The sequence below is a fragment of the Silurus aristotelis genome (genome assembly GCF_946808225.1).
Source record: "Silurus aristotelis genome assembly, chromosome: 25".
NCBI lineage: Eukaryota > Metazoa > Chordata > Actinopteri > Siluriformes > Siluridae > Silurus > Silurus aristotelis.
In genome coordinates, this window is record NC_139598.1 from 7,155,335 (window position 1) to 7,227,423 (window position 72,089).

Below are 72,089 nucleotides of genomic sequence, written 5' to 3' on the forward strand. Positions count from 1 at the left end.
GGATAATTTTAACTAAAATTTTTGACACTAATTCTAATCTTGAATTATATCTGGAACAGATAGCAGGTGAATGTGAATGCAAACTTATTCTAAAAAGATTTATACTGCATTCACATTCACCTGCTATTATCTCTGTTTAATTGCGGATTGATAGATGGCTATATAGACAGCATTTTGATATTACTGAAGACAATACTGTACACTGCAAAAATTTATCTAAATATAGAATATACTACACAGTTTAAGGCTAAGGAGATTGCTGAAACTACTAAAATTGGGTTAAGAACTGTCCAACGCAAAAGTAACAACTGGAAGGAGATTGGGGAACCATCGCATTTGATTAAAATCAAATTGTAAAAAACAACAGTAGAACTCACGGCTATGTTTAATAGTAAAAGTAAGAGCATTTTCAAATGCACAATGCAAAGGGAACTCAAGGAATTGGGATTAAACAGCTGTGAAGATTTAAGAAAACAACTTATCAGTAAGGCTAATCTGAAAAAAAGGCTTCAATTTGCTAGGGTGCATAAAGATTAGACTCTGGAGCAATAGAAGAAGGTCATGTGGTCTGATGAGTCCAGATTTACAATGTTCCAGAGTAATGGGCACATCAGGGTAAGATGAGAGGCGGATGAACTGATACACACATCATGTGTATCATGATGCACACTAAAATTGCATTGGTTCTTATTGGAATTTTGTCAGAAATTGACAAACAAGAACGATACAATATTGTACTTTTTTTGGGTATCATCCGCAAAAAACAGTTTTTTGAACCCTGAGGTCTCTTGGTGTCGCCCCCTGCTGTAAGAATTAAGATCAAACGGGAAAGTTATTGAACAGCTGCTGGACATATGGCGTAGAGGTTCTTTGTTACTGTTTAGATTTCTGAGCTCGGTCAGGTTACAGTGTCTAATAAATGCTATGGTTTTTATTATTTCAACTTAAGAGCTTTTGTCCAAGTAACCATAAAACACAATAATAAAAAATGGTAATGATCAAATTAAGAATATATAGTTGGGGGTTAAAAGTATTTAGTAAATATGTGGTAGTGTAATTCATTTGCTTTTAAACAGCAAGCATGGCTAGCTGTTCTGGTTTTATGTATTACTTGAATAGACACTGTTCCATCCTGGACATGGTAGATACTGTTCAGTGGATTAAACTTAAAGCAGAACTTACATTTCTTTTGGGGCCTTTTACTTGTTTGTAAATATGTAAAATAATTTACCCAATACTAACTATTGTTTTTTGTAAATGATACCAACATTCTGTCATTTTAGTAAAAGCTGCCATTAAAAAAAAGGCAAGGAAAATCTTTGTAAACAAAATCAACATTCAAATCTTCTTTTTAATGGTTTAGAAATCAGCTGGCAATGAATAAACTTCATTACCTTATTAGTGAGACGAATATCTCACAAACCACTTCAGACTGAAAAACTGCAAATGAGTAGGAAAAGGATCTATAGACCTTATTTTGCACAATATTCTGTCCAAATCCTTTGGTCACTGTTCACTTTTTTTTTGATTGCTGCTACTGCTGAATTGCACAAATTCTGTTTACATCTTTCTGTTTACACTGCACCTTATTCTGTTACGACAGGTTTTACTGGCGGAGCTATTTCCATTTTTATTTTTATATTTTGTGTATTGTGTATTGTCCTGCACTGTCTTGTGTTGTCTTTTGCACTGTTTGCACCAGCTGCACACATGCACTTTATGTGGCGAGGATCTTAGTTCTCAGCCCTGTGTTTTTCTGTTCTGTACTGTTTGTTTTATGTTGTTCTATGTAGCACCTGGGTTCAGGAGGAACGTTGTTTCAATTCACTGTGTACTGCATCAGCTATATATGGTTGAAATGACAATAAAAGCTTCTTGACTCTTGACTTGACTTGACTTCAATGGAAAGTGAACGGTATCCATCCAAACTTTTTTTTTAACTATGTAAAAAAAAAAGTTTTTTAACTGCAACCTAAAATATTTGTTCCTATTTTTTAAAATTATGAATCAGCAGCACTTTTTGCTTTATTTGTACATGTAGAAAATCCATAGTAAAAATGTCAGATGACACTTTCTCTGTTTTAATGGACATTTATTCTGTAAAAAAAAACACGCTTTGATTTCTTTGTTGCTCATATTATTCTTTTCTAAAATAAATCCCGCCAAATCTTGTTTACAGAACCATGTATAGTAGATAAATTATAACTATCATTAGGTATAGTACATGGTTTCTGTATTTAAATCAGTGCAAATAAAATAAGATGCAAAAAAAAAAGTAAATAAATCTTTATTTGTTAACTGGTTCAGGAGTAAATTCATTAGATAAATTCATTAGAAATTCATCAAATCCTCAAGCCCTCCCTCAATCAATTTGGTGGGCCAAATGTACTACACTTTTATTCTGTTTCAACTGATTCCCATCACACCATGACTCATCATGTCATCAATAAGAGGGGTTTTCAGTTCACTTCATCACCCACTTTACTCTTGGCTGCCTCTGATTTATGCTACTGACAGCCCACTTCTATTCTCATCCATCATAATGTGCCACCAGCACATTCTCGGAATAACAGATAAAATAACTGCTTCTAACACGGTGTGGAATGTGACAGGTTCTTCTTTTCTCATTGGTGTGTATTTTTTTGCACTTGTCGTCCGGGTCACCGGTGCTCTGTCATGCTTCAGATATAAACCTCCATCTTTCATGCAGTGTGACATTTGTGTGGCTTTGAAGTGAGCAGAATGTCCAATGTCTGTCTATGTGTGTGTGTGTGTGTGTGTGTGTGTGTGTGTGTGTGTCAGGTTCAGTTACCAGGCTCTACACACTATCCTAAAGTGAGTAAGACAGTCAGAAAAACTAATGCCTGACAAATGAAAGAGCTCCCTGGTTCTGAGCTGCCAGTTTACTTTGAAGACGTGTTGTGTGTAAACAGTCCGGCTGAATAACCCGGGCTGCTTGTCATGGGTTGACAGGATGATATAACAAATTCGATTTTTCTTTTTTTAGAGGCGACAGACCCCATTTGCATGAATTGCAATATATGCTGAGCTTTCATTTTCATGTCAATTGCTTTTGTGCTTGTATAAATGGAGTTCTCTATATACATTTTCCTGTTTTTCTTTTAAATTGAGAAATGTATCATCTTTTTTTATTCCACTCAAAAGATCATTAGAACAATAATAAAAAAAATAGTAATATAAAATTCATCCATTAATATTAGATATTTATTTTAAAAAGTAACAAAAAGCTCACATGCAAGTATAAAAATAAAGATAATATTCTTCTTCTTTTTTCTTCCTCCTCCTCTTTTTCTGCTTCTTCTTCTGCTTTTTATTATTATTATTATTATTATTATTATTATTATTATTATTATTATTATTATTATTATTATTATTATTATTATTATTATAAATATCAGCGATGTATATTTATTTCTCTTTTTTTCACAGCCAGGTTGTTGTTCACTGTTCATATTTCTGATATGGTTTAGTTTTCACTGTTTAAAGGTCCAAAAATCTAACTTGATTAAGGGCTGTTGGCTAAAAATAAACGTTGCATAATACCAAACATCATCTTAAAATGTTTTCAAATGATATTAAGATTGGTTCCTCTTATTTATGATTTGATAATATTCAAAATGTAAAAAATATATGTTAGAAACCGAATCTAAAAAGCTAAAAAAATTTTATAAAACAGGTTGTTCAGTAAATCTTACATTACAATGAGAAACAATCCAGTAGGTTGTAAAATTGAGTTGGAATGAACCTAATAAAGATATTCAGTGACCTTTTTTTCCCAAATAGTATGGTGGGCCAAATAAAAAGTAACCAGGTATACCAACATCTGGTATATAATGTCAAAGCATAACAATATTTGTAGCCACAATCAAGAGGGTTATTTGTATAGATAAACCTGCAAACATGTGTTTAAGTAGTACGTTTTTTCTGTATCCTTACTTTAAATACTGCTAGATGTCGTACTGGAAATGGTAGCTGCAAAGCAAAGGGTTAAAGAGGAGCAGGGCTATTTTTAAATCTGTTAATCCTTACAGCAGCACCACAAAGTTATATATCATGTACTGTTAATAAACACTTAGCTGGTATTTTCTTTTTATTGAATCTAGAACACATCAGACTGTGCAAACTCTATTCTATTGATTTCATCACTCTTACAATAAAATATTGTTCAACATAATTTACCATTGAATGAAGGTAAATTTAGGTAATGTAGTTTATGAAATATTAGTTAATAATTGTTGCACATCCAAATAAAGCGAATGAACAGCGTCAAGTTCTAAGTATCAATTATACATATTTATTTCGTTCTTTCCACAAGAGTGAGAACAGACACAGGCACACAAACCATTTCACAGATCGTTTCACACATCTATGACCTCCTGCTATTGAAAAATCACAGCCTTTGTTCGTTGCAAAGAAGTGCATTTGCAAACTGTGAATAATGAACAACACAAACCCCCCATAGCATTGTTCCACAGTTTCACCTTCCTGCTTAAACATATCATGTCCTTCTAATGGCTCAAAATTCTTCCAGAGAAAGAGAGAAAGAGAGAGAGAGAGAGAGAGAGAGAGAGAGAGAGAGAGAGAGAGAGAGAGAGAGAGAGAGAGAGAGACATACATATAGATAGATAGATTGATAAATAGATATAGATAGATAGATAGATAGATAGATAGATAGATAGATAGATAGATAGATAGATAGATAGATAGATAGATAGATAGATAGATAGATAGATAGATAGATAGATAGATAGATTTGAGAGAGAGAGAGAGAGAGAGAGAGAGAGAGAGAGAAAAAGAAAGAAAGATCTATTAACTTAAGAATATAGATTTTTTACTTCTTAGACTCTAAAATGCGGATGACCCAAACTTTATCTAATCTTTTTTTGTTGTCTAAATAATGCTCAATATAATTTACACAACTATCTTACTTAAAATGTGTGTGACATGTAGCTCATGTTCTGAATTCCTTTGCTACATTGTAGTTAATATTATTTCGATATATATATATATATATATATATATATATATATATATATATATATATATATATATATATATATATCCTTTAGATGTTTAATAGATGTTACATAACAAAGCATTAAGGAAAAGGAAAAGCTGAAGAATATGTGACTATTATTTAGCCCTTTGAACCGTGTTGACTTTTTAAGCAGTGTTTATGGCCCATTGTTTTCCTTGCACTTGTAACACATGCTGCTGAGGCAGTGAGAGTCGTCAGTGTGTGTCAGTGTGTGTCTCCATCGCCTGCTCATCTCTTCATAGTGTATCTCTCAGATGTCTCTGCCAAGTCAATACTCTTTTTATCTCTTTGCTGCAATTTTCTTTATCCTAAAATATACAGAGGGAAACTCACATGATGGTTTGTGACAATTCTACTTTAACTGTAATTATGTATGTGGTAATTCTGCTATCTATCTATCTATTATCTATCTATCTATCTATCTATCTATCTATCTATCTATCTATCTATCTATCTATCTATCTATCTATCTATCTATCCATCCATCCATCCATCCATCCATCCATCCATCCATCCATCCATCCATCCATCCATCCATCCATCCATCCATCCATCCATCCATCCATCCATCCATCCATCTATCTATCTATCTATCTATCTATCTATCTATCTATCTATCTATCTATCTATCTATCTATCTATCTATCTATCTATCTACCTATCTATGCATGAATCTATCTATGAATGCGTTTATAGTTACCTCGAATTTTTTTTACATTTTATAGCTCTACCATGTTTTCTGGGCTTCTGTAATCAGAGTTTATCTTCTTTTTTTCTCCATCTGTCTTTGTTTCCTCCCGTGGCTGATTCTTCCTTAGGCAAGGTTAATCTGCTGGAGAGGTGAGAGCTGTCTTTCTATTAGCTTTTGCCATCTTTATTTTTTTAAGTGCTAAACCAATACCACACAGTGTGGCATTATATATGTATATGTATGACTTTGTATCATGTTTTTGTGAATTGAATGAGTATTGGTGTTAGTGCTAGTATCAGTATTAGTGTTAGAATTAGTGATAGTATTATGTACAGATTATTGCATATTTTTGCAGAAAAATATTATACTAGCTGCAAAAATATTAGAAATACATCTATGGAATAAAACATAATGGCTTGTTATGTAAAGTTTTTAGATCATCTTATCACACAGGTCATAAGGTGCTTTTATTATAAAAACATCCATAAAAACAAAAATAACTGTTAACTTGTTTGAATCTTTTGACGGTTACAAAGTTTTGATTGGCAAGAATATCTAATAAACTAAAAGAATGCATTGAAAGTACAATTTCACATGAGTTCTTCATATAAAATTGTATAATATAGTACCTTTATTATTAGAGTCCCTGTAAGTTCCAGTGAATAAACTGTTAATACAGAAACTGTAACTAAATAGAATGAGTATATACATCTGTGATCTGAATTACACCAAACACTATTATCAAGTTTTCTGTTAAAAAGGTACAAATCAACACCTTCTGGGCCATTATGATAAAGAATTCAGCTGTGTTGTCTTTAAGTAATTGTAAAATAAAAAATAAAATAAATGATTGAATATTCTTAGGAATTAAAACCAACCACACAAAAGCAGGCTGTGACAGATCAGGTTACTTAGTTTTTCCTCAACAACATGAAAAAAACCTGTTCTGGTTTGCACACATTCATTTACTACACAGTGCAAATAAACTGAACGGAATGGAATTGATTTCTTTTACAGAGCATGTCCATCCTGTGTTGAAGCAGGAGAATTCCTACCTTCTGAAAGTGATCCAAAAGCACTTCGATATGATCATCAAACTGTTAAGAAAATCCACAGGAAAATGAACAGTAGCATGTCTTGTATGTAACTTACTTGTGCACAACAACATACATATTGTAACATTTTGCATTGTGCCAAATGCTACATCAATCTGTCAATTATAATGTATAGTTTTATTAATATCATTATGGGATATACAAAGAGAAATGCTATTCCATAATAAGTTACTTTATCCTTGATTGGTTTATTCCTGTAAATCTGCATAGTGACATTGGCCGTTGTTAAAATTCTTGCTCATAAACATAAACACCCGCAGTGTGTACATTACCACGTAAATTAATCATTTTTCTCCAGCTATTTGGATCTACACTGAGAAGCAAGCCTATGCCACAGGAGAGGATATTACGTTCCTAGCGATGTCTGAAGAGCCAGACCCACATGAGTTTCATTGGCATTTTGGGGACCAAACAGCAGTTAGTACTCCATCTGGGACATTCATTAAGAAATACCTTCATCCAGATAGGTACAATGGCACATTTGTTTATATGAGATATGGTCGACTTCATATATTGGTCTTTTAAAGCATGCAAATGTGAAACCTGTTAGCAGTATTAAGATGTAAATTCCAGTACAATAGAACAATAGAATTAAACAAAAGACACTAGATTTTAAGACATAAGGTGGAGTTTGAATAGCATTATTGTTGCTTTGTGTTGAACTGTTCCATAATTAAATTGTACATTTTGTACATTTTCACAATTTTCACAAGGTTTTGCTTATGAAGATTTATTGGACCTGATCACCATTGTTATTTAATGCTCTGTGTTGTGGTCTGTTTTATAGGTACAACATCACTGTGTCCAGCAACCTTGGCTCTGTTGAATCTGACATCTATAATGTAGTCATTCAAAGAGCAGTGCATCTCAACAGATTGCTGTATACTCGCTCCGTGCTGCTGAATACATCAGTGCCTTTTAGCTGTAGGATCAATGCTGGAACAGACGTCACTTATCTCTGGGATTTTGGAGATGGAACACGAAAAGATGGACAGGACACAGAGCATCACGTGTTTAACAGGTAACAAGCACAGTCTAATATAGGAAAAAAAGTTTGCTTTTAGTTAGAAGTTAAATGTTGCATCAGACTGCAACCTATTGAATTTAACAGGGAGATTACCAAATATATGAAGTACAAATGCAACTCTTTCAGTTATTTTACATTGAAATTATTTGCATTTATTAACCTACTACTGTGGGATTGCAAAAAAAATAATAAAATTCAATGATGTTTTCTTTATTTCTTTTTTTTAAATGTATTTCCATTTATTCTGTCTTTTTTAATTGCTTAAATTTTTTAAAATATCATTGTTATTCTGAGACAGTAACTGAAATGATAGGAAATCTAAAATCTAAACAATCAGTAATTCTCTGTTACTTTTATTATACTTACAATATGGCAGCTAATCCTAACTATTGTGCATACTAATATACTTATGGGAATACAGAGAATCAGCAACAATCGTGCGTCCTATTTTTTTAACCCAGGAATTCCTAGTCTGTAATCATGCAGTGTCTCTTAATAAAGGAAGGAAATAGAAAAGCTGTGTTTACTATTAGCCAGATGTTCATTTCGAACCACATAAAACTTATGGTTTTGTCTTTTGTACTTTAAGTATTATTTAATTTATTAAATATATTCAATGTATATACTTTTAGTTTCTAGAGGTTCTTTGATATTGTAAATACTACATTTTGGCTAGAAAGTACTTTAGAACATTCTGCAAAATTTGATCACATTATCACATTATTTTCACATTATTAATGTTATTACGTCACTGGTGCTGTTATTTCTATATAAAAAAAGAAACATTTGTTAAGATGTGGTTAAAATGTGTTTTCCAAAAAATTTAATCTTATTCTAATGCATTTTTTATAATTTGTATTACTACATTATCTGTGTAAAGCTGCTTTGATACAATGCTAACTGTTAAAAGAGCTATACAAATAAAAATTTATTGAATTGTATTGAATTTTTTAAAGTCAAAAATGGATAACTTGCTATACCTCATTTGACCCAGCCAAACATTTAGGATTATTTATAATTAACAATATTAAACCTGTCATCATGCAGTACAGGAGAGTTCATAGTAGAAGTGACCGTCTCCAATCTAGTGAGCTCGGCCTCGCTAAGAGGATATGTGTTTGTTGTAACTGAGCCATGCCAACCTCCACCTGTGAAGAACATGGGACCCAGCAAAATCCAGGTCAGAGCAACCGTAACATGGTACAAAAACTCAATAAGTAAATGTAGCTTTTTGTTGCTAGATATTTTGTTGCTTAAGCAATATTTCTGTACATATGCCAACATAGTAACAATAATAATCTATTGAAATAGATCTATTGAAATAACAGATAGAGGATTTTGAATGTGCTTTAGGTGTCGCGATACCAGCCTGTGTGCCTTGGTGTGACATTTGAAGAGCAGATCCAATGCAACATTTCCAAAGGTCTCCACTACAGCTGGAGTCTCTATGGACCAACTGGATTGCAGCTCTTAACCACAGGCATAAAAACAAACCAACAACATCTGGAGCTTCCAGAATACCTCCTTTATTATGGCACATATAGAGCAGTAGCTAAGGTATCATTAATGTTATTGTCTATAAAATTCTTTTATGGATGTGAGGTACAGCTAAATATAAGTTTAAGGCTAATTTTAAGGTGTTCTGGTAACAATTGTTTTATTTTGAATATTCTGATCAATTTTTAGAGGTCGAAATGACAGTATTTTTTAATAGTTAGTTAGTAAGCTTTGTTTTTTTTAAAGCTCTGCCTAGTTCTATAATATTTAATATAAATGACTAAAATATGATTGTTCACAAATCTCACATGGGTCAGCTAGTGATAAATTCAAGTTGTTTACAATCAGTTAACTAGCTGGCTAATTAACATTACCTACATTACAGTACAGTGCAGCTTTGAGGTAGAAGTGAGGAATGTCAGTGAACAATTTCCTGATGTTGCTGGACAGATGTTTGCCCTGTGGGCTTTAAGACCGTTTGAGGATCTAACATAGAGTCACATTTTCCAAAACTGGCCTTTGGCTGTTCTGTAATAATTCAGTATTCTGTAGTTGATTGTATAGTCTAACAAACATGGTGGGAGAAGGGTTTTTTATTTGATTTTAATTTGATAGCACAATATTCTAAAAACAGTTCTGATTAAGATGTACACTATTGTGAATTAAATGGGTTTTAAATCCAATTTTAACCAGTACTTTTGTCCACCTAAAGGTTCAGATTGTAGGCACCATAGTATACAGCACCTACTCAGTTCTGATTGAGGTGATGCCTAGCAGACTTTTAAGCATCATCAATGGAGGCACAAATGTATTTATCAACCGTCACAACAGCAACACAAACATCACTCTGGATGGTCGTAGGTCATATGACCCAGATTTTCCCGATAACATTATGAGGTAACCACCAAACAGTGTGAATTATAATGCCTTTCATTTGTGTGTTTTATGTTTCCTGCTATCCCACAGCTATCAATATTCAGTATTGAATACATGATAATTCATTAATTCATTAATCTGAATTCATTAAAATGTGAATTGTTCACCAAAACTTCACTAAATGGAAGATGATGTTTTGTTTTCAATAAAACAAACATATTTAACTAAATATGTACATATATATATATCATGGATGTGGTGAGGGAAGACATGCAGGTAGTTGGTGTGAAAGAGGCAGATGTAGAGGACAGGGTGGTATGGAAACGGATGATCCGCTGTGGCGACCCCTAATGGGAGCAGCCGAAAGAAGAAGAAGAAGAAGAATGTACATATATATATATATATATATATATGTAAATCCTAAAAATCATAGTGAACGATGCATGTTTTTAGACATTCTTTAGTGCTAGCAAACTATATATTGTTTCTTTTTGTTTTTATATTCAGCTTTTTAGAGCCCATTCACACTATTAAAATTAGAGATGCACCAGAAGATTTTTCTGAAATATACCACAGAGGATCCTTGAAGATTTTGCTGTTATATCGAAACACTCAAACATTTTCTAGGGTTTAAATAGAGCAATGTTTTCACAACTAAACATAGTTACAGATCCACTGGTCAAAAAATTAATTTTAGAAAATAAATGGCATCACTGTTAAATTCTTTTGCCAATATATAGATTTATTATATATAAAATAAAGGCAGGGGGAGTGGTGGCTCCAGCGGTTAAGGTGCTAGGTTACCGATCGGAAGGTTGGGGGTTCAAGCCCCGGTATCGCCAAGCTGCCACTCTTGGGCCCTTGAGCAAGGCCCTTAACCCTCTATGCTCCTTACGAGAAAAATAAATCAAAGACCGCGACGTGGGGCCGCCTTCCTGTGGGCTCACCACCTGCAGGAGGGACCGTAAGGGACCGGTGCTGAGAGGATTGGGCAGCAGTCAAAGGTGGGGGCCTTGACAGCCTGATCCCTGGACACAGAGAAGTGTCTGGGGGAATCTGCTTAGACTGCTGCCCCCGTGACCCGAATTACGGATAAGCGGGAGAAGATAAAATGAAAAATTTTTTTTTTTTCATATTATGAATTATTATTTATTTTCTCTTTAAAGTTACAGGTGGAAATGTAGGCCAGTAAACACAGCCAAGACCTCCTGTTTCTCCAAGGAGATTTCCACCTCCTCTGCACTGCTGACATTTCCTTCAAGCACACTGAATCCTAACTGTGATCTGTTCAAGTTTACACTTAATGTACAAATTGGAGATCGGTCCTCTTCATCGGAGATGTTCATCACCATGAAATCTAAACCAACCAGGTGCACATGCATTACATTAATTACGCATATTTGATTTTTGATATTTGGATCTTCCACATATGAGAGTTTAAGTGGTTAATGTTACCTAGTAAACATATTTAGATGATTGCCCAGCTTCTATACAAAAACTGACTAAAAGCAATACAAAAACATACGGTTCCATTACATTCACATTAAATTACATTTTCATTTACACAAATAACTCATTTGTTTTTGCAGCATTGTTCATGTTTCTTGCATAGAGTGCAGAGAAAATGCAATCAACTGGAACGAGGGGTTTTCCATCAAAGCTACATGTGAAAGCTGTCCTATAAATGTCACCTACTTTTGGAAGCTGTATTTAGTAAACGCATCTAGCAAAAGCACACAAGATGGTAAGAATAATAGAACATTTCTGTGTAATTTTTTAGTGCAACTGCACTTTCGCTTTTTTAATTGGTCCTCTCTTTCAGTGCCTTTCTGTGGCAGTTTGGATATAAGCTCACCTTCTAAACTGGAAGCAGACACACTTTCCATTCAGCAGCTTGCCACTTCTGTTTCTCCATCCATCCTAAATCCTAAAAGTTTCAGTGGGAATGAATTTAAGATCACACAAGGCAGTGTTGTCAGTTTGCACAAATGGGGACGTTCAGTGGAGCACCAGAATCCATCCCTTATGGACCTGCTGTCTGAGACAGACAGTGCATCAGGTATGAGGTTGTACACTTATAAAATGTGAACTGAGATCTTATGAAAATAAGTCTGCATGTTTATTTCCCCTGTAGCCATCTTCAGTCAGGGGTCCATGTCAAAGCAATATTTAATGCAAAGATGCCAATATGAATGAATATTGAAAATGCATCGAAATGTCATTCCATAAAAAACACTATATAATATTTTATGATGTACCCAGCTTAAGTAAATGTGTAACTGAGGGCTCTCAGAAATACTGTGAGAATTCATTCTGTAACATGAAAGTCTACAATCCAAAACGAAATGCTAATTAAAAAGAAAACCAAAAACCACAGTATTTCTAAAATCAGAATGCAAATCTAAAAGGTATTCCGGGAAACCAGGCATTGAGAAAGCATGTACAGAAAAACAACTCAGACCTTACTGAAATGCAAACAGACAGCAAGGCTTCGCAATAACAATGCTATCCTACGTCCTTCATATTGTTTGTGAAATAAATGTGACAACAGAATTTGGAAAAGTATGCCCTCTGGAGGCGTGACAGTGAACTGTCCTGGAAGGATTTGGGCAAAAGTTCAAGTATTGTGCTTTAAAGGCACTTAATGGGAAACACCACAGCAATATAAGAATTATGATTTATGGTGAAAATGCCTCGATTTATTTTTGCCTCTTAAAGTGGTGAACCAATCATTTCTAGATGAAGATGTTCTGCCTGGTAAACTCATCTAAATAGGTGAAAAAGATCCATGCTAAATATTAAGAAATATGAAAACTTAAACTTGTATATATTTGCAAGCTGTTTTTTTTTTTTTTTTTTAGCAAATGCAATAATAAACAACATTATTATAAAATAAGGCCACTGCTTATTTCTTAATTTTTTAATTCAACAAATCCTGCTTTGTCCTCCAGTATGAATGGTTAATGCCTGCAGGGACAATGGACAACGTCACCCTTAAGAGTAGGAAGATTTTGAATAATGCTTGTATGTAGTGTAATTGTAGTGCAGACAGGAATTTCATATTCAAAATGATGGATTCAGCAATATTACAAATATTACATTATTAAAGGACATAAAAATCAGAAAAGAGCAGGATTATATTGAAATCACACAGAATTTCATGTGGTGATTTTTTACTGCAAAACACCAGAATCATTTTATTTAATAATACATGCACATTTACTTGGTACAATATGTGTGCAACATCTAAATCATATTCCATGTCAATTCTACATAAAGATTTATTAAAACCGAGTAAAATCTGATATATATTCATTCTTTCCTAAATCATTGAATCATATTTCTATTCTTGCAGTTGAAATGGGCTCAGGTGTTGTGAACGAGATGGATTTTGCTCTGTTTCACCTTCCTGTTACAACCAAAGATAAAAACCCTAGCAAGAAGGAGTCTGGAGCTGAATATCCTGATGAGCATGGATATCTAGGTGAGAAAAGAGCTGAAGGTTTTACATACACTTTAATTTAGAAAAACATATATAAAATCCTATTGCTGCTTATTAGACCAGTTTAGTCTACACATTTATCTAAAATTATTATTATTATTATTAATATTCTAAAAGAATTAGAATTGAGAACAACCTTATGATTTAATATTTGTAATTAGCTCAGATTTTTATACTGAGCTGGGTTTTACTGTATAGACATCATTATACTGTGTGTGTGTGTGTGTGTGTGTGTGTGTGTGTGTGTGTGTGTGTGTTTGTGTGTGTGTGTATACAAGAATTAGTCAAACATTGTTTAAAATATAAGCTTTTTCTAGGCAGTATCAGAATTATGAAATTTTTTTAATCAATTATAAAAAATATTACTACAATTTTGTGTTTATTACAGATTATGAGGACTTTTACTCTGGAGTAGAAGAAGCAGACTCAGGGGTTTCTGTAGGCCGACCAACTGGTAGACATGCCCTGCTTTTTGACATTCACAAGCAGTGATATAATAGCAACAACAAAAAAAAAGACTATCAATAAAACCTTTTTTGTTTGTTTTGTATTCAGGGCCCCACAATTCAGACAATGTGATTTCTCATTCAAGTGAATATGATGGTGACAACCTGGTAGGTCCTGGTAATGTTGGTCATGTGGTGTCTGAAAAAACCCTGCTGGATCTTTACAAAGAGCTCATCCAGCCTGCATTTTTTGAATCTTTGACCTCCACAGGTGATTTTTTTTCAATACTTTTAATTACTTTTATCAAATTGGTATATACAGTTATCTGGGCATAATCAAATTCACAAATTGTGTAGTTCAAGGTATTTTTTAAGGGACTAACAGTGGCCCTAATAACCATCCAATTGTTTATTTGTTGTTTAGACCTATGACATTTAAGGAGACTTTGTTTTACTATATAATAAGCAGGAATACTTAATAATCAGTAGGTTGGGAAAGTAAATTTTATAAAAGAAAAAACCCACCTACATTTCACGTGATTGCATGAAAAACATTTTAAGGTACTTTCACCAAGACATGTTATACCCTAACATCGCACAAATAAACTTATACATAAGTTTGTATATAAAACTAACATAGGATGAAAAATAATGATTTATGTAAGCTATCACATTTGATTATAAATTCCCATGCCCTACAATTAAAATCTATGTACTAAATGTGAAACATCTACTACAACTTTACATCTAAAAAAACAATTTTTATTTCGGTAAAATGTAAAAATGTATGCAATTAGTAACTTCAGTTCATTTTTGTACGGTTTGAATGTTTCAGGGATCTCCTCGTCTCTTGTTACTTTTAAACCCATGATGCTAAAGCCGAAAAGTCTTTACATGCTGGAGGTCTCTGCAAGTAAGCTCATCTCTACTAGGTTTGCTAGCATACATAGTATAACAAATTGCAAATATAACAAATGGCAAGAGTTTTAATCCCAGCTCTCTAGACTGTTAGAAGATGAGGAGAGTTTTAAGAGATTGCTTTTCATTTATGATGATAGATTCTAAGCAGGTTCTGCAGGGAAAGACCCAGCTGTTTTTCTCCACACACCCTGCTCCTGAGGGAATGGTGTGCCATGTGCAGCCCAGCTCAGGTTATGAGGTCCATACATACTTTGGCATCTTCTGCACTTCTGGAAAAGAGGTCTGTATTTGTCTTGGGTATCATCATTTTTTACCACTTAAAATGTGACATAGAGGGGATATTTTTAATTACTCTAAAGCATTTGTTGCAAACACACCAATTTGGCCTCCTGGCTTTGTTCATGAGCTAGTGTGGTTTTTGACATTTCTTCCTGTGATCATGTGGGTTCCTACTCAAGAACATATGAATTAGTTATGCTAAATTGCCTGTCAGGGTTTATGAGTGTTTCCTCATGTATGCACACTGGCAAGTGATGCACTGGCATCCCATCAAGGGTGATTTCTTGCACCTGGTTCCCAAGATCACAATCACTGTATGGTGTTTACAAATTACAAATTAGAACAAATCCAGACTAAAATGGAGGCTCCCATATAATTGTATCTAGAGTAGGTTTGGCCACTTATTCTGAGTGTCAATGCTGTGCATCAAGAATCTATGTTTCCTGCATATTTCCAGCATATCTGGCTCCTTCCTGAGCTTGAGTTTTTGTTTGTATGGACTCAAATACTCTCCTCCATAAATACATGGTGTTTTCCCAGGCACTCTGATTTTCCTCCATCTCCCAAATCATACCAGAATGTGGAAAATTGCACCTATGAGTGAATGTGTTTCCATTGTGCATGTAATAGAGGGCATCTCATCTGGGGGCCCCAGGATACACTCTTTAAATACATATATTTTATGTGGTATCAAAGTGTCACTCACAGCTCATATATTTGTATGTTTTTCTTTACAAAAAAAAGAAAAAAAAAGAAAAGAAAACTTTGTACACAGTGTGTTTCCCTCTTCTATTACATGTTTTATACATCAAGCTTAAAGCTGCAATGCACCAAAAAAGTATGAAATATTGTGCATTTTGAGATATAAAATTCATTCTTAACATTCATTCATATTGTTACTTTGTAGCCTTGTATATTAGGATGTCTTATTATAGAAAAATGTTACATCATACATAAGTATGATCTAATATCAAGAAACTGTATTGAAATAAAACGTATGTTGGCACATGTTTTTATTCTTATCTTTACAGGATCTTTTGTATGAATATAGCTTTAGTGTCGGAAACTCAAGAAAAAAACTTCTCTATAAAGGCAGAGATTACCAGCACTATTTTTATCTTCCATCTGGAGATCCATATGATGATTACAAAGGTAGATTTAAAGAGTTTTCATGCAAACTGCTGCTCTTTCTTACATATTTGCACCACTACTTTGACATTACTTTTGTATTTATTGATAGATGTACCATTTGTGGATCTTAAATTAAATGTTGATAATATTAATAATGTCAACTGATACACTTACGTTGAAGGTTAAATGCTGATCCACAACCACTGTCTCAGACAGCAAGTTTTTATATGCAACACATTATGCTATATGAATAATAACAAAAAACTGTGATTATGATTCTTCTTTTTTTTTTTACATTATTTCGGATTTTGTCTTCCTCAGTCGCCATCTACGTTACAGTTGGGAACAGATTTGGAGCATCTACCAAGCCATGTCTTGTAAATGTCAAAGTGTGGCCGAGCTTCAACACTAATTTAATGTCTCTGTCCAATCCAGATCAGGAATTGTAAGCTCATTCAGTCCATTCACATTTTACTGCAAGAACAGACTCCTAAACATACTATTATTATGCATCAAAATGATTAATTATTCAGAAAAATCATTAAATAGTCTTTGTATTTATTATGTCTGTCCAGGTATGTGTATGGGCTGAGTAATCTAACCAACCTAATAATGATGAAGAACACTCAAGACATTATTAATTACATCTTTCTTCTGACTGCCACATTTAAACGCTTGAGTTTGGACACAGAAGCTCATGTGAAACAACAGACACAAACACGAGCTGCTCTTATTTCAGCAGTTTGTCAACTGGATCCAACAAACCAGGTTTGTGTAATAAAAAAGAAATGAATAGTAAATAATCTGCATTGTAGCAGCAATAATAAATTACAGTTAAAAATACAGTGTTATATATGTAATATATGTTATTATACAACAATTTAAATATAATTTTGTGTCTCGCAGGAATTGCTGTTTGATATCCTTTACACTCTTTCGGATCTTTTGAAAGATTCCAATCAAGTAAGTATAATCTTTTCATTCGTATATTAAAAAAATGTATGTTTTAAATATAAAACCACTTTGCAAGATATATATATATATATATATATATATATATATATATATATATATATATATATATGTATATATATATATATATATATATATATATATATATATATATATATATATATATATATATATATATATATATATATATATATATATATATAATACCCCTTTACAGGTGACATTTGACAGTGCACTACTGGTGACAAAATATATTCAAAAATTAAAGTCCAGCTTACTGGATTTACGGGTATTGAAATCTCTCATGCACATCCTCTCGTATATCCTGGAAGCTCAAATTCCTTCTTCCAGGTTAACACTTGATGTTCTTCACACCACTACAGACTCAGTGTTGGTAAGCCAAATATTATTGTAATATTGTGACTTACATGTATAACTCTACAATATTAGGTAGCTGTCCCTTACCCAGAAGGTCTAATTGAAATATCAACATGCTGGTACCAATAGGTCAGGGTTAGAAATTGATTACTATAGTGAGGAACTTACATATGTCAAGGTTCTCTTCATGCTTATTTAAATGACTGGTGAAGAAGAAGCCTGGGGATTTTTGTGCCAACTGTTTGCTACCAGGACAGAGAAGAGTTTTAATGCATGTCATTGTTGTATCTTAAAGCACAGTAAGTTGAGTTATACCAGACAAGAGGGTTAAAAAGTAAACAGTGCAGACCTGGGTTAGATAATCTGTGTAGGGACTTTGTAAATTTTACTGTTTATAGCTTGGTAGGCAATTATCTGTGTTTAAACCTGACTTGGTTGCACTGGGAAGCCAGTGGATTGAGCATGACAATGAGCTGATGCAGGAGATCTTAAGGATAAAACATTTGGAGCTGCATTCTCAAACAGTTCTAGAAGAGATGACTAAATTATTGTTATTAAATCTAAAATACCTAAAAAAAAAACATCTTAAAGCCTAGAAGTAAAGAACATGAATGTTCATGTGAAAGCTGTGTTGATACCTACTGTACATTTTTGACTTGATCTTAATTTTCAACACGACACAACTGTTGTATGTTTCATTGATAATTACAATTCATTTTTAGACACCACTTACACGCTTGATGTTCTGATTTATTATTTGCTTTCTTTACAGCAAGTGAAATATTAATTAAATATTAAAAGTCATGCTTACATTTTTATCTAAGTAGAATATACATTTATAAACTTTGAATGACATGAATGTGCAATCAACAAATATATAGTTAGATTTACAGAACATTTTGTGTCTATATTAATATAAGATTTTCTTCCCCCATAGCATAGTCAAAAACAATATATACATTTGAACTGTAATCTCTTTAACTTTAGGTAAAGGTAATACCATATGTGTTATTATATCTAATGTATTCACCTTTGTTTTTTTGTTTCAGATGTATCTGCTGTCTAGCAGAGAACCTCAGTTCAGTGTAAATTCCACAATAATAAATCTGCAGGCCTGGCAGAATTCAGATTTTCTAATCACAAGAACAAATGTGGATTTAGCCACATTTTATATTCCTCATATGCCAATAAATAAACACACAAGCAGAGATTATGACGAGAAATCCTGCTTCATCACTGTAATCACATCCTATAGACAGAATCCGTATCAGTGGGCTAAAACTCCACTACAGGTAAAACTTAGATTTTAACATTAGAAATACTGAACATTTTAGGTTGTAGTGGAATTATTTATTTTATTACAAATCATTCTTAAACTGCAGGAAATAAGATTCAGTGAATCTTGTGATTAGTAATAAATCATCACAAATTATTGATTTTACAGAATTAAAAATGAAATATTTCTACTTTCACCATTGCATAATTTCCCTGATAGGTTATTTATCAGTGCAACATTAGTAGTTTTTTGTTTTGAAAATATACATAATGTACTGTTTCAGGCGAATGGACATGTTGGTGACATGAAACTCTTCAACTGCAGCACCAAAAGAGAAATACAAATGAGGCACATGTCCACGCCACTCATCATTGAGTTCCAGAAGCAAGAAGCAACAAATGTACACTTTTCAGTTTTTTTATTTCAGCATGTATGGAAACTTTCACACAAATATAGTGGAACCCTCATATAACACTGACGAGCAGATATGGTTTATCACTATTAATAATTATATATTATATAGATGTTGATATATTATATCATTTGAAAGAAGGTCTAATGATTCCTTTTTGATACTGTCTATTTGGAATTTCTTATGTCCCCTTATGTCTGGATTTTCTCTTGGGTGTGAATTGGTATGCTAAACTGTCTTAGTTGTGAATGAGTTGTTTAATATGTTTGTGCGTGTTCCCTGTGATTTCATGCCCAAAATGCCCTATTTACAATGAACCTAATATGGTGTTTTTCTGATGATGAGACTTCCTGAATATCTTATCACTATTTATACTGATTACTACCGATTAATAAGTTATGAAGAAGAACAACCGTGGCTGATTGACAACATTGTTACAATTAATGGGGCACATTGTTTACGTTTATCTTTTTTTTTTGCTGAGCTATTCCAGACACGAGTTTATTGCTATATATATATGCATTTCTGTGAATGCATTTTGTTAAATGCACTTTGCTAAAATTCATTTTGTGTTTGGAGCCCTAAAATCTGATCATTTCTATCCAAGAAAAGCACAGAGCTAGTAGAGTTCACACTCTCACGTTCTGAAGTGAATACTCATCAATTCAACATCACAGCCGATCTCCTGGGGAAGGCTTTGGAGATTAGAGTGGAATTCAGAAAGCCATCAAGACGTGCTTTTCCTATCTTGCTGCTCTTCAGGTTAAGGAAGCCCCCTTAAGATATGTCTTTAATCTATTTACACTTAATTGAATTAATTACAAACAAATATTGTATAATTTCTCTGTTACAGAATGCATCAAAGACCAACACCATCTTTACACAATGTACGCAAGGTCTATTATTGGAAAGGGCAAGTGGCTCAAATCTTTCTTCCACCTTCATCATTAAAAGGTTTGCAGATTTCAATGTACATATGTGAAATACAGAATGTCAAAAAAATATATTAAATATTGTCTTATTTCATTTGGATTGCAGATGCTGGTATTGTGTATCTGATGATTCTCAATGCTGACTATGATAAAAGTGCTAGCAATAAATATGTAGCAGATGAAGTGAACTACACACTGAGTGTTGAGTCCACTCAATGCTTAGTTTGGGATAATGTGAAAGAGTGGCGATCTGATGGATGTTCTGTGCTTCAAAGTTTCACCTCCACCAAAGTCAACTGCAGGTCTGGTACTATACTACATCACCAGTACTAATACTACTAACAGTGACTAGTGTTGTTAAAATATTTGTGTATAGATTTAGCTGTGTGTGTCTTTTGGAATGACCAATTAACATTTCTTAACATGTCAAACGTAGGTGCCCCCATCTCTTTCCTGTTAAAGCAGTATTACATGGTCTACATTTCCATATTAAACATCTGATTGGCTTATTTTTTTTCACATAATAACACTTACTTGGTCCAATAGATTCAATGGCCAGATTGTAGTTTTACAGAGGTAGCATTTGTGTGGTCTCACTTTCCCTGTTTGATAGATGAACTATAATAAGAAGAATTTGTGGGAAGAAAATTTTAACGTGTGTGTGTGATCTGTTTCTTACTTTAACCAACTCATTTAGAAGCTCTTTGCTTTCATTTTATTGTGCCTCACTTGTGATTTATTTTAAATGAAGGCATCTGTCACATATAAATTGTTTTTGGCCTAATAATCTTTCAGCTGCAACCAGCTGTCATCATTCACTGTTGCACATCAGATGGTTCAAAGCATTCACAGTGTTTCGGACATAACTGAGTACATAAGGTAATGTTTATATGCTTGGTTTTTATTCAATCAGTCTTTCATTGGGTGAACTTGATCTGAATTGTGGTGTCTTTTTCAGTCTCCGTGCCAACCCGATGGTGTGTATAGTAATTGTGGTGTTAGTGGCTTTCTACGCTGTGCTGTTGGTGTTTTGTAATCATACTGATGTTCATGTGGAAAAGAATTTGGGCACATTCATCCTGCCAGACAACAATCCTTCAGACCAGTTCTTCTATGCAGTTGCTATTAACACAGGCCTCAGATCAAGGGCCAAAATGACAGCAAAGGTATTGTGTATTCAAATGAAAATGGAATATTTTCACAGACGGTGTCGAAATGTTGTCAGGGCTAAAGGTTTTGCCATCGAAACTAAGAAACTAAAACAGTTTTTAAAAACTAGCACAACTGACCAGCTAGCATATAATGGCTACCAACCAGCTGAAAGCCAAGTAGTTTAACTCTTATTAGCATTCTTCAAAAGAAGCACTTGCTCATTTTTGGCATAAATGAATTTTGATCGTTTTAAACCCTGCACTATTCCAATAAATTCATGATTTGAGTGTAATGCAAAACATAAGACTCACAGTATTCACACAGACACGCGTTCAAAGATAAATATGTTAAACTATGCAAGAATTTATTTAAATGTTTGTATATTATTTTATTTTCAGATGTTGATATTTTGTTCTGTTTTCAGGTTCATATAGTTCTCTATGGTGAGAAAGGAGTATCACAGACAAGAGAGCTCATCAATCCTGACCACACATACTTCACATGCAATTCCAGGACAACGTTTATTTTAAGGTAACAGCAAATGTAATTAAAAAATTTATATTTATTTATATTTCAGCGTCAAATAATATCTACTAATTTTATAACCCTAAGTGGAGCCATCTAACTGAGTTATGTTTGGTGTCTTTGCTTTAGCTAACAAGTGATAATAGCATTACGCTAAGCTTTTTAATTAAATAGATAGATAGATAGATAGATAGATAGATAGATAGATAGATAGATAGATAGATAGATAGATAGATAGATAGATAGATAGATAGAAAAATAGATAATTTTACAGTTAAAGTAGAATTGTCACAAACCATTATGTGAGTTTCCCTCTGTATATTTTAGGATAAATAAAATTGCAGCAAAGAGATAAAAAGAGTATTGACTTGGCAGAGACATCTGAGAGAAACGCTATGAAGAGATAAGCAGGGGATGGAGACACACACTGACACACACTCTCGACTCTCATTGCCTCAGCGGCATGTGTTACAAGTGCAAGGAAAACAATGGGCCATAAACACTGCTTAAAAAGTCAACACGGTTCAAAGGGCTAAATAATAGTCACATATTCTTCAGCTTTTCCTTTTCCTTAATGCTTTGTTATGTAACATCTATTAAACATCTAAAGGATATAAACTACAATGTTGCAAAGGAATTCAGAACATGAGCTACATGTCACACACATTTTAAGTAAGATAGTTGTGTAAATTATATTGAGCATTACTGTTTAATCATGTAATCATGCAAGTTGCACAGTGCTAAGCTAATGCCAGTATTTTTGCCCTAATTATTTACTACAAAAAACATTCAAGATACCAAAAAGAGACATTAGACATAAAAAACCCCGATCATTTTCTAGTTTGACAAGTGTGTATATGAAATACACGAACAGTATGTTGTGTTATTTTTCAGCTCCGCTCAGAGTCTGGGCAACATATGGCAGGTGTGTGTGTGGCATGATGCCGGAGGTGTGTCCCCCAGTTGGTTCCTAAATCATGTTTTAGTGAAAGACTTAGTAAAGGGATCAAGTTGGACCTTTTTGGCACATTGCTGGTTGGCACTGGATGAAGGAGATGGACGAGTGGAGCGAAAGCTGCTCGCTTTAGACCAACTGCTCACATTCAAAGAGGTGAGTGCCAGCACTGCTCAGTACAGTGTCTAGAATATGAATAAATATTTACTCTCCCCTGCATGAACCTTTCTATATTTACATTATCACAAATGTAATAAACAAACAAATGAATACACAAATAACAAAGATAAAATTTGTGATTTCCATTTTCTTCTTCTTCTTTCGGCTTTTCCCATTAGGGGTCACCAATGTGGATCATCCGTCTCCATACTACTCTGTCCTCTACATCTGCGTCTTTCAAACCAACTACCTGCATGTCTTCCCTCACCACATCCATAAACCTCCTCTTTGGTCCTCCTCTTTTCCTCCTTCCTGTTGGCTTCATCCTTAGTGTTCTCCTACCGATGTACGATGTATCTACATACGCTGCCCCTCTAATAAACTCATTTTTAATCTTGTCTTCCCTCGTCATCTCCCAATGGAAACCTCAATTTCTGATTCATGACCTGCCTATTTGATTTGACGCATGTTTTTTATGCTGGATGCCCTTCCTAACGCAACCCTCCCCATTTTTCCGGGCTTGGGACCAGCACTAAGAGTGTACTGGCTTGTGCAACCCTAATGGCTTAGTTAAGTGATTTCCCCCATATTTCTAAAATTATTAATTAAAACTAATAATGAATTCTGGTGCAGCCATTGCCATCACATAATTAGTCAGTAAAAACAGAATTGAATTGAAAGACTCTACCTATTGGATTAGTTCATGATCATTACAGAAATTTGCGTGGGTTTATACAGTTGTCTTAACAACAGCTTGTTTTGTTCCATTAATTTAATGAGTTAAGCAGTGTTCTAAGAGTGAACATATTTCCTCTAATTACTATTTTTTACTCCCTGGAATGTGTTCGCCACAGAAATATTTTTGACACTGTTTGAGTTTGACACTGCTATTACAGCAGTGTTAGCGAGATCATCAGCTAGCATACTGTAGCAATAGACACTTGTTTTAGGAATATATTTTGGTTTCAAATATAACAAATCTTAAAACAAAAACCCAGAGGATACAGGAATATGCATATATGACATAACTTATATGATATGAGCATATATGATACAACTCATCTTCTGTAGTAACACAGTCTCACGCCATTTCTTGATATAGTCCCGAATCTATTGATTTGTGTTTATTGACACGATATGGCTCCATTTCAGTTTTTCAGTTAATTTATTTCTATAACATGTTTCATTCTCTCCAGTTGCTGCATCTGAATCTTTCTGATTGCCTAAAGGACTTGCACCCTTGGCTGGCTGTGTACAGTCGGCCATCTTACAGTGCACATACACACACACAGCGCTTGAGTGTATGTTTCCTGCTTTTGCTGACTTACATGTGTGCTAACTGTGTTCTCATACACTTTCAAGAAGACCAGGTAAATGCAATCTGGTTGCAGTGAAAATAATGCAGAATCTATTTTTTTTATTTATATTGATGTTACGTTTTCTTTTTCATAATATCAGTGCTGGTTGGAGTCAGGTCTAACTGGTGTTTCACTGCTCTCCGTGTGGACGGGACTGTGTGCGCTTACTATGCTGCCTTTAGGCTCTCTTGTGTCCTTCCTATTCCGCATGAGCACGGTCAGTTTTGTTGATGTTATTCAGACAGGAAAAACATGCAATTATAGTCCACTTGTATAGTCTCATATCAATTTTATTATTTATCTGATGTAGAATTACTTTATCATGACGTGGTAACTTTATTTAATGTTTTGTCTTTATATATATATATATATATATATATATATATATATATATATTATATATATATATATATATATATAAATATATATATATATATATATATATATATATATATATATATATATATATATATATATATATATAATACCATTGATTATCCCTTTTCTCTTGAAATTGTAGCTACACAAAAATAGAAGCCACTTAGGCGATCAGTATAAAGTCAGAATGCCTTGCAGCTTCGCTTTGGAAGGTACAATCAAGAACAACAACGTCCATTTGCAAGTATTGCTCTTTCTGTTGTTGCTGTCAGTGCAATATGTTCATAATTATTTCACAGTTGATCAGGATGCATTTCGATTGTGGGACGATGTGTCTGAGCAGAACATTTCGTGGAGCCGAGTTTCACCGTGGAAAAATAAACGTGAGGTGAGGTACAATAAGAAAACGTTTTAATTGAAATATCACAAACGAAGAGCTTGAGACTCTTATGTTATTAAATTATAAATACATTATATACAAAGTATTTTTATTGTTTGCTTTACAGATTTTGAAAGAAGATGATTTGCAGTCTAGGTTCTCCAGCAAACAAGCAGAAAGCTCAGGACTGCAGAAACCCTCTGACTCTATGAGTTGCATTGAAATTATTGAAGAAAATATTCCAGGTAACATTGGAAAAATATCAGACAGGGTCAACGCATAGATAAACACTCAATTCACCCTCCAAGCTACACTATATGTACAAAAGTCTGTGGACACTTAACCATAAGATCTATTTGCATATTTTTAACATTACATTTGCTATTATAAAAACCTGCACTCTTCTGGAAAGATATTCCACTGGATTTAGTGTGTGGTTGTGGAGATTTGTGTTCATTCCCAAGGGCATCAGTAAAGTTTAAAAGGGGCATTGTCATGCTGGAACAGGTTTGGGTCTCCTTGTTCAAATGAACAAGCACTTAAATGTTACCACATCCAAAGACATCCTGTACAATTGTGTGCCTCCAACTCTGTGCGGTTTGGGAATAAACCACACAAGGTTGGAAAAAGTCAGGTGTCCTAATACATTTGTCCATATGGTTGTATAGATGTATATGTTCATGATATACCAGATACACTCAGAGAGATTTTACACAGGTGTACAGTGCTGTTTGTAGCTACACAATGCCATCAGCCAGCTCAGGTATATATGAATTTTCAGAAAAATATTATTAAAATCAGTTTGCACTTGCATTAACTTTTACATTTGGGTGACAATTGTTAAAACTGTATTTCCCCCCTCATCACATCCTTAATAAATGGTCAGGATTCAGGGAGACAAGGCAAGGAGAAACATTTAATCGGTTTATAATTTGACAAAACATATAAAATAAGGCACACGGTGTGGCATTTTCACATGTAATTGTATGCTTTGTAAGTGTAAGTGGGCAAAGAATGATATTTTACCAGCATTACAAACATTTTAATAGATGACATTACTTATTGCTAAATACTTATTTTAATAAATACTTACTTCAAGAAGAAGGAGGAGCATAGGGTGATATATGGGAGTGGAGGAAGGTGCACACAGGGTGGACTATATTATATGCAGGAGATGCAAACTGAAGGAGATTGGAGACTGTAAGGTGTTGGCAGGGGACAGTGTAGCTGGACAGCATCGGATGGTGGTCTGTAGTATGGCTTTGGAGGTGAAGAAGAAGAGTAGGAGAGTGAGGAATGAAAGAAGAATAAGATGGTGGAAACTGAAAGAAAAAGACTGTAGTATGTGATTTAGGGAAGAGGTCAGACAGGGGCTCAGTGGAAGTGAAGAGGTGCTGGATGATTGGGCAACTACTGCAGAAGTGATACGGGAGACAGCTACAAAGGTTCTTGGTGTGACATCTGGAAATTGAAAGGAAGATAAAGAGAAACGGTGGTGGTGAAATGAGGAAGTGCAGAAAAGCATAACAAAGAGGTTGGCAAAAACAGAATAGGGATCAGCAGAGAGATGAGAAAAGTAGGCAGGAGTACAAAGAGATGCAGCAGCAGGTAAAGAGGGATGTGGTGAAAGCAAAGGAAAAGGCATATGATTAGCTGTATGTGAAGTTGAACACTAAGGAAGGAGAAAAGGATTTGTAGTGATTGGCCAGGCAGAGGGACTGAGCTGGGAAGGAAGTGCTACAAGTTAGAGCAATAAAGGATGGAGATGGAATTTGTGTTGATTAGTGAGGAGAGTGGTGGCTCCAGCGGTTAAGGCGCTAGGTTGCCGATCGGAAGGTCTGGGGTTCAAGCCCCGGTATCGCCAGGCTGCCACTTTTTGGGCCCTTGAGCAAGGCCCTTAACCCTCTATGCTCCAGGCTCCTTACGAGGGAAATATCAAGGTCCGTGACGTCGGAGTGACGTGGGGCCGCCTTCCTGTGGGCTCACCACCTGCAGGAGGGACCGTAAGGGACGGTGCTGTGAGGATTGGGCAGTGACATGGGTGACACTGCCCCCGTGACACGGATTACGGATAAGCGGGAGAAAATGAATGAATGAATAAATGGAGAGTGTGTTGAGAAGATGGAGGGAGTATTTTGAGCAGCTGATGAATGAGAAAAATGAAAGAGAGAGGGTGGATGATGTGAAGATGGTGAAGCAGAATGTGGATATGATTAGTAAGGAGAAAGTGAGAGCAGAGTAGATGAAGAGTAGCAAACCATTTGGCCCAGAAGACATACCAGTAGAAGCATGGGATGGCAGTGGAGTTTTTAACCAGATTGTTTAACAAGGTTCTGGAAAGTGAAAGGGTGTCTAAGGAATGGAGAAGGAGTGTGCTGGTACCAATTTTTCAGAATAAGGGAGGTGTGCAGACCTGCAGTAACTACAGGGGAATAAAGTTTATCAATCACAAAATGAAGAGGTGATCATCTGTGAGCAACAGTATGGTGACAATGTGGATCAGGATTTTGGCGAATGTATAGTGCAAATCATGTGGAGAGTAACAAAATGAATACACGGTTGTATAGAACTGAATTGTAGTAAAATAATGGGCTTTTAATACAATATGTTGTTCCTTTTTTAATTATTTACTTGCAGTAAAAAGTTTCTCAAAAAGTAGTGTTCTTAGAAGAAGAAGAACTCTGCAAGCTTGCTGCTACTATGGGACATGGGCTCTGTGGCTGTGTTTATCTGTTACCTGTGTAATCATTACTGGATTCCTCGGACTGAGGTAAGTTTCAAAAGCAATTCTTCTGGATTTGTTTCTGAAATAAGCACAGACAACACATTCACTGATAACCCAAATAAACGGAAGACATAGGGCAACACTTGCTAATAAAAAATTTGATTCCAGTTCAAGCTTGAGTTTGGGTTACTGATCATACTGTCTGTGAGTTTTGCTCTTTCTTTCTGTATCCAGCTCGGTTTCTTACATGGTCTACAGTTTCCTCCTTCTCCCACAAACATGACAGAATGTGAATTGGCAATACTTATTCACCAATAGGTGTGAATGGCTTTTCATTCATGATGTGTTTTTGGCCAGCGTTCCTGGATCAGGCCCTTCCATTTGCAACACAGTACATAAAAGGCCGTAAATGAGGCCTGCAGTTAGCCTTTTAAAGGCCTAATTATTACAAATGATGAGCTTGATTTACAAATACATGTAAATCATGACTAAAAACCTTAAACACAGCACTTTTTAAGTGAATCTTGCTAAAAAAAATTTGCAAATAATAAATCGATTATCATCATCCATGGGAGGGGTGATGCAACTGCACATTTGCTACTGGGTATGAAAGATCATGGTTGGTGCCCCCCCTCCCCTTCTCAAAAATGAGGAGTAAACACAAGAATGAATGCAATGGCATATGCACTTCATACCCCATTTTGGTCTGTGAGAATACAGATATGGATCCAGAGATTAGGATTAAACATACTTTAGTTTTCCTTTGAAAAAAAAAAAAAAAAAAAAAACCCAGCCATTAAGGGGGGCACAAGCCAGTGTACTCTTAGTGCCGGTCCCAAGCCCGGGTAAATGGGGAGGGTTGCGTTAGGAAGGGCATCAAGCGTAAAACATGTGCCAAATCAAATATGCGGATCACAAATGAGAATTTCATACCGGATCGGTCGAGGCCCGGGTTAACAACGACCACCACAGGTATCGTTAGCCGACAGGGTACCGGTGGAAATTGGGCTACTGTTGGCCGAAGGAGGAGAAGGAAAGGAGGAAGGCGTCTACAGAGACGGCAGGAAAAGGAGCAGTGTAGGAGAGTAGAGGTTTGGGTTGGTACTTTAAATGTTGGTACTTTGACGGGTAAAGGGAGAGAGATAGCTGATATGATGGAGAGGAGAAAGGTAGATGTGTTGTGTGTTCAGGAGACCAAGTGGAAAGGGAGTAAGGCCAGGAACATTGGAGGTGGGTTTAAACTGTTTTATCATGGTGTGGATGGGAAGAGAAATGGTGTAGGGGTGATTCTGAAGGAAGAGTACAGTAAGAGTGTAGTGGAGGTGAAGAGAGTTTCTGATAGGGTGATGATCGTGAAGGTGGAAGTTGAAGGGATGATGATAAATGTCATCAGTGCCTATGCTCCACAAGTTGGCTGTGAGATGGAGGAGAAAGAAAGATTCTGGAGTGAATTAGATGAAGTGGTAGATGGTGTAGGAAAGAACCATTGGTGATTGGGGCAGACTTTAATGGGCATGTAGGTGAAGGGAACAGAGGTGATGAGGAGGTGATGGGTAGGTATGGTTTTAAGGAGAGGAATGTGGAAGGGCAGAGGGTGGTAGATTTTGCTAAAAGGATGGAAATGGCAGTGATGAACACGTATTTTAAGAAGAAGGAGGATCATAGGGTGACGTATAAGAGTGGAGGAAGGTGCACACAGGTGGATTATCTTCTGTGTAGGAGATGCAACCTGAAGGAGATTGGAGACTGTAAGGTGTTGGCGGGGGACAGTGTAGCTAGACAGCATCGGATGGTGGTCTGTAGGATGGTTTTGGAGGCGAAGAAGAAGAGGAGGAAAGTAAGGTTTGAAAGAAGAATAAGATGGTGGAAACTGAAGGAGGAAGAGTGTAGTGTGAGGTTCAGGGAAGAGGTGAGACAGGGGCTTGGTGGTGGTGAAGAGGTGCCGGATGATTGGGCAACTACTGCAGGAGTGATGAGGGAGGCAGCTAGAAAAGTACTTGGTGTTACATCTGGAAATAGAAAGCAAGACAAGGAGACGTGGTGGTGGAATGAGGAAGTGCAGGAGAGCATTAGGGGAAAGAGGTTGGCAAAACAGAAGTGGGATCGACAGAGTGATAAGAAAAGTAGGCAGGAGTACAAGGAGATGCGGCAGCAGGTTAAAAGGGATGTGGCGAAAGCCAAGGAAAAGGCATATGAGGAACTGTATAAGAGGTTGGACACTAAGGAAGGAGAAAAGGATTTATACCGATTGGCCAAGCAGAGGGACAGAGCTGGGAAGGATGTACTGCAAGTTAGAGCAATAAAGGATGGAGAGGGAAATGTGTTGACTAGTGAGGAGAGTGTGTTGAGAAGATGGAGGGAGTATTTTGAGCAGCTGATGAATGAGGAAAATCAGAGAGAGAGAAGGTTGAAGGATGTGGAGTTGGTGAAGCAGGATGTAGATAGGATTAGTAAGGAGGAAGTGAGAGCAGCGATTAAGAGGATGAAGAATGGAAAGTCGGTTGGACCAGATGACATACCGGTAGAAGCGTGGAGATGTTTAGGAGAGATGGCAGTGGAGTTTTTAACCAGATTGTTTAACAGGATTCTGGAAGGGGAGAGGATGCCTGAGGAATGGAGAAGGAGTGTGCTGGTACCGATCTTTAAGCATAAGGGAGATGTGCAGACCTGCAGTAACTACAGGGGAATTAAGTTGATCAGTCACACCATGAAGTTATGGGAAAGAGTAGTGGAAGCCAGGCTGAGAGAAGAGGTGACCATCTGTGAGCAACAGTATGGTTTCATGCCGAGGAAGAGCACCACAGATGCCTTATTTGCTTTGAGGATGTTGATGGAGAAGTATAGAGAAGGACAGAAGGAGCTGCATTGTGTATTTGTGGATTTAGAGAAAGCGTACGACAGGGTGCCGAGAGAGGAGTTGTGGTATTGTATGAGGAAGTCAGGTGTGTCAGAGAAGTATGTGAGGGTGGTGCAGGACATGTATGAGGACAGTGTGACGGCAGTAAAGTGTGCAGTAGGTACGACAGACTGGTTCAGGGTGAAGGTTGGACTGCATCAAGGATCGGCCCTGAGCCCTTTCCTGTTTGCAGTGGTGATGGACAGGTTGACGGACGAGGTCAGACAGGAGTCTCTCTGGACTATGATGTTTGCAGATGATATTGTGATTTGTGGTGAGAGTAGAGAGCAGGTTGAGAAGAGCCTGGAGAGGTGGAGATATGCGCTGGAGAGAAGGGGAATGAAAGTCAGTAGGAGTAAGACAGAGTACATGTGTGTGAATGAGAAGGAGGGCAGTGGAGTGATGCGGTTGCAGGGAGAAGAGGTGGAGAAGGTGGAGGAGTTCAGGTACCTGGGGTCAACAGTGCAAAGTAATGGAGAGTGTGTTAGGGAAGTAAAGAAAAGAGTGCAGGCAGGGTGGAGTGGGTGGAGAAGAGTGACAGGAGTGATTTGTGATAGAAGAGTATCTGCAAGAATGAAAGGAAAAGTTTATAGGACTGTGGTGAGACCTGCGATGTTGTATGGATTAGAGACAGTGGCATTGAGTAAAAGACAGGAGGTGGAGCTGGAGGTAGCAGAGCTGAAGATGTTGAGGTTTTCGTTGGGAGTGACGAGGATGGACAAGATTAGAAATGAGTTTATTAGAGGGACAGCCCATGTAGGATGTTTTGGTGACAAGGTGAGGGAGGCGAGATTGAGATGGTTTGGACATGTGCAGAGAAGGGACATGAATTATATTGGTAGAAAAATGCTGAAGATGGAGCCACCAGGTAGGAGGAAAAGAGGAAGGCCAAGGAGGAGGTTCATGGATGTGGTGAGGGAAGACATGCAGGTAGTTGGTGTAAAAGAGGCAGATATAGAGGACAGGGTGGTATGGAGACGGATGATCCGCTGTGGCGACCCCTAATGGGAGCAGCCGAAAGAAGAAGAAGAAGAAGTTTTCCTTTGAAAGTAAAGAGTATTATGAACACTTTCCTTCACAGATTCAGCTGTACAAACTGTGTACTGTGGATCCACTCAACATTTTTCTCTCTGCTCTTCTGTGCTTTTGCAGCACACCCAGCAATGGTAAATCTGCCCATCATTTCCATGTCTTACTTATGTATGGTTCTGTTTTATTAGTTACTTATGTAATATGTAATCCTCTGTTTGTAACTACTAGCGATTTTTTTTTATCGACACAACCATTAGTGCCAGTTTTCACTGCAGTAGGATTTTAACATGGATATAAAAATATCGGATTACGAATATTATTGAAACTGAGAATAGACTTTTTGTTTTAGTTTTGTGAACAGCATCATTTAAAAAATTTAAGGTTAATCTCCTAGAAGAATTTTGCTTGTTTATTATTAAAGTTTAAGCCGAGCACATGAAAGATGTATGTTGTAGACCTTTTTATTCACAAATAGGTAATTTTGCCTTGTAATCTTTCTATTATTTAGATGTAAATCATGGCAGCTTTTGAGAAATCATTCATACATTTGCAATTATTAATCAGCTCTGATTGTGCTTTGACAATGTGATAGTAATGACAATTTGTTCCAATGCAGATATTTATTGTTGCGGTATCAGTGACTCTACAACACCAAGACAGAGGCTACATATCCCCAAACTCAGCTGTTGATGAGCCCATCGTAGAGTTGTTTCAAAATAGCAGACACACTGGAGCCTGTGTGAAGAAACAATCCAGCTCATATCCTTACACAGAGGAGATCAGTATGACTTTTAAAAAGGTATTTTGAATTTTTAAAGAGTGATCTTTATGCTTTATAGAAATTGTATCAGGTGAAAAAATATTACACCTAGAGAAATGTTGAGCTAATCGCACAATATGTACACAATATACGGAACAAAGAATTGGGGGATCTGACTTTTCCAGCCATATGTGGTTCTTCCCCAAACTGTTACCACAAAGTCGAAAGCATACAGTTATATTTTCGGATGTGATAGCATGAAATTTTCACTTCACTAACTACGAGATTTAAAGCAGTTCAAAGTGTGCACAAAGCTAACTCCATGAAGAAAAAAACATTTACATCGGGGAAGATCTTTAGTGGCCTGCTATAGAGCTCTAATCTGAACAACTTTGGGATGAAATAGAATGCTGACTGCACTCCAGGCTTTTTCACCCTATTTTTTTTACCTGAATTTACTAATGCACTTGTGCTCTGAATGAGACACAAATCAACACAAGCACACTTCAAAATCTAGTGACATAATAACAGCAAATGGTGACTAAATGTGGAATGTGGCTGTCTATGACGAGGTGTTATTATTTTTTATAATGGAGGCTAATTGTGCACAGAACAGACTTATAAGATACACATAAGATATAGTGAAGCTTTCTGATTTCTTTCATTTTAAATGTGAGTCATTTCAATTCATTCAACTAATCAATCAAATGAAATGCTTTTTGATCAAATGAATGCAAATGAATGCTCCTACAAAATTCTAATATATAAATGAAAAAAAGATGACGGAATTCTTAGGTTTATTAATTATTGTATTTAGTGCCAAATCAACTATTTCCCTGTCATAGCAATCCATGGATTGTTTTATTTTTTGCATATAACAGATAAAAGCCTGAAATGTATTTAATTCAAATGCACATTTTCCAAGGAACTCTTTGCTAAAGACACTTAACCTGTTTTTCACAGTGTCTTTTTCATAATGCAGTGTTTACCAAAAACCCAAATGTAGTAATCGAAAAATCGGAAAAAGTATTAGCATAAGAACAAAAGATAATCTGGAAAAGTCCCCTTTAATTTTATGACACTTTAGACTTTGATGTGTGTGTATATTATTTAACATTTATTATTTAACATAGCTTGTCATAACTGTATTAAAGGTGAATGTCACTCAAAGGTGTTTTTGATTGACAGATGCTGGCAGCCCGTCAGAGAGCCAGATACCTACGGCTTGCGCGACCACCTACTTCCAGGGAGCTTCAATTTGTTGCTAGTCAAATTAAAAAAAGAACTCATCTAAAGAAAACAATCAGGTTTATATGTAATTTTTTTTAAATAAATAAAATTAAAACTGTATAAAAATTTTATCATATTGACCCTAATGTCATAGTGTTTACGGTTTATAAATATTTTGCCGTGTTCACATCTGTTCATTTGATTTAGTTGATGGATATCTTTTAAAATCTTAAACAAAAATATTGATTTATATAATAGATGATGGGAAAATAATAGAAGATTGGAGCCCAAAATCCATGCAGAGGTGTGGTATTGAATTGTTTATTGAATTGTTTCGTTTTTTCTACAGGGAACTGGTGTTGTATCTGTTTGCTTTATCTATAGTTGGCTTTCTGGTTTATGGAAAGTCCTTCTCTTCCTCCTCTAATGATCAGTTTTATCTGAATCAGGCAATCAGAGCTTGCTTTACAGGGTAAATGTCACCTATTTCAAAGCATTATAATCTATTTACTGAATATACCGTAAAGACATTGATGGTAAGGTCATTTAACCTATAATGATTATGTTGAAAATTTAGGAATCCATCAATCCAGAAGCTTGAGAACTGGTGGAACTGGACAGCAAACACACTTCTACATAAGCCATACCCATATTCCCATAATTATAATGGGTTGAAACACAATGTAAGATTTAAGAAAAATCTGACTGTTCCATGTATGCTGAAATTAGATTATTTACATTATTTATTTATTGTTACTCATGCTTAAAGAGATATTTCTATGATGGCAGTGTTGTATATATTTAATTCTTGATTATTTGTTTTAATAAAGTTGTATTACGCTTTAGTAATAGTAGGCACAACAGCGACATCTGGTGGTCAAATTGATTTAAATTGAAATTAAATAGTTTTGGTTTAATTATTACATTTTATGTGTTTAATCTATTTTAAATATGTAAAAGAATAATATACAGTTCTGGACAAATATTTTTAAATATATTTTTCAAAGAAAAGAAAATAGAGATATATTCTTACCCCTGACAAACAAGTATTTTAATATAACAAAGGTAAAATGTTGAATAATTTAGAAACAGAACAAGATAGGATTGCTTTTTAAAACTAAGATGCAATAAATAGGTTTTTATTTGCAGAAGGGGATTAATTCTAACCTGAAACTGATACTATGTCATTAACAGGTGAAAACTGTCTCTCTAATTGGAGAACCAGTCTTTATGAAGATGGAAAACGCACACAATTCATGTCAGGTAAATCACTAACAATCATTACTAAAACAAGCAAAAAAACATGTAATTTGGTAAAACATTAAGGATACACACACATTATCCAAATTACAATATTTATTTTGTCACACAGAAACTATTGTGGCCTCTAAAATTTGGTACACACACACATTTCAATAATTTGCAAGTGAAATACACAATCAAAGATACTTTGCATGGAGCTTGTAAATAAATGTCTCTTTTAAAGTGTGTGTGAGAGTAGATTTGAGTACACCTGTGCTCAATTAGTAGCTTGGAGAGTTGGAGCAAGAGAGTGTGTTTGTGTGGTCTGAGAGTTAGAGTTCATAGCAGCCATATTTGAAGCCCGCAATGATTGCTGGGACCTTTATTTATTTATTTATTTTACAAATCGGTTTCACAAAATTGCAACAAGTTTATGTTAAAATGAGAAATGAACACTGGAGCAGTAGTATAAATTTACATTTGCAATACAGCTATAATGCACTGTTTGTGTTTTCATTTGTTTCACCCTCAAACCCTTAAAGCTTCCCTCTGAAAATGAGTCATGGTGCACTGCATTCATGCAATTACCCATATAGCAATTTTCCTCTGGCCCAGCTCTGGCCCACAAAACCAGCTTTTGCGTGGCCCACATACTGCAATGAATTAAGGTACTAGTGTGGACCAGGTCTGGATTCCAGACAAAAGGGCCACACATGGGCCATAACTGGCCCAAGTCTCAGCCAAGTTAAATACCCATAACTGGTCCTGAATTGGGCCATGTCAATGACATTGGAACCAAAATACAACCAAAAGTAAGCCATATAAAACAGCAGAAAGCCCAAAACTTAGCCACACCTGAGCTTAATCCATAGGTTAACTAAACCTGGCAGCCAAAATATGGGCCATAAAAGGGCCATGACAGATCCATAGCTCACCCACCTGTATGACCATAGCTGGCCCTATTGTGGTCCTATACACTGGACCAGATAGGTTCCACATGTCTGCCTTAAAAAAAAAAAATAACCAGGCCACTTGATACACACCCTCCCAAATGAATAGTCACCACAACGACAGTATTCTGAACAAATATTTTATTATATTTAACATCAAAACAGTGAAACCTGACATACACTTGTACAAACAACTCAATAAAATACCACCCGGTTAGTTCGGCAATTAAAATAAAAGCAAAAATAAAACAAGTAGAAGTTCTCCACTATGTTTTTGTTCATGCAGTTAAATGTAACGCTTGATCATCCCTGTTTCTGGTCAGGAACAAGATTTACTGTACCTTTAACACTTGAATATCCATGTTTCTGGTCATTAACAAGTTTCACACTATGTATAACACTTGAACGTCCATGTTTCTGGACAGGAACAAGATTTACTCGAACTATGACGCTTAAATGTCCATGTTTGTGCTCCTTCTGGAATTGCTCCTATCATTGTACTTCAAACCTTTTCCATACTGTGTCTTTACTGAAGCCTTTTGTTCTTCCTCCTAAAAAAAATATACAGATTATTAAAAAAGTTTTAATAGACTATAATGAAAATGATATACCAGAAAAAGAGAAGAAAAGAGAAGCACTGGTTTAAAATTTGTTTTTTTTTTGCCCTCGTACTCAGATTGTGTCGTTTATTCAGACACGTGCAGGTGTATTTTTTATTTCACCTCCCCCCGTTTGCATCAAAGGACACCGATAGCACGTGAATGCATCGATTGATCATTAAGTCCACATGTGACCGTGGCTACATTTAAGAATAATATAATATTTGTTTATTGATTATATATATATATATATGTTCTCACTTACCAACTCTGCTGACTTTCGCGGGTTCAGCGCGAGCGGCTGTTTCCGAGCAACACCGCGTCCGCCCACATTTTTAACAGACACTTCCTGGAGTGTTTTCATTCACTTTTCCTCGTTGGAGATTTGTTGCTTTAAGCGTTATAAGCCTTGAATCATAAGAACCAGCTACAACTTGAATTACAACATGTAAAATATTCGATCTGAAATACAAATATTTGAAAATTTGTCATAAAGGCAATACAAGACTATGTGTGTGTGTCACGGCAATCTGGGTAAATAAAACTACAATCCCATGAAGCATTGCAAATTATAATTGCGCCTTTTGGCCAACTTTGCTCTGATAGGCCAATTTCGCATTTCCAGGTTTTTAAAATCATGATTGGTGCAAGCTGGGTAAAAATGTTCTATCTCTTAAAAAGACCACAAATACAGGTAAACTTTGCTTAAGAAAATAATTTCATTTATAATAAAACAAATTTTCTTTTGTGGGGTCTGAGTCAAAATACCCAAATATAACATTTCTCATTTGTAATAAAAATTCTGGCAAAATCTTAAATTTAACAAAAACACCAATATCATACCAAAATTCACCTTTACATTTCACCTTTACTATTATTATACAGTGTGACAAAATTACGGTATACTGATGTGCGCATGCCCAGTAGTTTTAGATTTAGCTAAGGATTAAATATAATGAAAATGTTTAGACTGTCTTAATTGGTGATTTGTTGGTCTACAAGTTAAAATTAATCGCAAAAACCTTATAAACAGAAATCAAACAATTACAGCTGATTTTCATAATTCAGAAATATAAATCTTTATTGTTGCCTGGATTAACTTGAAGGCATTAGACACAGAAAGATGGAAATATCTTTGTGAATTAAAACATTGGGATTTTACTCAAAGGTATTTGAAATGGATTTTAAATATGGGTTAAGATCGGCCATACGTATGTGGCCCACATATGTATACTTGACATCTGGGCCGAATACTACAAATGACATCTGGCCCATGTCTTGTGAGCCACCTTAAAATCGGTACCACCTCTGCCAAACCTGGGCCATGTTTGGCCCACATGCTGTATGCCAGTGCCGGATGAATGCCAGCTGTGCCAGATGAATGCCAAGTCTGGGCCAAATTTGTTTGCTGACTGGGCATTTTATACTCTATACACATTTCACTGAATTCACAAAGTATTCACCCCCTGGAGTTAATTAGATTGATCTGATTTGTATTGTGGGGAACGGGTAGATCAATAATTAAAGTATTAGATTCCTGATCAGAAGGTCATGAGTTAAAATCCCACCACCACTTAGCTCCTGCACCCTTGAGCAAGGCCCTCAACAGTTTATTTGTATGAAAGAGATAATTATAGGTTGGTCTGGATAAGAATGTCTGCCAAATAACATAAATGTCTATATAACAAATACATATACATGCATTTAATAGTACAATAATCCCCCACTTTACTGCGGTTCAAATCTCGCGTCCCTGGTTTATCACGGAATTGCATCTGTCACATAACTAATTTGTTTGTCTGATTTTCCCGTTTTTTCACGGATAGCAAGATAGACCAAAAAACTTATAGGGAATTGAGTTTTATGTTGAAATAATGAAATTTATTAATAGAAATATAATTATTAATTATAAAATGAAGTAAAATGTTAATACGGTACAGTACTATATACAGGTGGGCGGTTTTGGAATGTAACAGAATTTTTAGACAGAGTATGAATAAGGTGTAAAATAAGTAAAATAATATTTTCGAAAAATTGGACATCCAAGTAAACACATCTTTAAATGTAAGACAGTAGTGCTGATTGACAGATTTGTGTTATTAAGCTCATTCTTATATGCTCCTGTTTCTAGCATAACTTTTACGGAAAACAATTACAGGACAGTTTCCTTTCATACTTACAGTAAATTGCATTTGATCTTGTACAGGCTTATATTTCCTCTATATTAATTTCATACATTCAACTGTAGATTCAGTTGTAACTGATATTCAATTGAATTATTATTTATATAGCACTTAGAATAATTGGCCAGATATGAAGATAGTAAAGTATAACTGACACGGCATGAGGAAGAAAGAAAACCCATCCTCATCTGGGTAATACCTGATATTTAACTATATTCTATATTGGCAAAAAGGGTAAACGTGTAACCAGGAACTTGTGAATCAGAGTAATTACTGAATTCATTATTATTTTGAAATGATGGAGACATGCAAAACGGTCTGCAATAGTTTCATTGCAACTGCAGGCCGAATGCTACTCAAAGAAAAACATTTACAGCAACCTTTATGGTTTCTATATAATGCCATCCACAGCTATCAATTTGATCTTATTCATGACTTAGACTTAGATATACTATATTGATTGTGTGAGGGAAATTATTGCGTTACAGCAGCAGCAGGTAAAACAAACAGTAAAACAAACAGTATTTATTTTTTTCATTAAAAAAAAAAAAAAAAAAAAAGGAATAAAAGAAAAAAGCAAAATGTAATTAAATAACCGTAACTTATGTAAATAAATACAATATTGCAGATGATGCTACATATAAAACAGAGTGCAAACTGGCAATTCAAAAAAAATAAAATTAAACAAATGAAATGTGCACATTTTTAGTGTATGTATGTGTGTGAAAAGTGACAGTGAATAATATTTATATAAGTTGCTAATAATAGGATATGTATATAATTTGATGCTTAGCAGCAGCGAATGTTTTCTTTTATGTCATGAGAACTCCAGTGGGCAATAAGGCTTCAGGGGGATCAGGCAGGTCTGGAGATCAAGGTCAAGATCACTCCCTTGAGTAGAATGCAGGACTGGTTTTTCATGGAAACCTTTGACTTTTTTTTATATTTCTCTTTTAGTCTTCACCTGGAGCTCTAGCGTCTGTTTTCAGTGTTTTTACCCAACCTTATCGATGTGGGAAACTAAGTTGTTATGAGGGACCAGGATTTAATGTCTCTTTAGGAAAAAACAGGTGAAACTATCTTCTGATTGTCACTTATTCATTTCATCATTTTCATAATTTGTGTTTTTATTTATGTTTAAATTGCTTAAAAACAACAAAAAATAATTTTGTATCAAAAGAACACTTCAGTTGCATTATTTATTATTTACTTTGACCCTTAATGAACCATTCCCATGACTTCTTTTCTATTATAGGTCTGAAGCATCCAGAATACTTAAGAAACTTTGGACATCAGGCTGGATAAGCAGCTCCACTCATGCTGTCATGCTGCAGTTCACATTATACAGCCCTGTTTATAACCTCTTTACCACAGTCACCATGCTTGGAGAAACGTCATGCACGAGAGCTGTTCTATCCTCGATCTTCATTTACTCGACCAGACTTCAACACACCACCTCTGCCCTTGATTACTGCACTACAGGTGGAGAGGTGGGGAAGGAAGGGCAGTCTTATCAGAGCTTATCGTTCTGCTCGTGTCACATGATGCCTGGTAGTCAGTGCAGTGGCAGAGCTGATAGCAATAGGTATAAAGGTTACATTCAGGGGTGTGAGGGTATATCAGCTAAAATAACATACACTGATTTAAATACATTTGATTTATTAAGGTTGCACGCTACTGGAATTAAGATAACATAATTATTATACTTATACATATAATCATGCATGACTTTTAGTGTTTTATCTATCTTAAAAAATAGAGATTTGCCAAAGGTTAATATTAAATAATGATGCATATGATTTCATACAGAAATATATATTAACATTTAAGGTTAATTATTGTAATAATTCATGTTATACTGACTATAAAAGTCAGTAAATATATAAATAGTTGCTACATTAACAAAGATTTACTATTACACTGGTCTACAAATTTTGGGAAATTAACGACCTCCGAGATAAAAGGTGCAAATTCTTACATATTTTGATTTGATTGACATTTTCAAGATATTTCACGCTAACAATTTCTAATTATTAGGGCTGTCAGTAAAATACTTAATCGCCATTAATGGCATGATTGTCACGAGTTATCTCACGATTAATCGCAGCTTAATCGCACATTTTTATCTGTTCTAAATTTACCTTAAATGAATACTTTTCAAGTTTTTTAAACTTTAATCAACATGGGCATAGACAAATAAAGCATATGCAAATGTATGTTTATTATTAGTGAAACCATAATCAACATAGAGCATGAAGACAAAAAATGTAATGTATATGTTTTAAAGTATTTATGGTGTTTTATGTAAATGATCAGGACACCAAACAGTACTTTTGCTATGTTTCCACACGGACGGTCTAAATTGCCGGATGTGTGCACCATGGCAGGATTTTGGTATGGGAATATAGGGATGTAAGTCTCTGATCCATTACCACAGTAGATGGCGGTAATTCTCAAATTAAGAATGCTAACCGTCAGAAAAAGAAGAAGCTGGAGAATCAGGGTGGTTTTTGGTGCTTAAATTAAGACTTGATGCATTAGTAAGAAATGTGATAAAAAAGAAAAATTCATTAGAGTTTATTTTTTTAAATAGCTGAGTACAGAAAGGACATTGTGAATAAACATGTTGCATTTTAACATTTTAATTTCACCTATTATACATTTATTTATTTATATTTTTAACACACACCCCTTATAATTTTTTATTATTTTAATGCAATTTTGACCTGAAGCTTTATCTTGCAAACGGAAGCCAATCAACATTAAGGACTTAATTTTCCTCTATTAGTGACCCAATTCTGGTCAAATTTAGCTACTTTCACTTCCGAGACTTTCTCCTTGTAGACCAGTGTTGTACATGTTATAAATCTTATATCAATATGTAAGGTAAGACATTTTTCTCTTTAACCACTTCCAACTCTTGCAGCTTCTCCTGCTCCTACTCACTCTGCTTCAACTTTACTTTCAAACATACGTCATCGCTCAGAGTGGATGGTGTTTCTGGACAGACTTGTACAACTGGATAGAAGTAATTTCCATTGCTCTTAAAACATCTTTTCATTTACTCTTGCTATAAATCGATCCGACAACCTATTGCATGCTGTACATTATCTCTATCTTGCAGGTGATTGTAGTCCTGCTCAGTCTTCTGTGCTTCTCCTGTTCGGTGCATTGCTTCATGCTGATCATAGGCACAGTGGAACACCTGCAAAGAGACGATTTTAAGACATTTGTCGACATAAGTCCTGCTGCCTTTTGGGAACAGGTAGGAGACACATTGATAAGTGTCAGCTTTACGATACTTAATAGAAGTCTTGCCCAAGGGTTTGATTAAGGCTGCTTTCTCTGCAGCCTTCGAATTAATTACGAGACATGCCATGGCTGCTGTAAGCACATATGCAGTATATAGGCTGTAGGCAAGCTGCTTAATGCAACGTTATAGAAATGAGTGCAGACCTCTTTCAAATAAGCATTGGTGAAGTTTTAATGACCATGGAGGATATCTTATATATATATATATATATATATATATATATATATATATATATATATATATATATATATATATATATATATATATATATATAAAAATATTAATAAATTTTTTTGCACATATATTTCCATCCACTCACACATCCTTGAAGTTTGTTTCTGGTCTAAATTTGTGCATTGTGAAACTGAAAGGCAAAAGTTTCAATTTCAGTCTGATCTGCACTTGGCCAGATACTGTCAGAAGAAAAATTACAAAGGTTAAAAAAAAATACATGACAAAATTACTTTAAAAAAAAAGGTATATCGTATGTCCCTTTTGTAGGTAGCCATCACCTGGGGAAATAAATGTAGTGTACATTTAAGACTAATTTATCATATGTAATTGGACCCTAAGGACCTCTGTTGAACCTTTGAGCACATATATTGTTATTGTGTATAATGATTATACCATTGCGAATGGAAATCTTTTTGTACTGTACACTACAGGAAGCAAAATAAGAAGTATAAAATAAGAAACAGCATCTGTCTTTGCATACAACATTTGTTTTATTATGGTGCAGCAATCCAGAGGTTTAAACAATTCCAGATTGTAAAATAAAAACTGCTTCAAATGAAAATGGAAAATAACCTGTGTTTGAACTCTTTTTGTTTTTGACAGTTCACTCGCTCACTATATGGACTACTTATGCTTATTCTTATAATTAAATGCTGCTCTATGCGACACTTGAATGAAGTCATAACCACAGCTGTATCTACACTGCTGGTCATCTTCTCCAGCCTGCTTTGGCCTCTGGTACACACAACTTTAGTTTCAAAGCAGACCAGTTTAAATACCCTTGTTCAATCTGTTTAATTGATTGTTTTCATTTATTTTCAGATTACTGGTATGATCCTGGTTTTTGCTTTCTCTTTCCTTGGAAATCTGCTCACCATGAAAAAATCGATTTATTCTGTTATCACACAAGGCATTGGACAGCTTGGTGAATTGCACAAAACTCAAGCTTCTTGGATGCTTTGCTGCTATGGAGCATTAATCTGTGTAGTGTCTTTTGCAGTGAAAGCAATGGTATGTGTAGCATGTTCATAGGAAAATAATTCACTATGAATTTCACACATTAATACTCATTCAGAGTGCTTCTTTTATTTGGTAACAGGTAACAGGTGTACTCAGTTCAGCTGTGAAAAGAGGAAAATATAAAAGGAGAAAACATCACGTGTCTGTCTCGGAGCTCTGCACCTACATCCGAGATGTGGCTCTGGGACTTTTTGGCAAGGGCAGGCAGAAATGGATTGTTCATACCAACAGTAATGTAAGATATATTTTAAATCTGTATATAAATTGTATGTATATATAATTATTTCAGCCTCTGTGTGCTGCCATGTCAATCTAATCTGCCCAGGACCAGATTAGATTGACATGGCAGCACACAGAGGCTGAAATCTGATTGGACAAAAAAATCTAACATCCACATACACGTACTTGCAGCAGTACAGCCAAGAGAAACGCTACAAAATAAAGTGGGAATAATTGGGAATGTTGGGAATAAATTAATACAATTCCATGGAACAAATATTAGAATTTAGGTTGTCAATGTAGGTCAGTGCTTCTGATAGTCTTTAGGCCAGCAGAGAAAGCCTTGCTGGCCCTGACCGCCTGCCACTGATGCTTTGGGTAGGTGCTTTGGGTGCAATGATCTCATACTGACCACTGAATGTTCAACATGGCACCTCATGGCAAAGAACTCTCTGAGGATTTGAGAACTAGAATTGTTGCTCTCCAAAAAACTGTGACATTCTGAAGCAGAACCCTCCCATCAGAAACTGGGCCAATGTAATAACATCCCCAAACACACTGCCAAGATGACAACTGTGTTGCTGAGGAAGCAAAAGGTGATGGAGTGGCCAAGTATGTCTCCAGACCTGAACCCTATAGGGCACCTGTTGGGCATCCTCAAGTGGAAGGTATAAAAGCGCCATGTGTCTAACATCCAGCAGCTCCGTGATGAGTGGAAGTGGATCCAAGCAACAACCTGTGCAGCTCTGGTGAATTCAATGCCAGGAGGATTAAGGCAGAGCTAAATAACAATGGTGCACACACAAAATATTTATACTTTGGACACAGTTTTGACATGTTCATTTAGGGTGTACTGTTGCCAGCTATTTTGACAATAATGGCTGTTTGTTATGAGTTATGAGGCTGTATGGGTTATTTTAGAGAACAGTAAATGTGAGGGGTGTACTCACTTTTGTGAGATACTGTATATGTGTATGTATGTGTGTGTGTATATATATATATATATATATATTTTTTTTTTTACATGTTTATTTGATTGTGTTATTTACCATTCAACCAATTGTCTATCTATCTATCTATCTATCTATCTATCTATCTATCTATCTATCTATCTATCTATCTATCTATCTATCTATCTATCTATCTATCTATCTGTCTATCTGTCTGTCTGTCTGTCTGTCTGTCTGTCTGTCTGTCTGTCTGTCTGTAATACATTTGTGATTTTAGCTTACACGTTAAAAGGGCTGTTGACAGAATACACAAAAAAAATTATATGTATATGACAATAAATAAATAAAAGCTAAATCCTGATTGCTTGTTTGCTTAGATTAAACAATTTTATATCACCGATTACATTGTTACAGTGAGAAAATAAAATAAATAATTACAAACCTGATCAGGTAAAGCATTTCTTATTCTGTTTTTTGCACAGAATTTTGTCCTGGAAGAGTTTGAGGATCTTGTAGATGAGCTCATGCTCAAGCTCAATTTCATTTGCAGTAGCGATGAAGACCAGGACAACTATGAGGACCTGAGTCCCCTCCCATCAGCCTATGACTTCAGCTCAGAGGTAAACATTATAACCATTCAGTTACTTTTTTTTACTCTTTCTCCTTCCATTACTTTTTACCACAATGCTGCTAATGCAAATCGCTATTTTATACCATTCATTGTAATAACATTTCTAGTACAACTGTGTTTTACTGATTGTAAGACTAATAAGCAGATATCAAAAGCATACTGTTATTTAATCTTGAAAAAAGTCTTATATGATGACTTCTGCAAGGAGATTTTATATGTAAAATGTTCATTGTCAGCTCTTGATAATATTACTGCTGTGGGAGAATCTTCAAGACGGAGAGCTTTGTGGTTCTTAGTGGTTTTAGTGTTACTAACGTCAAGACAAGGTTGTGAAAAATGTACTGTTTATAGTTGTAGTTGTAGTTATAATGTAGGGAATAACAAGAACTAAAGTAATTCCACAACCATAAATTACAATTTTAAATAAAAAGCTTTGGTGTGTATTCATTCACTCAATTAATAAAACATGCCATTATTGGCATATTGCATTAGTATAAAAAATAAAATTAAACAGTTTGAGTGTAAATTAATTAATTATTGGATGATAAGATAAACTTATATCACACTGCCCTGTTTTTGACTGTTTTTCTACAGCTTAATAAACTTTTAACAATGCAATTTTTTTTTAATAGGCTGATGATGAAAATAAAATGGAGGAAATAGAAACAAAACCAAGTGGGTGCTGTGAAATGTTATACCCTCATGAAAAAAGCAGCCTCAGGTAATTTCAATTCTATTAACCTTAGTTTAGATACAATTCAAATAAATGCAGTGGATTTACAGTCAGTAAACCATTTAATTGCACCACAATGGACTTGGACTGTATTCTGGATAAAGGTGTATGCCAAGTGCATGAATGTAAATAAAGAAAGCTCTGTAAATATGTACTCGTTTCATTACAAGGTCACTGTTTGAATGGAACACCCTGCAGCACTTGAGACAAGGAGGGGAGGCGATCGGTGACTTGGCGTTTTACGCAGAGCAAATAGCCTATCAGAACATCTCTTCATCCCCTCTAAAGAAGTTAAAGGACTATCAAACGTCTCTCTGCACAAATCAAACCATCAGGGTTCATTCTGAAGGCAGTGAGAACTTAAAGGCAACTAGATCACTCCCAGTGGGCTTTATATCTCCGACTGGCAAGCTGACAAACCAATCAGTTCACAGAAAGAAAAGTAGACAGATCAGTTTATATGAATCATATGTAGAAGAACAAGAAAAACAAGCTGAAGAGGAAACTGTAAATATTCCTGGTCAGTGTTGTTAATGATTTTAGCAATTTATGTTAAAATGATGAAATTCAATAAATCATATCAATAGAAACTTGAATTTATGCACAAATCAGATTTTCATTGTTATTACTCTGAATATACAGCATGAAAAATGTATTTATATAAAATGAAAAAATAAATACTTGATAATACTTAAATGTGTCACAATATTTATGTTTCTTGTGTAAAAAAAAAAAAACATTTTTAAAGATTAGAGGGCATTGGTTATTTTACTTGTTGCCTATGAACAATAAAAATTACTATAACAAATAATCTAAATGTCCTCAAGTGGTAAATAAGATTAATTTGGACAAGTTTGTTAGAGATTACAATGTGGGTGCAGTGGTTTAATTGTAGTAGTATAATCTTGGCTAACTAGTTTCAGCGGTTTTATAAACATTCCTTTTGTTTTGTATGCAACAGACTACAAACAGTGTGAACATTTACTCTGATCAAACAACATATATAAATGTACAGATGTTGAACTTTACATCCATCGAAAAATCATTCCTTAGCACGAATAAGAGCTTTATATACTCTTGGACAGTGAATTTCTCGAAACTTGTAGCTGAAATACTTCCATGCCTTGTGTAAAAATTGTGAAAGGTTCTCTTTGCTAGTTGGATATTTCTTTCCAGTTCTTCCCAAAAGCAGGTTTAGGGCTGGGCAGGCCATTCCATGATAGATAACACTGCAGCCAACTGAGCTGGAATGTGTGCTTTGGGTCATTGTCTAAAGTTGGTTCTAATTAACCATAGTCCAGACAGAATTGCATGGCGTTAAAGCATACGATGGTTAGGTCAGTATTCTTTTCAGCCAGAATTAATCGCCAACTATGCCCGCTTCAAAACAGTCCCAAACTTCTGCCACCTCCATGTTTGACTTTAAGTGTGAGGCATTTTGTCTCATCTGTCCACAAAACGTTCTTCCAGCCTTTCACTGTCTAATTCTTGTGTTTTTGTCATTTACTTAGTTCATTGCATATAAACAAAATAAAAAGGCGTGTGTATCAAAAGTGAATAATGAATAAAGGTTTTCAAACTTTTGCCAGTCATTGAACAAATGAATAAAGAAACTGAATGCTTTGCAGAAAATGACTACACATATACTTACTTTTGAATTTCAAACACTGAATTGCACACCTTTAAGCATGAAAACTGTGTTTTTCTTTATTTCCTCAGCTAAATTCACTAACTAAATTTTATGGTATGATATAAATACGGTAAGATTTTTTCAGATTTTTTTGGCAGTTAAACTTAAAGTCTACAGTGGCATGTTACTAACACCATACTGTTCCAAAGATTATTGTATTATAATTTTTTTTTTTTAATGTCATTTGCATAAAAAACTGACCCGGATTCCAAACGTAGCAGTTATGCTATCAGTCAATAATTAAACTATTCAGAACAAGAGATTCAGTTATGTTTTACACCAAACCTCAAAATAAAAAAAGATTTTATCTCCTTGACTGGGGATTGGTTGGTGTTGACTGGTTTGAGTATTTCAGGAACTTCTCTTAATTTCACACACTACAGTCTTTAGAGTTTACACAAGGTGACACGAAAACCAAAAAAATGCTTTTGTGCAGAGAGTTTGCAGGCCGTAGAGCCTTATTAATTAGAGAGAAAAACCACAAAGACCACATTTTTTCTTTATTCTGATGTTTATTGTGAACGATAACTGAAGTTTTTGACCTGTACTGTGTATGCACTGTGCTGCTGCAACATGATTGGCTATTGGATAACTGTTAGATTTTTACCTTTTATTTTATTTTGTGACATGATCAATATTTTTCTTCTAATTGCCACCATTTTCAGCCCATCAACCTATTTCTCGTCATTACGCAGCTTTTTCAACCTACCACTGGTGTATCATTTCCTGGCTGTCATGCACCACAGACGTAGGCCAGCCTACGAAGCTAATAACAAGCAAGGCAGAAGGCAACAAGAAGTATGGCTAATGTGGATGAGACAGAGGGAGTCAGAGATGTAAATATGACTGAGAACAGAGACATTCCTGATCGCCTGATCATCATCGTTTCTCTGCTTGTCTTCTTTACGGCAGTTATTATGCCTGCTTACATTCATTAGGTAACAAAAATAAATAAATAAATATTTTGCATTAATATATTAATATGATGTGAGGTCTAGTTACTAGCGTGACACTAAAACTGGTAGTAGTAATGGCTATTTTTTTACTTAAGTACATGTCAGAGCCCAGACTTCTTTACTTTAACTTGAGTGAAAAAGTCTGCACATCATATAAATGTGTGTTAAGAGAAGCAATATGGATGTGCCTGAGTATGTTGTGTTATTAGTAAACTTCAAATTACAAGTTTTCTTGTCAATAAACGGTTAAATTCTTTCACAGAAAGTTGATTGTGTGGCGTTTCTCGGCATCCAGTAGTGTTGTGTCTTTCTTGACAATTATCCAATCAGAGATCCGAACGTACCTGCGGTACGGGCTTGAGTGGCGACATCTGATTGGTCAAGACCGTAGTCTCTCGCCCAATCAGAGCGTGGCAAGTCAGACAAGTTTGAGTCGTGGAGTGGAGCCGAGAAGCAAAGCGAAGGCATTTCAGACAAACGCCTGTAGTGGGGAAACCGGATTAGTCTTTGCTGTGGAAAAAAAAATAATTTAGGGGTTCATTTATAGTGTGAATCCTCAAAAAGTAAACAGAGCACTGCTGGAATAGTGCACTGTGTGTGGGTTAAGTGGAAAAGGCTTTGCAGAGGACAGAAGGCCCAGTGGAGAAGGCAGAGAAGAGATGAAGAAGCTGCCGCTGCTGTTGATTGTGCTGCTCGGGTTAGCACACTTCATTACCATGAGCACAGGCGAGGAAGAGGGTGAGGAAGAGCTGGGATCACCATCAAAATTCACTATTACACTTTTACTATGCTGCATTAGATTAAGTTTAAACAGTCCTGGCTCACAGCCAGGAGAAACGGGCTAGAATGCATGCACGTTGTTAATATGCAAATAATTGGTTCTTGGTTCTTGCATGACTTATCAGCTCATGTTTTAGGGGGAAAGTAGGTCTGGGCATCTGGGCATGAACAAGTATGATTAGTGCTAAAATAGGCTTTTTTTGTGATGGACATAAAAAGGAAAAGTGCTTTTTTTTTTTTTACCTAAATGTGCTTGTTTTTTAGTTCACTTTCATTAAAAAAAGTGCAGTGCTAGAAGCAGGGGGGCCAAAACTTTTAAGCAACTTGAGGTCCAGACTACAGAAATGGGAAGAACTTCAATATACGAATTGCAAAGTGAAATAAAGCATCAGTTGCTAATTTTTTATTTGGTATACTTACCTTAGAGAGAAAATATTACTAAATATGTCTGTAAATTTCCCATTGGGATGAATACATTCTCTCTCTCTCTCTCTCTCTCTCTCTCTCTCTCTCTCTCTCTCGATAGATAGATAGATAGATAGATAGATAGATAGATAGATAGATAGATAGATAGATAGATAGATAGATATCACGTGTAATTAAATCTATGGACAAACCTAAAGTGTCCTCAGTTACCCTGAGATTATTTGAGCTCCAGTCACTGTTGAATTGAGATTTTCTGCATAGTCGGCAAAGGAACATCCTCCCAGTGTATTGTCATTACTCTGCTGTTTTTATTTGGAATTTTGAAACCTATGAAACTATTGAAAAACAGACCTCAATGTCCTCGTTGTTCAGTTCGGCCATGTTTTAGTTTATTGAACTTTAAGAGTTGACAAAAAATGAGTGTGTATTTGAGATATTTAAGTATATCCTGTTGTATTAAAGAAAACTGGAGAGTTTCCCAGTTTGGTAAGACTGGGGGGGGGGGTCCTAATTAAATTTAGACAGCTGTTTGAATAAACTTTAATATTAATTAAGCTTATTTTGTAGAATTGTTTTGTAACTATTTCTGATTTTAAATTAATGTCTTTAGAAATAAATGACCTGTAAAGAGATCAAAGAGAAAAAACATAAAGAAATCAAAGAGTAACTTAAAAAAAATAACAATTTTTGATGTGATTGTCAATAATAAATAATATTTAAACAGTTTTTCCTGATCAATTTGTAATAGCTATAACAATATCCATGATATCTAATAAAACTGTATTGTGACAAACATCACAGTATTAAGATTATAATTCTGTTGTGTAGCCTTATTGAACAAACAACTTTGGTGAGGGGGGGTAAAAAAAAAAAGAATGAAAGTAAAATATAGGGTTTTTTGAATTAACGCTATATGTAAATTTCAGGAGAAGAGCTGAGTAAGGACGCCGACATTGACGCTGATGATGACGACGATGAGGAGGACAGCACGGAGGTGAAAGAAGAAAATGGTGTACTGGTTCTCACTGATGCCAACTTTGACACGTTCATAGAGGACAAAGACACAGTGCTGGTGGAATTCTATGCGCCATGGTGAGTTGCTGCACACTGATATTTATATTGGACCTTTACAAAGAGCTTCACTATGCAAACACTTGCTCACTTTTTTACTACCCTCCTCCCCAACAGGTGTGGCCACTGCAAGCAGTTTGCCCCAGAGTATGAGAAAATCGCTCAGGCGCTCAAGGAAAACGATCCTCCCATCCCTGTAGCGAAAGTAGACGCCACTGTGGCTAATGCTCTTGCGAGTAAATTTGAGGTGTCTGGATATCCTACTTTCAAAATTTTTAAGAAGGGAGGGGCGGTAGACTACGATGGAGAGCGAACTGAAAAAGGTGAGTGTGTTCTCCCACGTGGGGAAGTGTGATATGCGTAGAACTGAATGCTGAGAACCTCCAAACATTAGAGCAGGTTCAGGTACTATGTACAATGTGCACAGTAGGATATATTATTACCCCGTTCTAGTCCTAACAGTTTAGTTTGCTAATTTTTCTTTATTGCATGGAAAAGTACTTGCTGGTTTCAGACTCGCATTTGCAAATGCTCCAGATGGCTGCAGTTATATAATATAATCTCTATTTCTATACAGTTGAGGGCAAATGTTGCGATCGGGGATGGCGTGATTGCACTTTTATTTATTTAATTTTTTTCCACCCATGAACAAAAGTGAAGCTTTGAATTTCCATTGATACCAATCTGTCCTATTGAGTTTTGCTACATTCTGTAAAAACTGATAAGCTTTTACTAAAGCACTTTAAAAATTACCTAAAATCAATCTAAACCAAAAAAAAAAAAAAACAAACTCATATTTATAGTCAAGCATTTCCTGATTCCTAAATACAATTGGGACCTATTATTATCTGATTGGATATCTGATCTATTATTTTTGCTGGTATCAGCATGATCACTGGCTATGTGCCACCTCTAGTTTTTATTTTATTTATTTTAGCTTATAGCTTTCAACAGTGTTTTAAAAAAAAAAAAAAAAAGGGATTTCCTACAACAAGACAGTAATCCAAATTACGATGCACCAAAAAGACATACAAACAAGATATAAAGTCAGTGGACGAGTTCTGAGAGTATTTATCATATTTAAAAGGAAAGATTTTCACCAAAATTCCCAATATCTTAACACGCACCATGCGACCTGCGAAACAGCAAAATGTACTTTGTGGTTAATCTGCGTTGAATTTTTCAGCTATTGTTGAGCGAGTTAAAGAAGTTGCACAGCCAGACTGGAAACCTCCTCCAGAGGCCACACTAGTGCTGACGAAGGACAATTTTGATGACGTGGTTAATAACGCTGACATCATTCTGGTGGAATTTTATGCCCCCTGGTTGGTACTTTACAAGATATTTGCAAATTTTTATTGTTGGCTACTTAGTTATTAATTGTCATCCTTATTCCCTGAATTAACAGGTGTGGTCACTGTAAAAAACTTGCTCCTGAGTATGAGAAAGCTGCGAAGGAACTCGCCACTCGGACCCCTCCTATACCACTGGCTAAAGTCGACGCAACTACAGAGAATGAACTCGCCACCAGGTTTGACGTGACTGGATACCCAACACTCAAAATCTTTAGGAAGGGAAAAGTGTTTGACTACAACGGACCAAGAGAAAAATTTGGTATGTTGTGCTATTGAGTTTTGCTACATTATTCTGCAGAATGCGGTTATAATTTGTTTTTGTAACTTATTGGTGTGAATATGGAATTGTACAGGCATTGTTGACTACATGGGTGAGCAAGCAGGCCCCCCATCCAAGCAGGTGCAGGCCGTAAAACAAATTCAGGAGTTGGTGAAAGATGGTGATGATGCTGTGATTGTCGGCGTGTTTTCCAGTGAAGAGGATGCTGCTTACGAGACCTATCAAGAAGCATGTAAGTACACGAATAGTGATATAGAGCACAACTATTATTATTATTATTATTATTATTATTATTTTTTTTTTTTAGTTGACCAGCAATTAAAAAAGTCGTTAACTAGCCTTCTTGTCCATAGTGGCATCCATTTGACCTTAAGAAGGGCATTCATTCTCCTAAATAAGGTTATTGATTTAGTATACCGTAATTTCCGGACAATTAAGCCTACACTGAAACTAATGAACTTTACACAGGCTTTAACAAAAGACAGTGTCTGTTACACGGCTTGTATCTAAACAGTAGCCTACCAAGAAAGTCATTGTTTACTGTCTTCCTCCTTCCTTTCACAACAATTTCTCTACGGGAGTTTTTCTTTTGGCATCGTCGTGCGTTTAAAAATCACCATCGGTGAAGCTTTTCTTTCGATGCCGTGCAGCTCAGAACACAGGTAAAGTTTTTTTTTTTTTTTTTTCCCCCCATGCCCGGTTGTTTTCAGCGTGACGAATGATTCACATTTCCTGTTGACAGTCCGAGTGAGCGGCAGGTCAAACGTCAGAGGAACATCATCCATATTTATTTAATATAAAGAGTTTCATTGGTTTACCTGAACCCGGTCTAATGTTATAGGGCTCAGTTTTTTGGCGGCAGGAAGTTTGTGAAACTGGGAAAAACCCAGGAAAAATCCATATATTAGCCGCTTCATTGTTTAAGCCGCGGGGTTCCAAGCGTGGGGAAAAAGTAGCGGCTTATAGTCCGGAAAACACGGTAAATGCGCGGTTTCCCAGACTGATAACACTCCCTTTGTTGTACTCTTACACAGTGTGCTGTTAACTGTAGAATTGGCTTCACTTAGTCTAAAATATTTTCAGACCAAAATATATTTATGAAAAGAAAAAAAAAGGAAATGACACCCTATTCCAGTTGTTTTTTACTAATTGGGGTCTATATAACAATTGTGTGGTCATCACTAATTAAAAAACATTTCAATAAAAAAAAGGTTAAACATATAATTTCCAATCCACTGCCTTTTTTTCCCCCCTCTCTTTTGGAGATGGCTTTATAACCCTTCTCAGACTGATGAGCAGCAACAGTGGTTTTTCTGGGTGAATGGCTGATGTCCTTCCTGTTGGTACAATGTAGACAAACCCGAGTACCTTAAAACATCAAATTATGAAAGTAGAATAAAGTATGGCAGAGATAGACTTCTTGTTGATTTAATAATTTTGTCTATTTCTTTAAAACTTTAGTATTTCATCTTAGATTTGGAAGCAGGAAGCGTGTACTTAATTTTCCCCTGATTTCTGAATGTTTGTTTACTTTGGTGTTTAGGGGGCTACACATTGTAATGTGTGTTTGTCACTTCTGGTTATTTGTAAGTTGGTCAGGACCACACAGTTATTTACACCCTCATGTAAACATAAAAATGTAGAATTGAATGAGCAAGTACTTCTCTTCTTTTGTATTTATCGACTACTCCACAAAATCCAAATTTTTTTTTTTTTTCAAATTCGGCATATGCATGAATTAAATTTCCTGATATTACTTGTCTATGTCTAATATTTTAGTAATATACAATATGGATAATGCATGGTTGCTACTACATATTAGTAGTTTAAATAATTTTAATAGTACATTTATAGGCTAAAATTGGTTAGTTTCTCTTTAAATTCTAGAATCTAGTCAGTAATGCTATTCTAGAACCACAAAATGTTTTTTTTTTTCTGAAATGCCAACATCAAAATTATACTGAGGTAACAAAGAAAAACAACTGTTTTAATGAAAGATAAAAAATCACCAAAAAGAAAAACATCACCTTGTTTTTAACTAAAGATATATTGCAACTTGCACAGGACAAATCTATTGAGCACTTGATGGAGAATAGCTTACCGTCATTAATCGTACAACTAAATTTCTTTGTCATTTTAATTGAAACTATTAATTGTCAAATATAATGTTAAAAATTATAACCATAATATTCTATTAAACACTGCCTGCTTCTGTATAATGCATGCACACTGCATGTAAAAAGGGACTTTTGAACTATTTTGGTAGTTTGACCAGTAAGCCGTACTGTACAAAAAAGCTGTCCATGGTGACTGAATCTTGTCCGGTAAACATTTTATATTCATATGTATGCATTTGAACATTTCTTTTTTTTTTTAAATATACTCTTACCTGATTTTTAGGCAACACCCTCAGAGATGACTACAAGTTCCGCCACACGTTCACTAACGAAATCACCAAGTTCTTAAAGGCTTCACCTGGCCAGGTGGTCATGCTCCAGCCGGAGAAATTCAAGTCAAAATATGAGCCTGCATCCCACACTTTAACCATTAAAGTAAGTCCCTGGGTTGTCAATGTGCGGCTTGTTTAGCAGTACAGATTTACTGTCCTCTAAAAATAACCGAGCATACAGCCATTATTGTCAAGATAGTTGACAACAAAAGTGAAGGCACCCTAAGTGATAACCTCTATACGTTGCTTACTGATGCCACACACGTGTGCGTGTGTGTGTGTGTGCGCGTGTGTGTGTGTGTACGTACATTTAATATTTTATTTTCTAAAGATATCCGGTGGTCCCCCGGATCTCGCAGGGGTTACGAGAGCCGAAAAACCGCGAATTTTGAATTAATCTAGACATTGTCACTTTATTAAAATAATGCATTTTAAAAAGTAAAAAACAGTTTAAAATGTTATTTCTAACGTTCATGATCTTTGCAAAAAACATAAATAATTGATACACATTGATGCCTTTTTTTTTTTTATCTTCTTCCCTGTCTGATCTTTACCAGTACATCATTTAAGTTTTTTATATATACATCTTTCCCTTTTAGGATTCAACATCTGCTTCAGAGGTTCAAGATTTCTTTAAGAAACACACACTGCCATTAGTGGGACACAGAAAACAGAGCAATGCGGAGAAGCGGTACTCCAAAAGGCCATTGGTGGTTGTGTATTATGGTGTTGACTTCAGCTTTGATTACAGAGCTGGTAAGTGATGGTGGTGGATAAAGTACACAAAGCATGTTCTTGAGTTAAAGTGGAGACACACTAGGAAATTACTTCTCCAGTAAACGTGCTCCCTTTAAACTTTCACCTGAGTAAAGGGATCCAACTTTAGTATCAAGAATACTACGATTTATTATGGCTATAATGTACTATTGTAGCCATAATACCGCTCTCTCTCTCTCACACACACACACACAAACACACACTCCCCCTTTGCACAGACTTTCCTGTCCCGCGACTCCAAATCACGGGCGCTGTTCTGGTGGTATTCTCTTATTTGAAGAGATCCTCAATGAGTTAACACTCCTTACACTATTAATAAAGTTTTTAGCCACTCAAATAAAAAGGAACAACTGATCTTGCTAAATGAACTTGAGTAAAAACACAGATTTTTTTTTACTTTGAAATGTAAGTAAAGTAAGTTTAAGTAAAAATCTCCTCAAACTGAAACAATTGAGTGAAGTACAGATACGTGGAAAAAATCTTCAGCTCTGCTTCCTCCAGCTCCACCGCCTGTCTTTTACTCAATGCCACTGTCTCTAAAACATAGAACATCGCAGGTCTCACCACAATCCTATAAACTTTCCCTTTCACTCTTGCAGATACTCTTTTATCACAAATCACTCCTGCCACTCCACTCCACCCTGCCTGCACTCTTTTCTTCACTTCTCTAACACACTCTCCATTACGTTGCACTGTTGACCCCAGGTACCTGAACTCCTCCACTTTCTCCACCTCTTCTTCAAATAATGCGTCTGTGGTGCTCTTCCTCGGCATGAATCCATACTGTTGCTCACAGATGGTCACCTCTTCTCTCATCCTGGCTTCCACTACTCTTTCCCATAACCTCATGGTGTGACTGATCAACTTAATTCCCCTGTAGTTACTGCAGGTCTGCACATCTCCCTTATTCTTAAAGATCGGTACCAGCACACTCCTTCTCCATTCCTCTGGCATCCTCTCACCTTCCAGAATCCTGTTAAACAATCTTGTTAAAAACTCCACTGCCATCTCTCCTAAACATCTCCACGCTTCTACTGGTTTGTAATCGGGTCCTACCAACTTTCCACTCTTCTTCATCTTAATTGATGCTCTCACTTCTTCTTCTTCTTCTTTCGGCTGCTCCCATTAGGGGTCGCCACAGCGGATCATCCGTCTCCATACCACCCTGTCCTCTATATCTGCCTCTTTTACACCAACTACCTGCATGTCTTCCCTCACCACATCCATGAACCTCCTCCTTGGCCTTCCTCTTTTCCTCCTACCTGGTGGCTCCATCTTCAGCATTTTTCTACCAATATAATTCATGTCCCTTCTCTGCACATGTCCAAACCATCTCAATCTCGCCTCCCTCACCTTGTCACCAAAACATCCTACATGTGCTGTCCCTCTAATAAACTCAAATGATGCTCTCACTTCATCCTTACTAATTCTATCCACTTTCTGCTTTACCATCCCCACACCATCCAACCTTCTCTCTCTCTCTCTCTCTCTCTCTCTCTCTCTCTCTCTCTCTCTCTCTCTCTCTCTCTCTCTCTCTCTCTCTCTCTCTCTGATTTTCCTCCCTTATCAGCTGCTCAAAGTACTCCCTCCATCTTCTCAACACACTCTCCTCACTAGTCAACACATTTCCATCTCCATCCTTTATTGCTCCAATTTGCAGCACATCCTTCCCCGCTTGGTTCCTCTGCCTGGCCAATCGGTATAAATCCTTTTCTCCTTCCTTAGTGTCCAACCTCTTATACAGCTCCTCATATGCCTTTTCCTTGGCTTTTGCCACTTTATCATCTCTCTGTCGATCCCAATTCTGTTTTGCCAACCTTTTTTTTTTTATGCTCTCCTGCACTTCCTCATTCCACCACCGTCTTTTTATCTTCCTTTTTATTTACAGATGTCACACCAAGAACCTTTCTAGCTGCCTCCCTCATCACTCCTGCAGTAGTTGCCCAGCCATCCCGCACCTCTTCACCACCACCAAGCCCCTGTCTCACCTCTTTCCTAAATTTCCTCTTTCCTCCTTCAGTTTCCACCATCTTATTCTTCTTTCAGTCCTCACTCTCCTCCTCTTCTTCTTCACCTTCAAAACCATCCTACAGACCACCATCCGATGCTGTCCAGCTACACTGTCCCCTGCCAACACCTTACAGTCTCCAATCTCCTTCAGGTTGCATCTCCTGCATAGCACATAGTCCACCTGTGTGCACCTTCCTCCACTCTTATACATCACCCTATGATCCTCCTTCTTGTGGAATAAGTGTTCACCACTGCCATTTTCATCCTTTTTAGCAAAATCTACTACCATCTGCCCTCCACATTCCTCTCCTTAAAACCATACCTACCCATCACCTCCTCCTCACCTCTGTTCCCTTCACCTACATGTCCATTGAAATCTGCCCCAATCACCAATTGTTCATTCCTAGGTATACCATCTACCACTTCATCTAACACACATCAGAATTTTCCCTTCTCCTCCGTCTCACAATCCACTTGTGGAGCATAAGCACTGACAACATTTATCATCATGCCTTCAACTTCCAGCTTCACGTTAATCGCCTTCGTTCATCAGAAACTCTCTTTACCTCCACTACACTCTTACTGTACTCTTCCTTCAGAATCACCCCTACACCATTTCTCTTTCCATCTAGAAACAGCAATTAAAGTGCAAAAATGGGTTTTTGAGTAATATACCACAGCACTGTTGCATTCTCAACTAAATTATGCAGCAATTCAAATCAGAGGTTTATATTAATGTGCACACAAAAGTGTAACTTAATAAATATCTACATTCCAACAATAGCCTATAGTTATCACAATATTGTTTTGTAATATAGCTTCTGTTTTGAAAGGCCAATGTTCTCCTGCCTAATTTGCACAAAATATGGAAAGACCACGGTCATAAGTTTTGTCTCCAAAGAGATTTTTTAATGGTCAAGATTGACCAGGATAATCCTGTATTTATTTATTTATTTTTGTCCAGCAGTTTTAATGGCCTTTATTTTTTGCCACACAGCCACACAGTATTGGAGGAGCAAAGCATTGGAAGTGGCCAAAGACTTCCCAGAGTACACGTTCGCCATCGCAGATGAGGAGGACTACGCTGACGAGCTGAAGAGCCTCGGACTCAGTGAAAGTGGCGAGGAAGTTAACGTCGCCATTCTCGGTGAAGCGGGGAAGAAGTATGCGATGGAGCCAGAGGAGTTTGACTCTGACGTGCTTCATGAATTTGTTATGGCCTTTAAAAAAGGTGAGGAAATTCCTGGATTTGATGCACATAGTGATTCAAATAGGTATATTACCCACACATTGTAAATGCTAGTAGACAGCATAACATTTGGGCTACACCTAGGTTTTCAAGGGGGTTCAAAGGGATAGCTCAGTGGTTAAGGCATTGGGCTCTGTATTAGAAGGTTGTAAGTTCAAATCCCAGCACCACCAAGCTGCCACTGCTGGGCCCCTGATCAAGGCCCTTAACCCTCAGCTACTCTGTTGTAAATCAAATGCCATAAATGGATAAGGGCATCTGCCAAATGCCATAAATCTAAATGCAAATGTTCTTAAGAACTATGAATTAGATTGCAATACATCTTAAGTTCCTAGTCTTTATTAGTGACACTTATACATATAATTTTTCTGTAACAGGCAAACTGAAGCCCATCGTTAAATCACAGCCCATTCCCAAGAACAACAAGGGACCAGTAAAGGTTGTCGTTGGGAAAACATTTGACGAAATCGTCATGGACACGAAGAAAGATGTCCTGATCGAGTTCTACGCGCCGTGGTGCGGTCACTGCAAGAAGCTGGAGCCTGAATACCTCGCTCTTGCAAAGAAGTACAAGAACGAGAAGAATCTGGTGATCGCCAAAATGGATTCCACGGTCAACGACGTGGCCCACGACGCCTACAAAGTAGAAGGATTTCCTACGATATACTTTGCGCCCAGCAACAAGAAGCAGAATCCTGTTCAGTTTTCAGGTGGTGAAAGAAACGTGGAAAGTTTAAGCAAATTCTTAGAGCAACATGCTACAAAATTATCACAGAACAAAGACGAACTCTAAAGGTTTTTAGAAAAACTCTGAACCTGACACGTAATAAAACGTAGACCTCGGATGTCTGACGTGATCCTGCAGTGAGCATTGTTTCTGAAAGCAGAAGTTTTTCTTTTCATTCCAAAGCACTGTTTATTAGATTTCTTTTCAAAAACTTTTTAAATAAAACAAACAAAAAAAAGGGAAACCAATGGCTGTCCTTTTTTAATATTGTGCACATTACAATCGGTCTGGATAAATAGATGGAGTTGGTTATGCAACAGGCCTTAATTATCACAGCAAAATAAATAATTTATCAATATTAAAATATTATTAAACAGCAATACAGCTCTTAATGAGGTTTTAATGAGATATCACATTTGGACTGATCCTTCTTCCGTATGAGGCATCATGAGCTTTCTGCTCACCTACTAATCAAATATAACTGTAACCTGAACAATCATGCTTGGAAATTTTTAATCTCAGACCTACTGAGCTTTAATTAATCAATATAAAGCCAATATATTTGAGCAAAGATCGTTTTTAAAAGAGCTTTTATTCTTAGTTTGTTCCAATCTGGAGTAAATGTCCTGAAGAAGCCTTGCAGATGCCTGAACTAAACATTTTGTGGATCTAGAGAGGGGACAGAGGCTACATTTACACATGGCTTTTGAATTCCATGGGCACAAGTCAGATTATTATAATTTTTTTACATAATACTTATGTATTAGAAAATTCTCAAACGACAATGTAGAAGTCTTTGTTCTTGTATTCAGGCACAACCCCACCACCGGGACCACCCACCAACACGCAACAAATGTAAAGTTAGATTTCAGATGTCTTTCATTAACTTTTTGTGTGTGTGTGTGTGTGTGTGTGTGGGGGGTGGTAAGCAGATAAAAGTCTGGTTCTCTCTTTACAAAGGCATATAACAGAGTTATTCTTCAGCTTATGTATACTATATTGCCAAAATTATTGGGTCACCTGGTCATAAGTGTGTAATGTGATTTTTGAGCATCGCATTCCACATTTAGTCCAAATTTGCTCTTATAATTCTCTCCACTCTTCTGGGAAGATGTTCCACTAGATTTTGGAGTGTGTTTAGGAATATTTGTGTACATCAGCCACAAGGGTGTTATGAAAGGCAGGTACTGATGTAGGTGAGGAGACCTGGGGTGCAGTCAGCGTTCACATTCATCCCAAAGGCGTTCAGTAGGGATGAGATCAGAGCTCTATAGCAGACCACTCAAGCTCTTCCTCTCCAAAGCATGTAAACCATATATTTTTTAAGGATCTCACTTTGTGGACAGGAGCATTGCCATGTGGATGTTGTTCTAGCGCATCTAAAGACGTCCTGTACAATTGAGTGTCTCCAGCTTTGAGGTAACAGTTTGGAAAAGAACCACATATAGCAGGAAAGGTCAGGTCACCCAATACTTTGGGAAATATGGTGTGCATTTGCCAGATCTAATATTGGGCATGTGTATTTTATTTATTATAATTAATTTTGTTAATTTATAATTAATTTACTATATTTTATTTACTTTGTTTGCTTCTCCTTAGAATAAGGAAAAGTGTCACACATTTGAAGACTAGATCTAATCCTAAAATAGACTGGACATGATACGTCACTGTAAAATGTGAATAAAGGGAGAAACGTCTAAATGGGAATCCACTTCCGACAGTAACATGACGTCACACAGCCCCGTCGTTGTAACCTGTTACGTCAGGAAAAAAGAAGGCGGGGCTTAATACACCGGATGAACCCAAGTTCAAAGTGTCTGAACGCTACAAGGCAATAAACTGCCGTGTTTACATACAGTAATGCTGTGAATCCAAAATGAAAAGCACGAACGTTTCTAATTCCATCGTTCGCACGTAACACTGCGGCGTATTATATAATTTTCACAATGAAAAAAAAATAATTGTGTCATGTATAACGATAAAACGCTTTCCAAGCAATTGACAGGCGAAATATTTTAGGATTGGTGATTACAGAAGAAATAATCAAGGTCGTACCGGTCCGTTTATTTCTACACCAAAAAAAATTGTTTCAAAAAAATATATTTAAAAAAAAAGAACAAAGGAGAACTTCTCCACATGTCCCCTATTCCGGGCCCCTCACGCAGAACAGTGTCTGATTGGACACGCCAGAAGCGGGATCAGACTTATCGGAACGCTTGATATTGAGAAGCTTGAATGTGGAGCGTTGTGATTGGTCCGTTCGTTTTGGCGCTCGTTGTTTCTGCAGCGCCCCGAAGTGGGCGGGGTTAGAGAGAGCGGAGAGAAAGCGGGTTTGAATAGTTCGAGCAACGGAAATATTGAGCATTTTGGAAGCACGGCTCGGTTTTTTCTTACATTTCTATTAATTTTTTTTATTTCGTTTTGTTGACTTGATTGTAAAAGAGCTCGAAACGCGAAAAGCTTGAAAAGCAAAACCGGCCCGAAAGGAGCTTTGTCGTCTTTGTTTAGCGAGCTTGCCGGTATTGGAGGTGAAGCGACCCCCCCCTCTCTCCCTCTCTCCTCACTGCTTAGTTAGCCGAGTTAGCTTAGCTTAGCTAACCGCTAATCTTCACGCGACGGCTCCGTTCACAGAAGGAACACTGAATTATCCGAGTGGTTCATGTGGACTGGACTTCTGAAGGTATGACAAACCCATTCAGCGCCGTGTTGTTCCCGAGGTAGGAGCTAAATCTTAGGTAACTGAAGTAGTTCCAGGCTAGTCAGCTACTAAAAAAAAGAATAATCTCCATAATAAAAGCTTGTCTTCAACGTTTCAGTAACTTCTTAATAATCTGAGGTTGAAGTAAGAAGTCAGATTCCAGATCATCAGGCACCCAGAGGTCATCAAACAGCACTTTGTATGTCTAACATGTGAGTTAAGGCAGTTTTATGGTGTGGGAGAAGGAGGAAGAAACTCGTACAGGAAATACAAGTTGAAATCTCTCTCTTTATTAACGTGTTTCTTTCATTTTCGCTTGCTCGTTGCTTTGTTGACCTCTTAATGCCATGATCTGTGTCTCCATCCTCTCAGGTCATGTATCTATAAAACTAAATTTCATACCCCCCTGACACACAATTGCACCATACATCTACAGCTTGACATTTGTCTTTTTGCCCTTGAAGTGTTCCTGGAGTTCAGAGTACCAGTCTTATTTCATTATGTTGAAAGATTTACCATGGTGATGTTCCCCAAAGCCTTTGGATGTGGTTTTTGTTTCAGCAAACAGCCATCTGGCTCCTAGTTTGCCACTGATAGCACTTGTAATTGTATCTGTCTAAAAGCATTAAGCCAATTATGAGGGTAAAACCCCCCAAAAATTTTAGTACACCATATTACAATTTTTTACATTTTAAATTTGTAAATAAATAAAAAAATTCCTTCGTTTGGGGCATCCCAGGGCAATACCATTGATTTCTCTGTGCACCTAAATGCATGTTAATTTAGTTTTTCTGCAAAGTAGAATGAATGATGTGTTATAATGTGAAGTCAGTCAGAACAAATCTACATAGTTAAAGGCAAACCAGGTCCACATGAAAGCATTTACAGTCCCGTGGTCTTGAATTCATCACCTAAAACAAACGGAATTTGCTGAAATGAAGTGTACTAAAATATAACTCGAGAGAATGAAAGAATCGTTTTCAGTTTTGGTATCAAACGATGAAGATAAAGTGATCTGGAGGGAACGATTTAAACATGATGCATTATGTGCTCAACTAAGGAATAAAGCATGATGAGGTGTGCTGTTAAAGGAAAACATTTAACATTTGCGAAATGAGTTTTTACTATAAATGAGAGCACTATTTCTCCTGATTTCTTTTTTTCTGCATGTTTCACATTTTAATGTTTCAGATCATCAAACTAATTGAAACATTAGTAAAAGGTAACTCAAGTAAACACAACATGCAGTTTTTAAATGAAGGTTTTTATAATTGAGGGAAAACAAAATCTAAAACTACATGGCCCTGTGTGAAAAATTGTTTGCCCCCCTGTTAAAACTGTGGTTGATTACACCGGAGTTAAACTTCTCTATCCACACCCAGGCCTGATTACTGACACACCTGGTCGCAATCAAGAAATCTCTTAAATTGGACCTGTCTGACAAAGTCAAGTTGACCAAAAGATCCTCAAAATCTAGACGTCATGCCGAGATCCAAAGAAATTCAGAAACAAATGAGAGAGAAATTAATTGAGATCTATCAGTCTGGAAAAGGTTATAAAGCCATTTCTAAAGTTTTGGGACTCCAGTGAACCACAGTGAGAGCCATTCTTCATAAATGGTAAAAACATAGAACAGTGGAGAACCTTACCAGGAGTGGCTTGACGACCAAAATTACCTCAAGAGCACAGCAACGACTCATCCAAGAGGTCACAAAAGACCCCGCAACAACGTCCAAAGAACCGCAGGCCTCACTTGCCGCGGTTAAGGTCCGTGTTCATGACTTCACCATAAGAAAGAGACTGGGCAAAAATGGTCTGCATAGCAGAGTTCTAAGACGAAATCCGCTGCTGAGCAAAAAGAACATAAAGGCTCGTCTCAGTTTTGCCAGAAAACATCTTGATGATCCCCAAGACTTTTGGGAAAATACTCTGTGGACTGACGAGACAGAAGTTTAACTTTTTGGAAGGTGTGTGTCCCATCTGTAAAAGTAACACCGCATTTCAGAAAAAGAACAACATACCAACAGTAAAACATGGTGGTGGTAGTGTGATGTTCTGGGGCTGTTCACTGCTTCAGAACCTGGAAGACTTGCTGTGATTAAATGGAACCATGAATTCTGCTGTTTACCAAAAAATCCTGAAGGAGAACGTCTGGCCATCTGTTTGTAAGCTCGATCTGAGGCGAACTTGAGTTCTGCAGCAGGACAGTGACCCAAAACACTCCAGCAAGTCCACCTCTAAATGGCTGGAGAAAAAAAAAAAGTTTTTTTAGTGGCCTAGTCAAAGGCCTGACCTGATTTCTATTGAGATGCTGTGGCATGACCTTAAAATGGCGGTTTATGCTCAAAAAACCCTCCAATGTGGCTGAATTACAACAATTCTGCATAGATGAGTGATCAAAATTCCTCCACAGTGCTGTAATAGACTCCTTGCAAGTTATCGCAAACGCTTGATTGCACTTGCTGCTAAGGGTGGCCCAACCAGTTATTAGGTTTAGGGGCCAAAAACTTTTTTTTTTTACACAGGGCCATGTTGTTTTGGATCATTTAAACCTTCATTTAAAAACTGCATGTTGTGTTCACTTGTATTATCTTTTACTAATTTTCTTTGATGATCTGAAACATTAAAGTGTGACAAACATGCAAAAAAATTAGAAAACAGCCACTTTATGTACAAGTACATTTGAACTTGTTTACAAAAAAGTGTTGTAAATAGCTGGTGCTAGAGACTCCTTTATGATAAACCTCTTCTTACAGAGAGTTTGATGTATTGGTCATTATATTACGGCGGCAACTAATAATTCTTTTGATAATCGATTAATCGGATAAAAAAAGTCTAATTCATGGTATTTATGTAAAAGGTTGTATTAAAAAAAAAATGCAATAGTATTTAGAGTTTAACTGTCTATAGGGTTTAACAGTTTTTATAGGGTTTATCTATTTTTTATTTTGCTATTTTAAAGCTTTTAGTGGCTGCTTGTTGAGAAGGGGATGGGGGATTTCTCTTTTTTGAACAAATTCACTCTTGCTTGGTTGTGTTTTTCTGTAAAAAAAAAAAAAAAAACCCTAACAAATATCATTTGAGTATGAAAGGTGCAATTTTTAAATCAACATTTGGATTGTATTTTGCAGATGGCAGGTGGACAACCATTCTTAAAAATGCCTATATAAAATACAATATATTTTTTAAAATAAAACAAAAAATAGATATTTTGTTCATTTGTGAAAGCATAAACATCTAAAATATATAATCAATAAAATTTTGTATCATAATTTAATGATATATGCATACATTAAATATACCAACATTAAAAACGAGCATTTGAACATTGTAAGGCCGCATTAAATCAAATTTGAAAACAGATAAGTTACTGTTGAAGAAGACAAATGCTATAAAAAGAGAATTGAACGGAGAAACGCAGCAAGTTAACAGGCTTGGTTTTAAAAAGGGGGAAAAAATGCATTGGTGTACAAATGCATAACCATTTTCCGAAAACCACAACAGTGACTCTGTTATTTGCTGCCTTTAGATTTCTTTTAAGCTGCCACTTTGAGTGAATAATAAAGGAAAAAAAATCTGCCATCCTTTTTTTTTTTTTTTTTTTCTGGGAAACGTAAATCCTGTAAATCATTTCACCAGTTAAGGGTTTCATTAAAGATGCAAAAACAGAAAGAAAACATGGCAGACAGAACAGTTGCTCCTTACGTACGCTGCTGCAGATGTCAGTGTGAGGTGATTAAGCAAGATGAACTCGCCCATAATGTTGTACTTGTGAATTAATTTGCGTTACTTCTCACTTACTCGGCGTCTTGCACGTCTTGCCTGCGCTGAGATGGAACTCTTCCCGTATGTTTGGTCAGACACGAACAGCTTGCTCTTGCACAGAGATTTTTTTTGTTTCATTTCTCTCTAAAACCGATGCTGGTGTTTCTGCAGGGAAACCATGGGCTTGACTGGGAAGAAATCGGAGAAAGGCCCAGTGTGCTGGAGGAGAAGAGTGAAGTCCGAGTACATGCGCTTACGCCAGCTAAAGCGTTTTCGAAGAGCAGATGAGGTTAAGGTAGGAGTCTAAACATAGAAATACTTTTATAAACTATAATAGCTGGAAAGTATACAAAGAAATGCATCTTTTGGAAACATATTTCCTTTAGGGAGGTTGGGTTGGATTTTACTTGCTTTTTATTTTGCTGAAATGCATAAGAACCCCCCAGAGTCTATTTTGGGGTCAGTCGGGGTCTGACACTTTGTGTTCTGTGATATCCCCCCGCCTACCATCTGCTGAACATGGCTGTTAAACTGCCAGAGCTTATGTGTAGCAGTAAAGTAAGCAAATAGTGTAGTAAATATGACAAAACTTATAGTTAAAATACCTGAAAAGGCACATCCGGAACCCTTAAAAATGCTTTTTTTTATTCATCATGAAGTTAAAGCAATACAAGTTATTCTATATTCATGGCTGGTGTTTGATGACAATAACGATAATGCATTTTATCTATTTCTACAGAGCATGTTCAATTCCAACAGACAGAAAATTCTAGAGCGCACCGACATTCTCAATCAGGAGTGGAAACTGCGTCGGATTCAGCCAGTGCACATCATGACACCCGTGAGCTCATTACGTGGAACACGAGAGGTTAGCGTTCTGCTTCTCTTTTAGCAAATAATATAGCCATAAAAACTGCATTTAAAAACTGTACATGACTCTTGTTTTTCAGTGCACAGTAGATAGTGGCTTTGCAGAGTTCTCCAGACAAGTCATTCCTCTTAAAACCCTGAATGCTGTAGCTTCTGTACCTGTCATGTATTCCTGGTCACCACTCCAACAAAACTTTATGGTAAAGTACCTAATCAGCAGAGACTATATTTATTGTGAACCTTCTGTGACCTAATCAAGGCTCTTTATTGTAGGTTGAAGATGAAACAGTTTTGCACAACATACCTTATATGGGAGATGAGATTCTGGACCAGGACGGCACTTTTATTGAAGAGCTTATTAAAAATTACGATGGCAAGGTTCATGGAGATAGAGGTTTGTGTCAAGGCTCTAAAATCCTCCATGCAGCATTTTTCATGTCAAGTCAAGCAATTTTGTCTGTACTGTAACACCGCCAGGAAACATTCAGAAACGCCCACTATTGCCTGCTTATTCTTATTTGTGTCTGTCTGCAGCATTTTAACTTATTGGTTCTATTTTCATATATATATAAAATAAAATAGTTATGCTCAAAATTATTCATGCTCTTGGTATTTTTAGTGTTTGAGTTGTCTTCTGTGATGAATGAGTTTTATAATACTTTCAAATATCTAATATGTGACAAGCAACTCTAAGAATAACATACTTCAAGGAATATAACATTTTATGCATTTTTATTGACAAATGTTCAAAACTCACCATGTTCAGAATTATTTCTACCCTTTATATTACAATGTTTCAATAAGCAATAGAGCCTTTGTTCTTAATGACGGCCTGCAAACGCTTCTTGTACGTCTCCACAAGTTTTCTACAGGTCTGTTTTGCGGACTGTTTTGCTCACTCTTCCTTCGCGAAAGCCATCAGTTGTTGGAGATCCTAGCATTGACCCGGATCTTCAACTCTCTCAACAAATTCTCAATTGGGCTTAGGTCAGCACTCTGACATGGCCACCCCAAAACGTTTTTGTCCCCGAACCATTGCTTGACAACTCGCGCCGTATGCTTCGGGTCCAATTCAGGTCCAATTCTCTGGCAGGTTGAGCTTGTGTGCTGACCCCACCAGCTTTTTTCTTTTAAGAATCTTGAGATAGTCCTTCTTTTTCATGATACCATCTATCTTAACAAGGTTACCCGTACCACTGGCAGAGAAGCAACCCCATAGCATGATGTGACCACCGCCATGCTTGACTGTTGGAATGGTATTCTTGGGATTAAAGGCTTGTCCTTTCTTACGCCAAACATATGCACCATCCATATGTCCAAAGAGCTCCAGTTTAGTCTCATCTGACTAGAGGATGGATGAACAGAAGTTCGGATCTCTATCTAGGTGACTCCTCGCAAAGGCCAGGAGCACATCCCGTTGTCTCTGGGTAAGAAGTGGTGTCTTTCTGTGTCGATGTCCATGGAGACCACCTCGCAAGACCTTTGCATTGCGGCAGATCTTTCTAGCGACTCTAGAGGATACTTTGCGTTTTCTGCCACGCCCATCCAGGTTTTTGGCAGTGTTGAACATCTTGAACTTCTTGAAGATACTCTGTAGGATTGATACAGGGACATCCAGTTCTTTCGAAATGGTCTTGTAGCCTTTGCCTTCACTATGGGCATTGACAACACGTGTACGAAGATCATGACTAAGTTCTTTCTTCTTGGCCATGGTGACTGACTGAAAATAATTAAAGCTTTGCCCCCTAAATTATACTTTACAGAGCAAGTGTTACCGTTTAACATAATTAGGCCTTAATTGATTAGACCCAAGTTGATTGTAGTAACTGGAGTGTGAAACCATGTGCACGTTTTTTTTGAGATTGGGAATAGGGTATGATTAATTTTGAACGGGCCTAAAAAAGAATCTCCGGCCATCTCTATTGGTATACAAATGAGGTTTAGCTAACGTGCATAGCAACTGATATATATTGAATACAATGGAAGTTTCGCCAAAGTTGTTTTTATATATTTATTTAAGATAAAGCATATTCACTAAAGATCAGTGCCTTTTTCTGTTACTCTGGTATACGGTCACTAAACTTTTGTAAAAAAAAAAATTAGTTTGTTGTTACATTTATTGTTAAGGACATTTCCAGCATTCAGGTTTCTATGAAATATTTGTTTCTATAGTAACAAGAGCTATATTATTACAGTAAATGCATTATTTACAAACAATGATTTACCTGGCAGCCGAAACTATTGCCAGAGCTGCTTTTCTGTTTTGTGATATTACTGTAACATTGCAGTAACTCTACTTAAAACAAAAAATTTAATTCAGGTTTTTATTTTTGTAACTATTTATATAATTTATTTATTTTTGCAGAATGTGGCTTTATAAATGATGAGATTTTTGTGGAGTTGGTGAACGCTCTTAATCAGTATAGTGACAAAGAAGATGATGATGACGATGAAGAGGATCAGCACGATTACAAACTAGACAACTGCGATGCAAAAGACATTGCTGAAGATTCTCGCAAGGACCATCTTCTTAACTCTGAGAGTAAGGGGACACACACACACGCACCCCCACACAAAAAACACACAAGCATACAGAGACCAGACAGATATTGGTGGAGATCAGTGACACGTGTGTTACATCTGTTAATTCAATTTCCGCATGTAGAGAAAAGCTACAGCAAATATATACTGCATATTTTTCAGACGTGACAGTGATTAAGTGCAAGGTTGTAGTAATGGCTCTAGTTCTAATTTGAACGCCAATATGACAAATGTTAAATAATGACTTTCTGTTCCTAAACAAACTGAATTTTAAATTTTTTATGGTGGTAGTGGTCAGTGGTGGTTTTTTTATTTATTTGTATTTATTTTACAGTTTATTGGGCTGTTTTTACTTCCTAATTTGTCAGATGTGCCCAAATGTAAGGCCTAGTGTTATTGCTGTTATAGGTCTAAGCAGTGACTTTCCAAAAAAGTTTCCATCCGAGAAAATCTTTGATGCCATCTCCTCCATGTTTCCTGATAAAGGATCTCCAGAAGAGCTCAAAGAAAAGTAAGTCATGAAGAAAAAAGCACTGCATACATGTCTAGTTTTGTTATGCAGCAAAAATCATTCAGTGTAAAGACGTTCAATATTTGGTTCAACCGTAAGCTGCCTATTATTGGGCATCATATTAAAGATAGTAAGTTGCTTATATTTGTTGCTTTATATTAAGTTGCTTAAATTTACATAATGGTAAGATATGAGGGAGAGAGTGTAGTGATCAGTTTAACTAAATCTTTCTGTGGTTATATATCCTTTATTTTGAAATTATCCTGACCTGTTTGATTACTGATTTATTTTGGTTGGTATGGTCACATACCCAATAGTTTAAAATGATTGTACATTTTACTATTTTACATTTCTAACAATCTGAAAGCCAGTTAGTGCTTAAAGCATGTAAGGATTTTTAAGGCTGGGTTTTTAAAACTGGTCTAGGCAGTACCCATTTTGCATACTTTGTGTACCTGGCAAAACTAATCTCGAGAACACTGAATACTTGGCACAATCTGATTGAATCAGACCAGATGGTTAATCTCTGAGATTTCACATGGTTTATATAGAAGATTTTAATGTCCTGTATCCTTAAGGTGTTTTGCCCCACATGTAAGCATGATATGAAGAGGTGAATTTATAACGCACATAAAGACAAATAGTAAAGTTTGACTCTATAAACTGCACATAGGTATAAGGAGCTGACTGAGCAGCAGCTCCCAGGTACGCTTCCTCCAGAGTGCACGCCCAACATTGATGGCCCAAACGCCAAATCAGTTCAGAGAGAGCAGAGCCTGCACTCCTTCCATACGCTCTTCTGTAGACGCTGCTTCAAATATGACTGCTTCCTTCACCGTGAGTCTCAACTCCCACACACCGTCTCAATGAGAGTCTGAAGAATGTAGTGATGTAAAGGTACCCGCTTCTCCTTACAGCCTTTCATGCAACTCCAAACACATACAAGCGCAAGAACCTGGAGAATCTGGTGGACAGCAAGCCGTGTGGGCTTGATTGCTACATGTACCTGGTTCAGGTAAGGATTTTTTTTTTTGTTGGGTATCACTGCAGTTATGTCTTTATGCATGATTTATGTTTCTTACTAGTTGAAGTATAATTTACACACTTGCAGATGTTTTAATAAATTACATATTAAGTATTATACTATATGTATTTTTTGTAACTAGGGACCATTATAACAGTTTTCATTTCATAGAAAAAATATTGTTATAAAAGTCTGTCCCTCGATACAGATTAATTTATTTAAGATGGACAAATATTGAGAAAATAAATTCATATTTCAGTAATAGTTCTGCCTCTTTGTTTGAGATCATACTATTTTATTAACCTCTATCTAAAAAGACATTTTTATATCAGCTCAAATTCAACATTACGTTAGGGGGGTAAAAAAAAAACATTGGACAAAATAACAATATACTGGAAACCGTATATATGAACTGTCTCCATTTTTCTATTTCTGGCCATTGAAATATTCTGAACAAAAACTGAAATGCACGTTAGGACGGCATGGTGAAGGAATATGCAGCTGGTGTGGTGGCAGAGCGAGCTAAAACCCCGTTGAAACGTTCGGCAGTCAGACGCAGAGGCAGACTTGCCAACAGCAATAGCAACAGCAACAGCAGGCCAAGCACACCAACCGTGAACACGGAGACTAAAGACACAGACAGCGACCGAGAAGGAGGGACAGACACCAACGACAGCAATGATAAAGACGATGAGGACAAGAAGGACGAGACTACTAGCTCTTCCGGTATGGGAAGAAGGCAATATACTCTGCTTCTAACATCAGAGTAAAAT

The 72,089-nt window shown here is 36.3% G+C and overlaps 3 protein-coding genes across 4 annotated transcripts in view; all 3 read left to right on the forward strand.

Annotated features, from left to right (window-relative positions):
* Window positions 1–6,828: 6,828 nt before the first annotated feature.
* On the forward strand, window positions 6,829–46,799 carry pkd1l1 (polycystin 1 like 1, transient receptor potential channel interacting). The gene is made up of 49 exons (XM_083530458.1): window positions 6,829–6,889; window positions 7,164–7,332; window positions 7,653–7,886; window positions 8,940–9,072; window positions 9,246–9,449; window positions 10,102–10,286; window positions 11,438–11,635; window positions 12,200–12,324; window positions 13,621–13,749; window positions 14,156–14,221; window positions 14,323–14,484; window positions 15,049–15,126; window positions 15,272–15,414; window positions 16,445–16,565; window positions 16,866–16,989; window positions 17,120–17,312; window positions 17,451–17,507; window positions 17,734–17,910; window positions 18,944–18,979; window positions 19,454–19,570; window positions 20,190–20,344; window positions 20,436–20,536; window positions 20,621–20,816; window positions 21,310–21,393; window positions 21,473–21,680; window positions 22,091–22,197; window positions 23,086–23,302; window positions 24,502–24,675; window positions 24,764–24,880; window positions 25,184–25,253; window positions 25,341–25,429; window positions 25,548–25,665; window positions 28,058–28,190; window positions 32,123–32,207; window positions 32,690–32,872; window positions 34,022–34,140; window positions 34,413–34,535; window positions 34,641–34,746; window positions 35,258–35,326; window positions 39,995–40,107; window positions 40,293–40,527; window positions 41,964–42,065; window positions 42,162–42,302; window positions 43,188–43,322; window positions 43,407–43,595; window positions 43,684–43,839; window positions 45,256–45,393; window positions 46,037–46,125; window positions 46,308–46,799. Exons 1-49 carry the CDS (start codon window positions 6,871–6,873, stop codon window positions 46,669–46,671), a joined length of 6,786 nt encoding a protein of 2,261 aa, XP_083386584.1. The 5' UTR covers window positions 6,829–6,870; the 3' UTR covers window positions 46,672–46,799.
* A 2,388-nt stretch (window positions 46,800–49,187) lies between these two features.
* pdia4 (protein disulfide isomerase family A, member 4) lies at window positions 49,188–60,157 on the forward strand. The gene is made up of 10 exons (XM_083529946.1): window positions 49,188–49,521; window positions 50,916–51,081; window positions 51,178–51,383; window positions 52,247–52,385; window positions 52,469–52,674; window positions 52,769–52,927; window positions 55,096–55,247; window positions 55,744–55,900; window positions 58,929–59,162; window positions 59,558–60,157. Exons 1-10 carry the CDS (start codon window positions 49,443–49,445, stop codon window positions 59,971–59,973), a joined length of 1,914 nt encoding a protein of 637 aa, XP_083386072.1. The 5' UTR covers window positions 49,188–49,442; the 3' UTR covers window positions 59,974–60,157.
* Window positions 60,158–62,137: 1,980 nt separating this feature from the next.
* The window catches only part of ezh2 (enhancer of zeste 2 polycomb repressive complex 2 subunit), a 15,956-nt gene continuing 6,004 nt past the window's right edge, over window positions 62,138–72,089 (forward strand). Inside the window, exons 1-10 of one of the 2 annotated variants that reach the window (XM_083529926.1) lie at window positions 62,138–62,624; window positions 66,542–66,665; window positions 67,110–67,238; window positions 67,321–67,440; window positions 67,514–67,634; window positions 69,606–69,782; window positions 70,190–70,292; window positions 70,966–71,129; window positions 71,210–71,307; window positions 71,793–72,042. In XM_083529926.1, coding sequence (XP_083386052.1) covers window positions 62,590–62,624; window positions 66,542–66,665; window positions 67,110–67,238; window positions 67,321–67,440; window positions 67,514–67,634; window positions 69,606–69,782; window positions 70,190–70,292; window positions 70,966–71,129; window positions 71,210–71,307; window positions 71,793–72,042 — 1,321 coding nt within the window. In that variant the 5' untranslated portion in view covers window positions 62,138–62,589. The remainder of the gene's footprint in view (window positions 62,625–66,541; window positions 66,666–67,109; window positions 67,239–67,320; window positions 67,441–67,513; window positions 67,635–69,605; window positions 69,783–70,189; window positions 70,293–70,965; window positions 71,130–71,209; window positions 71,308–71,792; window positions 72,043–72,089) is intronic. The other variant, XM_083529927.1, reaches the window with a different exon arrangement.

What these genes read in the sequence shown, in the direction of transcription:
- pkd1l1 (XM_083530458.1), top strand. An exon ending in AGGACAACGTTTATTTTAAG is followed by an intron (nt 22,198 to 23,085) that starts GTAACAGCAAAT and finishes GTTATTTTTCAG; the next exon opens with CTCCGCTCAGAGTCTGGGCA. An exon ending in AACTGCTCACATTCAAAGAG is followed by an intron (nt 23,303 to 24,501) that starts GTGAGTGCCAGC and finishes CATTCTCTCCAG; the next exon opens with TTGCTGCATCTGAATCTTTC.
- pdia4 (XM_083529946.1), top strand. Translation starts at nt 49,443, where the DNA reads ATGAAGAAGCTGCCGCTGCTGTTGATTGTGCTGCTCGGGTTAGCACAC. An exon ending in CGAGACCTATCAAGAAGCAT is followed by an intron (nt 52,928 to 55,095) that starts GTAAGTACACGA and finishes CCTGATTTTTAG; the next exon opens with GCAACACCCTCAGAGATGAC. An exon ending in CCCACACTTTAACCATTAAA is followed by an intron (nt 55,248 to 55,743) that starts GTAAGTCCCTGG and finishes TTTCCCTTTTAG; the next exon opens with GATTCAACATCTGCTTCAGA.